The sequence below is a fragment of the Sesamum indicum genome, linkage group LG10 (genome assembly GCF_026168435.1).
Source record: "Sesamum indicum cultivar Baizhima isolate 11 linkage group LG10, ASM2616843v1, whole genome shotgun sequence".
Taxonomy (NCBI): domain Eukaryota; kingdom Viridiplantae; phylum Streptophyta; class Magnoliopsida; order Lamiales; family Pedaliaceae; genus Sesamum; species Sesamum indicum.
Genome location: NC_142666.1, coordinates 3,505,619 through 3,576,507, shown reverse-complemented (window position 1 = coordinate 3,576,507; position 70,889 = coordinate 3,505,619). Strand labels below are relative to the sequence as shown.

Genomic DNA, 70,889 nt, shown 5'->3' with positions numbered 1-70,889 from the left:
ACTTGTGTAACTGAATCCATAGTAAGTATCTTTCTTTTCATTTGCTCTGTCATTTTAGCAGCCTGTTGTCAAACATATTTCTTGATGGATACATTGCTTCTATAGCATATGTCTACTTGCTCAGATGATGTCAAAAGGTTTCTCGAGAATGTGTAAGAAGAATCCATTTTCTCCTTTGATTTTGATTTAAATGAATTGTGAATATTCTTTTGGGAAGGCATCGTTGCCTCACCAGTCACCAGAAAAGCTTCGATAACAGTCCCCAATATCGTATCTCTTTCTGTGAATGCTCTGGTTTTCTTTAGCAGATTGCCTACAAACTTGCATGCTCTCCTAAAAGCCTTATTCAGCCAGAAATAGTTTGTATCTGTTTGGATGTAAAAACAGTTTCAGTTGAATAGTCTGCCATGATTAATTTTGTGAGTGACTGGACTTATAAAAGCTACTAATGTAGTTCATAATCATACCACAGTTAACGGAAAATGGTGGAAAATTTAGGATTTTGCAATTCAATTATAACCTAATCGAACTGATTTCATTTGATAGGCCATCAAACCAAAGTAGCCAAAAATAATTTGGCGTATCGTATATCAAACCAAGTTAGTCTTTTCGGTTCGATTATAGCCAATAATAGTTCAGAACCAAACTAACCGATTTTAAAAATAATAAAAAAGAAATGGTAATACATTTATAAAATTATAATTTTCTTTGGTTTACCAAATTTTGAACACCCCCGTGGAAATCTCAACTTTAGAAGAAAGCAAAGCATTTTCCCCAAGATTGGATTATATTTATGGTGGAATGACCGGTTTGTTCACGCATAAACCCATTAGTTTTTGGACCTGGACTTTCAATATGGATTTCCAAAGGACTGAACCTTGTGCAAATTTTATTCCTTTGCTGCTGCTGTTAGTTTTGGCTTCCATTTCCCCCCCTCTGCAGTCGATTAAAAGAAAAATGTAGCTAAGTTTTATTGATTAACATAGAACAAATAAGTGGCATAACTTTCTTGACTAGCAGTCACAAGCTGCGGTTGTCACGGGTTATTCACACATCATGCAGAATGCATTGTCATCCCAGAGAGGGATGTACTATCATTGTCGAAATTAAGCAGCCGAAGCATATGTATGAACACAGTATAAATGCTGAAATTACAGAATTGAATCTTTAATCTACATAACAGATGATAACTATCAATTAATAAAAGCAGCAACGGTAAGACACTGCTTTGAACGAAGGCTGCAAAATGAAATGCACAATCTCCTTCAACTAGGATCAACATATCAAAGTTGTTGGAGCATCGCTTTTCAAGCCTGTCGGCGGACAGAAAGGAGAAAACAAATAAAAAATTGGAATCAGGTTAAAATGACTCAGCCATTACAACCAACTCTTAAGGGCAATGATGATGATCCTACCTTGTTAGCAATGTTGTTGGAGAGCCAGTCCAGCCCCTCGTAGAGCCCTTCCCCAGACGTGGCACATGTGCTCTGGATATACCTGCAAAGAAATGACAAGAAAGCCATGCCTTCAATAACTGACACCAGATTACAGGAATATAGATGGTACATACTTTTGACTTCTTCCAAAAAATTTCAACCATCTTTGCTGTTAGTACACGCACTACACCAAGTTCAGACGCACTCAGCATCCCCAGAACACACCAGATAAACACACACGAGAGGAGACAGAGATGCCAACGTACAAATAGAATGAATGTATGTTGTCCGTGAGTGAGTGAGTGAGTGAGCGAGAGAGAGAGAATACCAGTGACGTTGACGAAGAGAATGAAGTCCAAGCTTGTCAGTTATCTCAGCAGCGTTCATAGCATTTGGAAGATCTTGTTTGTTTGCAAAAACAAGAAGCACCGCATCCCTCAATTCATCCTACAGGGATATCAATAAAAATGATTACAGGGGAGAAGCAGATACAAATTGATAAACATCACTATCTTGCATCACAAAAGACCACTAAAAGAATTTAAATTTCCCTTTTTCACCACGTCCAACCATGTAAAGTAAGAGGATATTGGCTGAGCTTATTAAAAAACAGCTTATAAACTCCTACACAGTGCTACATTTTATTTCAGATGTTACTGAAGCGTTTGGAAGTAATAGTATCATGGAACTAAAAAATGTTATCAATCACAATTATATGAGCGGTGATCTCAAAAGAAAAGATGGTCTGTGTACCCTTTTTAAAGTGCTTATAAGGTCTTAAAGTCCTTTTACTGACACATAAACTCATCTCAATTTTTGCCTACATGCTATATGGCATCTTGCAAACTCTCAGACACGGTATAGAGTTTCAAAGAGATTATAGGCTCAACCAAACACCATCTAAAAGGTCAAAAGAACAAGTGGCAACAATATAGAGTTTTCAACCTGAGGCCAACCATATACTTTTACCATGCTAATGCAGATAAATATTGCATATACATAAGTTTGAGAACCTCATTTAACATCCTATGCAGCTCATCCCTAGCCTCAACAACACGATCACGATCATTACTATCAACCACGAAAATCAGCCCTTGCGTGTTCTGGAAGTAATGCCTCCACAATGGTCGGATCTAGATAAAACAAAATTTCAGATGCAGCAATGGTGGGAAGTAAGTGCAGCTTATGATTGTCAAAAGCAGAAAGCGGAAACTTCAATAAACAACAAACAGCGCATATACATCAATCTAGAATGTGTATCTTAATTTTAAACAAAGATGGACCCCAGAGAAAATGGTAAATTATTTAGCTTTAATTATCAAATTGCATGCTAAAGACTGTCTGATAAGCATGTCAGAGACAGAACTGTACAAAACAGAGCAATCAGGTGTTGCCTCAATTGAGCAGGACTGGACAACAGAAGGAGTAGCATAAGAAAAATAAACTTTGCTTTGGTCCCCGTCAAAGCATGGGATTCTTATAAAATTGGAAATTATTTATGAATATAAGCTACATGAATATGATCCTGGACCTGGAATATTGTATTAGCACCAACCTAAATCCTAGTAAACTCATATGATAACGCAAAAGTAATTCAATGCCGCAATCACAACACAAATTTTTAAAATAACATACGAACCTCCAGAAACATAAGATGATCGAAATTCAGAGAGTAACAAAATACATCACTCAATTATTTTATCTTCTTCTACTTCACCTATACTTCTTTGTTTCGAATGTATAGGAGCTTTTAGAAAACATAGTCTGTTAAACACCAAACTGAAAGATTCCACATACTATTGTTTCCCTGACAGAGTTTTCCAAAACTTGCGGAAAGGATGACTGCAGCAGTATTTTGCACCAACACTTCTTACAGAAAGGTAACTAGAGATGCATCCTTCGCCACCAGTACAAAATGGTGTGCCTTTAGGAGAATACATATATTACTAAACACAAGAAAAATAGACAAAGAAATTAGGCTAATTAATTTGTTATTCATATCCCTGTTCCAACTATTAAAACATACCACAGACTGTACACCAGTAAAGAAACTAGTTATGAAACTGCAACTACAAGCAACGTAGCATGTCCACATTAATGGGACCTAGACTTGGTGCTTATGTGAAGCACAAAATGCAATTCTAATAAATGACTTCAATGCAGCTTGAACTACATGAGAACAAATGGCATCGGTTGATAAAGCACTTTCTTCCAGTTGCTTGGACAAAGTTTTCTCCAAGATAAGTCAGTTCATTTCAATACATGGTGACCGCAAGAGTTTGGAAGATACTAAAGAAAAAAGTTATAACAGTTTATACCTTGTCTTGACCACCAACATCCCAAACAGTGAAACTAATGTTCTTGTATTCCACAGTCTCCACATTGAATCCTGGAGGAAATGTCAAAAAGTTCCAATATCAGTAAGGTCGTCTATAGAGAAGATTGATCAGGTGTATAGTTCTCTCTCTCTCTCTCTCACACACACTCACACACACACACACACACCAGACTAGCAAGCAAATGAAAAGAAAAACTAATAGACATAGGAATCATACAGGGTCATAAATAGCCAAAGAATTTACCGATTGTAGGAATGGTTGTCACTATTTCTCCCAGCTTGAGTTTGTACAATATAGTAGTCTTACCAGCAGCATCAAGACCTACCATAAGAATCCTCATTTCTTTCTTGGCAAACAGCCGACTGAAAAGCTTGGTGAAGGATAAACCCATTTTCTCTGTCTGTTACACCCCAGAAATAAAATTTAGGTCTGGGATTTCTGAGAGAGTAGTAATACCTAAGACTATAGTGTCTAGCATGTAACACAGAGTTAAGAAAAGCCTCTTTAAGGGCAGGGTGAAAGAGGGGCAAAACACAGTTGGGCAACACAAAGAAACAACAAACGTTAAAAAATAACAGAAATCCCTCAGAATTGCAGAATGGCCACATGAGATTATCCAGTATTGAGATCATATTCAATTCTTGGAAGATAATTCTTTTCTAAACAGTTAACCGAAGACCAAACCACATAAATAAATAAATAAAACGGGTAATTAATTTCATTTCTGCATATTTAAGCCAATCCAATGACATAACTGCAAAAAAGTTTTGACCATCGTGAGGAAAACCCATCTTGGGAGCACCAAGCCATCGGACAATAGGTGTTACATATAGTAACTCATACAGAAAAACTGGATTTACGTGAACAAAGGAATGAGATAAGAGATCCCTCACGATATGGATCCCTATTGCTTTTCCACTTCCCAAAGAAAGTTTTTCAACATTGCAGATATTTAATCTGAAATCATTTTGCCTTCACTTCATTTCTGACTCCAAAATTAAGCGTAAAACAATCACACAAACGGTCCAAAAACAATCACAAGAAGTCGAACACGAATCCAGACTCAACTATTAAACACTGAAAACCAAAACGGAAAGATAAATACTCATATAATCAGAGAAGCAGAAGGTGGATCCAATCTTGCGCGTTTAAAATCCCACAAAACCAGATCAATCATCCCCTAACACACTAGTAACACAAAGCCATCCATATCCATTAACATTACACCCTAAAACAACAAAATTCACGAAATGAGATATCACCTAAGCCCCCCGAGTCCAGATCTGCAATTTTCTTTCACAAATCAATAACTACATACATGAATCACGGGTATATAACAGACGGAAGGACTTACGTGACGAGGATCAAAAGAGAGCGAGAGGAGTGAGATTTGGGAAGAAGAGAGGAGCAGATCTTGGAGAGAGGCTGCCCTTTTGAGAGACCGAGAATGCTCTTATGACTATTCTGGGCATGGAATTTATACATGCACCTCTTCTCCCCAAAATTTCAACTGTGTGAGTGGGGGTGTTTTTGTAATTTCCAGCCCCATTGACACTAATACTTACACGTATATAATAAAATAAAAATGATATAAAATTTTAAAATAGATAATTAAAAACAGAGCAAATGATGAATTTGGGAAAAAAATGTAAAAAAAATATTAATATATTGAGGATTAAAAGCTGACGTGTATTATTTGAAATAAATAAAAAATTATATTAGTTCAAATATTTAAGGGTATAATTGATGGTTTAAAATTGGCATATATGAATTTTTGGTCTCGTAATTTAGACTATTTTACGTTTTCGTTATTTTAAAAAAATGCCCAAGTGAGCTTTTAAAAATTGGGGTTACTGTTCTCTTTGTATCATTTTTACCAGTATTATTGTCCTTCAATTTTTTAAGGTAGCATTTTGATCCTACATCTTTTCAGTCTTCACGATTTCAGTTCTTTTTTTGGTCGGAGTTCACCCTTCTCGTTGGTGGAGATGTAAGGGTTCAAATTGTAAAATCGAAAAGATGTGAGACCAAAATATTATTTTAGAAAGTTAAAATACAAAAACGTCAAATAACTCAAGTTACGAGACAAAAAATACATCTAATCCTTTAAACTTGGTGTTGCATTGTCACACACTGCTAGTTATGAGTGAGAAATAATTTTATCATTTTTAATATTAATATAAATTATTACTATTTTTTTAAAAAAATAATTATAAATTAAATACTACGTCTTATATTCCACTTCACGTATATGTTATATTTATAAATTTAAATAATTTATAAAAAAAACTATACACATAAAATGAATATTAAAATATAATATAAGCCTTTTAAGCAATTTTTCTAAAAAATTAAACTCTAGAATTCCATTTAAGCAATATATTTTGGATTTTAATTGGCCAAGCTGTAGGAAAATTATTTCTCATTTCAAAATAGAAAATGTGCATTATATTTAGTAATTAAGTTTTTATTTTTTTTCTGGAAATTATTTTTAATTATTTAAAAGAACCCAATATAGCATTAGGTTAGAGCATGTTGGTTTACATTTTCATTCTTTTAGAGATATTTTTATTTTGTATTCATTTTTGTGTGAAAATAATCATATCACAATGTGATTATGAGTACTAGTAATGTATCAATAGGGTTTGGTGAGCATTAATGATGAAAGGGATATTTTTTTATTTATTTACACTAATATATATAGAAAAAATCGTCTCACTCGTTTGTGACACCACAGTATCAAATTTAAGTAACCAATTATACCCTTATATATTCTGTATCAATAATATTATTTATTTATTTTAAATGCCATACTTCATCTTTTAATGGTCAGTACTATCATAATTATTCTCCACTTTCATACATGTTAATCAGTTGATCTATTTTAGGTTATATTAAAGATTTTTGTTTTAAAAACTTGTGTTGTATCTATCTGATCATATGCATGTAGGTACTGATTGTTATGGTGACTAGTAATTCAAAAAGACTGCAATAGCAGTGCTATCTATTCAGTCCACTATGCCATGTTAGAGTTCATATTTAGTCGTAAATATGTCAATTATCTAAAGTTCACAAAAGCCAACAGTGATGCCAACAGGCTAAAAGAGTGTATCAAACACCTAAAGTGAATAAAAACTGATAATGGTTTCTCAGGTCAAAGAGTATAAGATTGGCAAAATACCTCAAATACCGTCAAAAGGGGTTGTGGGAGAAGAATACAACCGTCGTGTTGCTAGGTGATCCCTTGACCAAAGAGTATAAAATCGACATACATCAGAATACCTAAAATTCACAGAAGTTTACAGTAGCTCCCTTTAAGCCAAAGAATATTAGATTGGCAAATGTTTGTTGTGCATACGTACATGGAACACAGGACTTATCAAACCACATGAAAGTAAGTTTGGAATCACTCAACCACCAGGGATAATAGTAAGAGAAAAATGTGTTTACTTGTGATATTTACTTTCATAGAATTTTGAATCTATATTATAAAATAGGTAGTGAGAGTCTAATAGATACAAAATATAAATTTATAGTCCAATATCCATACTATATATTCCACTTACGACACTGTAGTCCCCCACTCAAGTGCCCCATTGAAAAAGCTTGCATGTTTCTTGTTAATACAAAGCCAACACAAGTCATCCCCAAGCCCTAGGGGCTTGTTGCGGCTTGGGGGCTCACCTTGCCTCTGCCCACATCCTAGCACCCAAAATGCTATGAAAAAAAGAGAATCGGTGAGCTAAGTGGATTGAATATGTAAAGTCAATTGAAATTATGAAGCTAAGCTATCCAAGTTTCTCCATTTGAAGTACCTACACCTTATTTATAAGAGTGGGATGAGACACTTAACAGGTTGGTCGAGCATGATCTCGATATTCTTGAGTTCATGGGGAAGTGGATAACATTAATTCTCACAGTGAATAGGAACAAAAACTATCACACCAATAAAAAAATCACCAATTTAGGAGGAAGTTTGTTTACTTGTTAGGAGCAAGCCTAACCTTATTTCAGAAGTCCGACTAATGTGTTTGTCTCTGCTAACATGTCTCAGACCTCTGATGCAGGAAGTGATGCTGACGTGACAATTAAGGTGGTTGCCCTCAAAGTGGGTTTGAGTTTGGCTCGGTTTCATTTTTAGCTGGTTTTTTGCTCATTCGGTTTTTTTGTACTTTGATTTGCTAATCTTACCTTAATTGGATTAGGATTATTCAATTAATTGAGCTAGACAACTTCATTCAGCCTCTAGATATGAAATAATAATTACATAAGAAAAAAATTACATTTAAATTGAAGGATTTTTATCAACGAAATGATTTAAAGATGAATTACAGATGACTTTATAGCCAAATAAATTAATATCCATTAAATTTTCACAAAACATGGTTCAAAATGAAATTCAAATGGTGTAAAGTCGTTCTTGTAGTATTACTATTATCTTTTAAATTAATTAGTATTACTATTATCTTTTAAATTAATTAGTATTACTATTATCTTTTAAATTAATTAGTATTACTATTATCTTTTAAATTAATTACTTTGATTAGAATAAAATAAATTAATCATTTCTTTAGGCATTTGGCCCTTCCAATAGTGACCAAATCCAATTTGAAGCCATGCACTTTATCCTATTTTACACTCAACCCTAACGGTGTGCATTTCGACGAACCGAACCGAATCAATCTGAATTTTCAATTTTAGTTTGGTGGTTCTAAAAATAAAAAATCGGACTGAATAGATTCGGTTCGGTTTTTTGGTTAATAAAATCAAAAGTTATTTTTTTAATAATATATATAACTAATTTTGGTATTTTTTCAATTTTCTCCAAAAATATAAGTACCAAAATATTGAAATCTAAAAATACAATGTATCATGAAAAGAATATTTATGAATACAATTCAAGATTTCAAATTAAAAGAAAAGAAAACAATAACAATCCATAATTCCATTCATTTAATTTAAATTCAAATTTAATAGTACAAGTTACAAGTGTACAACTACAATATTCAGTATCCAAATAATACATATAGCGAATTGAATTAAAGTTCTATCATTGAGCATTGAGTCATCGACCATCAACTATTCAACTTGCACCTAAGAAACAAAACCCCAAAAAAGAAAATTATAATAAAACAAACGAAAAATAAAAGTAAAACTATAAAAATGCATGAAAAAAAAACACTACATACAACTTACGCGATATACAACATCATAACCTGATGATGGTTGACTCTGCACCCATATTTGATACAACATATATAAGAATAAGATTACTCATCATTAATAAAATAATAACTGAAAAATATATGTCAATAAACTAATATTTGCAATAAATATTAAATTAAACTATACCTTTTACAATTTTGTCAATGGTGTCATAGTCTTCTTCAATTAGTTTGAATGGAACACACGTAGCCAATCTTGACAACAAATTAGAGTTTGTGCCATCTTCAGGAGTCAATGAAGCTCCAAAATCATTGATTATTCGACCCATCCAGTACTGAAAGCAGACTCCGATGCAACGGTAGATTTAGGCATAGCTAACACATCTCATGCAATCTTGCTAATATGAGAAATCTTGGCGTATGCAATTTCTACCATTCAGTAATGTTAAAGTTCGGAGATTCATCTGTCTCAATTTTCTCGTTCAGATAATTATCCATTTCTGACCTATGCTTACCTCCAATTTCAGACACCATTTGTTTTCATTTCTTTCTCTTGTCTCTAACAACCCTTTGTTCATTATCATCATCTTAATCCTGAGTCTGACCTGATTCACCGGATGAAGCGGTAGAAGAATGGAGTGATGTTGTAAAAGTATACATTTTTTTGTATTATTCAAATATATCATATAGAGCAGATTTGACCAAATTTCTCATTTTCTCTTCTACTTCTGACCTATGTATATTCTTAAAAACATATTGGAGATAGGAGAACTTATGACGAGAATTAATCATAACAATAGCATATAACATCATGTTCATCTTTTCAACATTTTCCCAATACTTATCAAATTTGTACTTCATGTGTCATGTCATGTCTACCAAATATCCATCATCACTCATAAGCCGCTCGTCCAAAAAGTCATTAACATCACTTATTTTATCCAAAAAATATTAGATGTCACATATAAAGACCCAGAAACTCGATTGGTTAGGTCATAAAAGTATCTCAAACCAACCTTTTCTTTCTTGGAGTGGAGTTTGAATTATCTTGCTTTGAGCACATCTCTAATGGCAGTGCTTTAAAAGATGGTGAAGAAGAAGGGGAGAGATCTGAGCCAAAACCGCATTAGGGCTTGTTAAATCGAATTCCTTGGTGGGTTCTAAAATTTACTCACATCAGTTGCGGCAACAACAGAAGAAAACAAAGAGGAGTGGGCATGGTGGTCGAGATTGACAAGACATGTTCACTTATTTTCATTGACTTTTTGTAATTATTTTATGAATGTTTTTCCCTGATTTTCTGTAACTTTTGAGATTTTTAACATGAAAGTACATGAATCGTAATAGGTCTTTTTATATTAAATTAATGAAGGTTACCTGTACAAGTAAAAGTTTCAATGTTGACAAGGAAGAACAAAGGTCCCTCACCCACAGGGAAAGTCCCTGCTTATAGGTTGTGAGTTTTAAAAAAGAAATATTTGAATATTTTTCTATTGTTATATTAAAAAATATATCATAAAGGTGTGATTAATATACTTTTACAATATTGATATACATTGATAAAAATTATTAACTTATAAGGGCAAAAATATAATTTATTGCATAGGAGGCATAACTAAACATATACAACCCACCACACCATATAATTTACAACTCTACTATAAATACCAAAATATTAATTTTTTATGCAAGTGACTATTCATTTATAGAGACACCATATTCTTGAAAACCGCATTTCTTTCGAAAATTGCAATTCACCTAGTGTGCAATTGTGTCGAGGTAAGATTCCCGATTTTATCCCTTAGTAGAAAAACCTCAACCACATCATTGGCGCCATTTGTGGGAACATTTACCTTGACACTGAATATGCAAACCAGGTCTCGAGTCTTGGCGGAACAAGGCCCGCCTCGTGAACAGTCACCATCCCAGGAGGTAACCCCCCTGATGCATGGGCAAGTACCCCTCAATGGGGAGATTCTTCCACCACGTCGACAATCTCCGCCCGCGCCTCCCGAGAGAGCATTCCCCCCGAAAACTCCACCCTAAGAATCGATGATCCAACTGACGCAAGAAGCTTTGCTCGCCCTAATACGCGACGCATCTACTCGAGCGGCAAGCCGTAGCCCAATTTGTAGCGCAACAACCTGCGAACCCACCCCCTCCTTCCCCTCGCAGAAGTCGAGAATTATCCTCGACTCCCGAGGAGGAGGAGCAGAGGTGGGAGGAAGTGAACAGCAAGATCTCTAGGCCTGAAGTTACACAGACTCAAGGTCATAATCTCCGCAGAGAATCTTTCGCTCCCCCACCACCTAAGGGAGTCGAGGATTCCTACTTGTCATTGGTCGTAGCTCCTCCAAGACATAGCCCTTTTGCCCCGAATATTCTAGCCGAAGTGCTCCCAGCAAGCCTCAAGGTCTCGAATCTATCGGAATATGATGGAACGGGAGACCCACAAGAACACTTAGACAAATTTTATGCCAAGATTGATTGGTACGATCTGAGTGACGCCGCTTACTGCAAGGTCTTCCGCACTACGCTGTCGAAATGTGCATTAGCCTGGTTCAACCAATTGCCCGCTGGAACTATTTCTAGTCTCGAGCAGTTGGTTCAACGTTTCTTGCATCACTTCTCCATGAACAAAAAAGTTCTAAAAACGGTTGCATCTCTATTCACCATTCGCCAAAGGATGCGCGAAACTTTGAGAGACTACATCCAAAGATTCATGGACGCAGTGCATGAAGTTCCCCATGTTAATCATGAGTTGTTAGCTAGTATATCCAACAGAACCTGCTACCGGGAATATTCAAGGAGTCCATAGCCAGCAAGCCCCCTAGCACTATGGAAGATTTGCTCGTGCGCTCCCAGAAATACATCCGAATTGAGGAGTCTAATGCTTTGGATTCCCTTAGTGGCAAAAGAAAGGGTCGGGAAGAGGAAAATGAGCCAAAAAAGAAAGAGGAAAGCAAGCATGTACCTTCGGCGGGGTTTGCTCACTATACCCCCTTGAACACTCCTAGGGGGGAGATATTAATGGTGGCGGAACAACAAGGACTAATCAGTCAATGGCCGGCAAAGATGAAGGTAACCTCAAGAGACTCAAATCCGATAAGTATTGTCGTTTTCATCGGGACAGGGGACACAAGACGGAGGAACGCCATCACCTAAAGAATGAGATAGAAAAATTGATCCAGCGGGGACACTTAAAGGAATACGTCAACCACTATCAACAAGGACGCCACTTTGACCGTGGGCTGAATGTGCCAAATCTGCGTGACGATAACTATCCCACCGCAGGAGTCATCCCGTGACGTCAAAAAGATCAACAAGCCACGAAGGAGTAACTCAGAGTTCACGTAGCGAAAAAATTATGTTTTGGCTATTCACTTGTAATAGCAGAAAACTCGAGTAGTAGCTCGACATATCTTTCTCCTCTTTTGATTCTCCAAAAATATTGTACTTCGAATTTTAAGTAATGAAGTTAGTTTTCTTGTCGTAGTTCCAACAAACGAAAAGAATTTAGACGTAGAGATTCTTGAAGTTTCACGAGGACCCTAGAGGCAAAAATCGTCATTGTCATACAGACAAAAGTCGCCATTGCCCAGGGACCCCATAAATGGAACTTTCATTGAGATCCTCGTCGATAATGTCGCCCAGAAAACTTTACATCCCTTTGAAGTTGGTAAAAGACCGACTCCGGGACATGAAGTATCCTTTGAGGCAACATCCCCTTATCAAATTCTTGAAGCAATGCCTCGGCATAAAAATGTTGAACTCGGAAAATTTTGCCCCCCCCCCCTTCCGAAGTTGGTAAAAACCTAACTCTAAGGCTTGAGCAAAAACATCCCTTGAGACAACATCTGACGAATATAAATCATAAGAGAACAAAACAACAGCTTAGTAAATGTAGTGACTATATTTATTAATATGAAATACTATGTGTGGATGGTGAGAAATTCACCCCAAGAGGCAACGTCTTCAAAAAAGAAAAAAATGCGTCGCTTCACTTTCTCCAAAGTCTTGGGGGCTCCATCACCACATGTAAGAATTATTTATAGGGAGCATTTCTTGAAAATGACGTCGAAATCCTCAAGACAAATGAAAAAATTTAGCGCAAGAGATGAATAAACTCTGAGCAACCCCTACTAATAGAGAATGGGAACAAATATTATCAGAAAATATTTGATGGTGTAGTGGTTGGAGTTCCTATTTTCCACCTTTTTGACCTGGGTTCAAAACCCATGGGACTCAAAAAATAAGTACCACCTCCCAACACTTGAGGGACTCGAGCCAAAGGCTCGAGGTGGGTGCGAGGGGACGCCTCGAGTCGGACCCTGGGGGCTGCCTCGAGCTGGAAGGGCCGCGCCCCCCCTGCCCCCAGCTCGAGGCGTTCCTCGAGCTGGGAAGGCGGCCCAACACCCCCTAGCTCGCCCAGCTCGAGGCGGGGCTCATTGATTGCCTCGAGCACGCCCAGCTCGAGGCGGGGCTCATTGGTTGCCTCGAGCAGCCCCAGCTCCGAGGTGCCCTCGAGCTTGGAGTGGGCTCGCCTCGAGCTCGAGGCAGGTGCACCCCTAGCCTCGATCCGGGCTTGCGGCGCACCGCCTGGTACACCTCGCCATCGAGATTCCTCGAGCCGAGCTTGTGTTACACCCCGTTCCACCTCAAGCATCCTTGCACCACTAGGCGCTCAACTCGAGCCCTAGACTTGAAGTGACTTGAGTAGCACCACCAGGCATAATTCGAGCCACCCGACACGCCCCCCCATACATCCACTCCCATGTGTTAACATAATTCAGAAAAGTGTCTACTCTCGGCCAAGCGTATTCGCACCCCCATCCATCCACTCCCATGTGTTAACACAATTCATAAAAGTGTCTACTCTCGGGCAAAATATTACACCGGGTGTGCATTTTCCATCTGAGAGTGGGGGCTGTATGATATACATTGATAAAAATTATTAACTTATCAGGGCAAAAATATAATTTATTGCATAGGAGGCATACACTAAATATATACAACTCACCATACCATATAATTTACAACTCTACTATAAATACCAAAATATTAATTTTTTATGCAAGTGACTATTCATTTATAGAGACACCATATTCTTGAAAACCGCACTTCTTTCGAAAATTGCAATTCACCTGGTGCGCAATTATGCCGAGGTAAGATTCCCGATTTTATCCCTTAGTAGAAAAATCTCAACCACATCAAATATGTAGGTGAGAGGTCAATCCATCTTCAAAGTGAGTAAAATTGCAAATTGAATTGGTTCATGAACGGAACGATTTAATTTTTTAATAATTTCACGGTAAGTCCAAGACAATTCTATTATTTATTTCTTTATGGTAAGTGTGACTTTTGTATGAATGATTATATCATAGAAATTATTTTGCCCCTCATTTATTATTCATGTGTGCTTATTTTCTAACCAATTTCAAAATTATGGATAATCTTGATGTTGGTTAGTATTGAATACTATTAGATGCTATAACATTTCATAATAGTAATATAAGTGGGGTACTGAATAAGCTTATGAACACCATTTATACCATGCTTTTCTGTCACTGGAGTCCTTATAAGAGTATGACTAATCTTCGACATTTTAAAATTTGAATATTTTGAGTGTGATTCAACAACCGTTTGAAAACATCACCGCCTAGAGTCATTATCAATCTAGAAGTGAGTATTCCTAGCCTAAAGACAGCAACCTAAAGCTGAACTAAATTATGAAGCTAAATTCAACCAGGGTGGCCTGTTATGCTTGGACGTTAGATATGTGTTAATATGGGATTGATTTTTCTGTTGTTTCATTTTTTTTAAGGTATACTTGGCTTTTTTTGTGGTTTAGAGTATTGGGTTTGGTGTTGCAGTAATATGGTTGTTGTCTTTCTTTTATGTGGGCTTCGAGGGGATACATACAAATTTGTTTCCTATTTTAGTATTGCTTCTACTACTCATTTTAACTTTTGAATGATTCATCAGTTAGACATGTATATATATATATATATATTTAGTGGACTAAGGTAACTAGTACAACTACAAATTAGATTAATTCATGAATAAAAATTTAATTTATGAAAAAAATTCACTTTATAGTTATGTAAAACTCTATTATTTTTTCATTTTAGATTAACTCTTTTTTATAAGAACTGCTATTTTTATAAAATTGTTATATCAATTTTCTTAAGCAATTATAAATAATTTTGATATTGCATCAAATAAAATTATGCACACAAGAATCAAGCGTCAGGTCACCAGTATCGTTAATTATATCAAATTTCAAGAGGTGACGGTAAAATCGAGATCCGACAGTGAATAAATGTTGGGGCCCATGTGTTAAAAAACACACATGTCAACTTCAGCATGCCTCGAAAAACATTTAAGACAAAGAGGCACCGAGTGATTAACGTTGTTCAGAGAGCAGAAGCAGCAGCTCCTCTTCCCCAAGCTTTTACTTCACTTTTTCGCTTCCCATGTCTGCTTCGCTCTTTTCCTCTGCTCCTCTCAACCCCGGCTATGGCTTCTCCCTCTTCCCCGCGCTTTTCCTCTTCACCGTTTTTCTCTGCGTACCGCATTTAGCTTATTCTGCCTGTGGAAAGCCTCCGATCATCTTCAACTTCGGCGATTCGAATTCCGATACCGGCGGAATCGTCGCTGGCCTAGGTATCCCCGTGAGGCTGCCCAATGGCCGTACTTTTTTCGGCCGATCTACGGGGCGCCTCTGCGATGGACGTCTTGTTATCGATTTTCTCTGTGCGTTCTCTTTTCTTTTCCTATTATTTGTATTCTTTCCGTCTCTGATTGAATATTTCATGGATTGCGGGTTGTGTTGTGGTGAATCTGTTGCTTTTTTGCATAATGCGCGTGCGTAGCGGTTTCTGTTTCGTACGTGTTAATTGTGTGAAGAGTACCAAAATAATGGGCGATGGGGTCTGAGTTCAGAATCTGACATCGGGTTTCAATTGAAAAGGTGTTGTGTTTCTTATCGTTGTAGTGTTGCTTTATGTATTTTATTGTTAGTGTTCTTCTGAAAGTAACAATTTTGAAAAATATAGTCTTATTTAAAAGTGCTTTTCAGGAAAAACTATGAGCAGTAAATTGGGATATATGTAATAATTTTCATTTAACAAAGTTGGTGTGCAGTTTTCCATGGGTCCTACAACGGCCGACAAACAAATTACTGTTAGGTCTTGGCATCTTAGTCAGTGGCAGTGTTCATTTGTTTTGACATACAAAAGAGGTCTAGAAAGGTACAAGGAAATATGGTCCCAAGAGCTGTATATTCTCATCCATTTTGATGTCCTTTTCTGTACTGTGCTGTAATGCACGTATTTGTGGTATTGTTTTCAGGACTACATAAAATGGCTCTGTTATCGTGTTTGTCATAGTGTTTTGTCATCCTTCCTATAGAAGAAGTCATTGATTTCTCATTACGCTGTGCTTTCTGCCAACTGTAATTAATTTTTTTTGTAGGGGAATCTGAAGTAGGGAGCCTCAATAATTTCATTGTTAACTGGATTGGGTTTTTCATTACAAATGCTATTGCATCTTCTGTTCTATTTAACATGCGTAGTGATATATAGACAAAAATTGCATCATCTAACTTATTTAAGGTAAGGTTTTTAACGAAAGGTTTTGTAGACTTTCGTGTGTAAATATTAAATGGAATAGATGATGTAATAGAAAGAAAATCCAATCTGGTCGGTGACTGCATTCCCTATTTTGCTGCATGTTAATGTGATTCGGTTGTGTTAGATGTTGTTTCATGCAGGATCGCTAGACCAACATGTTTAAACTTTTGACGCAGTGTGCTAATTCAGAGAATGTGTTTTGCTTTGGAGAACTGGAATATGGCTGAACTAGTAAACTTTGTATATCTTGTCCTGGTCATTTAAACTTATAATGTCATTGAGCAGAGGACGTCTTATTGTTTCTGCAGGTCAAAGTCTGAACACAAGTCTTCTAAACCCATATCTGGAGTCGCTAGGTTCTAGCTTTTCAAATGGGGCAAACTTTGCTATTGCAGGGTCCGCCACGCTGCCTAAAAGAGTACCATTTGCATTAAATATTCAGGTCATGCAGTTTATGCATTTTAAGGATCGCTCAGCTGAACTGGCTGCTACAGGTTATTTCTTGCACTTTCTCGGTGACATTGATTAAGTTTGAGCTATAAAAGAAAAATAATTCTTGGGGCACAGTGAGCCATGGAGTGGGAGGTAGTGAAGTGCTCCGGACATGACACACTACTGAGAATTTTCACATTGGAACGCAATGGGTATATTTTTATGGTCAAGAACTTTAAAGATAGATAAGCAGAGACTTCGAGTTGAGGACGGACAAGATGAAAGGTGAAAGCATTTGCTTTTCTTGTTCATCCGAAGGATGGATATTGACGTTTCCCGAGTTACTGTTTTTCCTTTGGAAGGAATAGTAGATGCAGGACAGAGTTGGGCTGGTGGGAGGAACCTAATTTTGGAGAAAATTGGATACATTTAGGACCTGTTTGTTGGCAGGGATTGGCGTATTTTACAGGAATTTAATTACAGAATATCACATTACTTTGTTTGGTAAAACTACTTCAAATTACGGGAGTTTCCCTCTACTTACGGATACAATATTCTTTTTTCCTTGCAGAATTCCACTGGCAAGTGATAAGGTAATGATTGATGAGATATAATTTGAATCATTAATCTTGGTAGTTCACCTGTCTCTTTCTATTTCTCCTATAGTTCTCATCTGGTCCCGAGATTTATGTGCCAATTTGTTGTTTAGAATAATAGTTCCAGAAAGCCAAAGTCCGTGAGCAGGAGACTAGTGAAAATAAATGGGAACCAATAATCTCAGACTTGATACTACCGATTTCACCTTTCTTTTCTTAGTAAATTTATTCTTTGTTAAGTAAAATTTATACACAATCTAGTTAATTGATTGTTTGTGCTACATATAGGTGCCAACCACTTGATAGGTTATGATAGGTTTGGTGATGCGCTTTACATGATTGATATTGGACAAAATGACCTTGCCGATTCATTTGCTAAGGGCCTATCCTATGTGCAAGTGGTCAAAAAGATACCTTCGGTACTGGCAGAAATCAAGAATGCTGTTAAGGTAAGTTCCCTAATCTCGTCTCTCATCTTAGCAGAAAAAATGAGATTAAGGAAAAGCCTCTCAAATGTTTCCACCGTATGTGGACCTTTTTTCTTAGGGTTAAATGCAATTTACCCCTTGTGTTAAGGGACACGAGCAGTTTACTCCCTTGTGAAAAAAAATAGCAATTTACCTCCCTGTGTTGTTAGAAATAAAGCAAAATAGACAAAACGCATTGGGGGGGGGGTGGTGGTGTTTTGTTTTATAACACGGGGGGAGTAAATTGCTCATTTCCCATAACACAGGGGGTAAATTGCATTTTTTCCTTTTTTCTTAGTTCAAGTTTTAAAATGATTATTGCCAATTTAGCATTTATAACTTAGTATTCTGTTTCACAAGTATAGTAGAATGAAGATTTATAACTTAATTATATGAGTTTTCCTGGATGGGAAAAATTATATTCATATGTAAAGCTGTAAGTTCAAGATGTGAGACTACTTCTAACTGCTATTCCATGGCATTCAGAACATATATGAACGTGGCGGCAGAAAATTCTGGGTTCACAACACCGGGCCTTTGGGCTGTCTACCCCAAAAACTTGCTTTGGCTAAAAATATCTCTCACGATCTTGATTCATTTGGATGTATTTCAAGTTATAATGATGTAGCAAAATTGTTCAATGAAGGCCTACGCCAAATATCTGTAGAATTAAGATCTGAGATGGAGGACGCAACCATTGTATATGTGGATATGTATACTATAAAGCTTGATCTCATTGCCAACTCCACCAAATATGGTAAGCTCATCTAACACTTGGTTGCCATTTACATTTCTCCGTTTATCTTGCATTGAAGATGTCATTTAATTTAAACCATTTGTCAACTTATGATGTTTACTAAAGTGTTCTAAACTAACAAGAATTGATACTACGATTAGATACTGGAGAATTGACATAACTAGTCCATCATTCTAATTTGATTACAGCACAGTAGTTAATGATCTATCGCTGATCCCAGGTTTCTCAAGTCCACTAATGGCATGTTGCGGGTCAGGTGGACCACCATACAACTACGAGAGAGGGATATCCTGTGGGTTTCCTGGCTATCAGGTCTGCGATCAATCATCTCAGTCCGTAAGCTGGGACGGTGTCCACTATACTCAAGCAGCAAACGCCCTTATAGCCTCCAAGATACTCTCCACAGATTATTCAACACCACCAGTTATGTTTGATTTCTTCTGTCAATGATTGTGATTCCAAGAAACTTCATGTGGTCTCTGGTGGAAGAATATATGGTGCCAAATTAATGGAGCTCGGCCACGCCTGCTCTGGTTTTTGACCAGCGTTGCTGGAGTAATGGTCGACGCATGGGCACAAAAGAGGCAATCTCTACTCAATGGTGCGACGGTATCTTAATATGCCAACAGAGTCTTATAAATTAGTATCACCAAGGTTAGTGTTTTAAGTACTACTATCGTTTCTAGTGTTCACTAGTGAGTCTCATGTGCAATGCATATGTAGAAACTAGATTTGTCAATAGGCGGGTAATACCGTACCTGAACCTATACTAGGTTAGTACCGTAATTGTTAGTTATATACCCTACTAGACCCTACCCGTAGAATACCTATTCAGTTTTACCCTGTTATACTAAACAATCGGTCGGGTTTGCGGTTTGTCTATTAAACTTTGTGTTATTGTTTTCATAGTAAGTTTTTGAAGTTTTTAAATTTACATTGAAGTTTCTTCAAAAGAATGAACCAATTCTAAGTGCTTTTCGTAATGATATTATATGAACATGTTACTAAATCAATTTATTACAAATATTTTATAAGCCTTTGGTCGATAAAATAAAAGCTGTTCAAATTTCAACAGATGCAAATTAATCATCTTTAACTAATTATCTAAAAATACAAAATTATATTTTCCTCAAAAAAAAATTGAAATTACACTTATACCTTTTTTGAAAATTCACTTTTTATATTTGACATCGTTTTATTAGGATTTGGACAAAAAAAATATTGATATTAGCAAAAAAAAAAATGTATAAATTTTTAATTTTTCCCTTATTTAATAATTTTATGTAATAATGTTGTAACTGTGAAGGGATAAATATAATGATGTTAGCCTCATTTTATATATATATATATATATGTGGGAATGTTAAAATTAAACATTATGTAGTTTTTTTGCTAATACCAGTATTTTTCGTCCAAACCCTAACGAAAGAGGGTCAAGTGTAAATGGAGAACTTTGAAGGGGGTGTAACTGTAATTTTAAATTTTTTTTGGAGAAAAGTGTAATTTAATGTTTTATGAGGGATCTGATATAATTAATTCTTTACCATTATATAAATTCTAAAATAAAGGCGATTAATTAGTAAAAATTTTTATAAGCACTTCCGCTCTAATAACATTACTAATTTTTTATTTATAATTTTATGATATATATATATATATATATATTAATATGCTTTGCTATTGTTTGAAATTATAGTTAGATATCATACATACCCAATTGCATTTAGAATTTAGTGTTAAAACGTTATCATATGTGTTCTAATAAAATACATTTCTTTAAAGTATTTAAAATATCTTCTACCAAATTGATTACACTTTACATATTATTTATCACTTTAATTTCTTTAGTTGAAAGCTTCGATGACTCTTAAACTTTTACCGAAAGAGTTTAAAGCAATTAGGATCCAAAATATATCCTTTCTCTAATAGAAACAAGTAATTTTTGGATTCATATTTTTATATATAAAAAATAGATTAGGGAAATTTAGTTTGGTCGAGGTTAATGTAGTTTAAATTAACTAAGTTACTGAACGTGGTTGTTAAATTAAAAAGTATTTTGATGGAATTTTTCAGATAAAAAATTCAATGTTTATTTTTCCTGAATTTTTATATAACTATGCGAAGATGCAGACTGCAGAGAGTTGTTTTCACCGGCTACTTGCCTTCTCTCTATACTCGGTATAATTATATTTTGTATGAGCTGTAAGGTCCAAGTCTCATAAATTTTTTGTTGTAAGTTGGAATCCTGTGGGAAGTTTTAATAGTATTCTTTTTTTTATTTGAATTTGTTGGTTGATTTAAAAATATTGATTCATTATATATTAAATATTGTAATGTTAGTTGATTTAAAAATATTGATATATTATGCAAAAAAAAAATTTAAGTATGTAATAGTCACGTGGTCTAAAATTTTCATACTTTTCAATTGAAATTATTGAAACTTTTTCATTTTCGATTTTATGAAAATGAAAATAGATGGTAATTTCAAAATAATCTAATTTCCTTCGAAACTCCAATTTCTTTATGAAATTTTCTTAGGAAACTTTTATTTGTTCTAATTTTTTAGTGTAACATTTATTTCATACTTTAAGCAACAAATATAAAAATTTCTTGTGTCCCGCATAAATATTTCATTTAATGATAGCTAAATTAATATTACGCGGATTTAGTAATGTTATATGCATATACATATATATATATATTGATATAACAAAGATAATTTACAACACATAATAAAAAATAAATACCATAGTTTTATTTAGTTTTAACAGCAACTACATCAAATAATAACTCCAAGAATATAATAACACTACATGAAAATAAATTATTTAGCTGTCATAAATGCATTCACATACTCTCATATAGGAGATCTACCCAATCATGCCCAGGTTCAGATAATCAATTGCATAAATATACCCTGAGTCGAATTTCATATCGGCTTAATACGGTCTAATTGAAGTTTGGTGTCGGTCTCAAGACAGAATTTTAATATGCAAAATGAAGTATTACAGCTCCCATGCTTTGAACACAAGACTGCCAAAAAGTGATTCACTTATTGCATCCTAAGTTTTTGTTGCAAATAAACAAAATATGGAATAATAGTTGTCTATACTTTGTGTAAATCCAATATTCAGTAGCACATACCGGCAAAAGGTGGGAGCTTTGAGATTGTTAGTCGTCCGTCCACTGGACACCATGTTTTGCCCAAAGATAGACAGCTTTGTCTGGACCTCTACTGTTGAGAATGCTACATCCTTGAAGTCTCCAGTACCTGCTGCTTCCTCTGCTGCTGCTACTGCTGCCTTTGCTGATACAGAACTCAGCAAAGAAGATGATGATGAAGTTGCTGATTCCTTTCTGTTCGATGCCGGGTAGAAGCGTGTCATTCATCACACGCTTCTTCTATTTTGTGTTGTATTTGTTGTGTGGCATACACGTCACTTATTTTGTGGATGATTGGTCCACGTCATAGCTGAGTCAGTTAGGTAGTTGTAGACGGTTATGAGTCAGTTGAAGTCTCTGTATTTAATCGCAAGTTCGAACCACATTTGGTGCAATACAGTCTGATATTTTTCAGCTATGAAACAGAGCCTTCTTCTTGCTTTCTTCCCGTCCACACTCAGCAAACTTTTGATGTTTAGTGAGGTTTCTAACATGGTATCAGAGCCTTCTACGTGAAGGTCTCTGGGTTACCTCATTGCAGTGATTGCATACCTTATTGATTTTGATTCAGAATGGCGGATGAAGCAGCCTCGTCGACTATGGGACACAGAACAGGTGAAGCATCGTCTCAGTACGAGAAGGACATGCTTTTCATTCATCCTTCTGAGCATTCGCAGCTGGCGTTAACATCTTCGCCGCTAGATGGTACGAATTTTTTGGTGTGGCAGCGAGCAGTATATGTATCTCTTGGAACGAAAATGAAGCTAGGCTTCATAGACGGTTCGTTCTCAAAACCAGCTCCTGGTTCACTTATTTTTGAGCAGTGGAGGCGTGTCGATTTGATGGTCACTTCATGGCTTTGGAACTCCATGTCGAAGGACATAGTAGAGTCCTTCATGTACTGCAGCACCTCGCGTGAACTTTGGCTAGCAGTGCAGGCGCGATACGGACGAAGCAATGGACCTTTAATATACCAGTTGCAGAGGGAGCTCTCTTCGGTCGCTCAGCAGGATTTGAGCCTTACCGCCTACTTGACAAAGGTCACGAAACTCTGGAATGAGCTTAATTGCTTGGCTCCTCCACCGAGGTGTAAGTGTGGAAGATGTACTTGTGGGATTAATGAGGAGATTGATCAACTTGCTTCACTGACGCAATTAATGCAGTTTCTCATGGGGCTTCATGAGGTTTTTAGCAACGAACGCAGTCAGATTCTCATGCTCGACCCTTTACCAACTGTAGAGAAAGCTTTTTCAATGGTTTATGCTGTTGAACAACAGAGAATGATACACACTTCCATGGAAATGAACACCAATAATGTAGCCTATCAACTATTCTCTAAAGGCAGTAAGAGAGATGATGGAAAATATGCACAAAGACAGCGGATTACTGCAGCAGAAAGACGAACTGTGGTTTGTTCACATTGTCGCAAACCCGGACATGGGCAGGACACTTGCTTCCAGTTGCACGGAATACCTGATTGGTATAAATCGCTCAATGAAAAGAAGAAAAAGGGGAGAGCTTTTACAGCTAATATTGATGTTAAAGATGAAGGAGTGCCGGACAATGCCACGAGAATGATGACTCAATTGATTCAGCTGTTGACAAAGGCGAATGCTCCCTCGGATCCTATCACTAGCCACGCAAACTTTGTACAATTTGAAGAGGAGTTTGCAGGTAATACTGCTAAGCCAACTGGTATTGATTTAAGCTCTTGGATCATTGACACGGGGGCTACCAATCATGTATGTGCGAACATTGCATCTTTTCATTCATTTGCTAAACCTGCTACTCCTCACTTCATCCATTTACCAGATGGTTCGAAAAATGTTGTTACTTATGTGGGCAGTGTTCAATTAAGCGACAAAATCACACTACATAATGTTTTTTTTGTGCCTCAATTTTCTGTCAACCTAATATCTGTCAGCCAACTCTGTACTCACACTTCTTTTCAGCTTCTCTTCACTAAAGAATCATGCTTTTTGCAGGACCAGGACAGTAAGAAAGGCCTGGCCATAGCTCATTTGTTCAAGAACTTATACATTTTCAGACCTCATCCCAGTTTTGCTTCTGCCATGGATAGTGTTGGTAGTGGTCTTGCCATGTCGTGCACACAATCTGACAACCAAACTTTGTGGCATCAACGTCTAGGGCATGCTTCTTTACAAGCTGTCAAACACATCAAAAATATTGTCTTTAGTGTTGATAATGATAAAACTCCTTGTGATGTTTGTCATAAAGCTATGCAATCTCGTGTACCTTTTCCCGTTAGCTCCTCTTATTCTAATACACCTTTTGAACTAGTGCATATGGATTTATGGGGACCGTATGCTGCTTCTAATCTGTTGGGGGGTACATACGTTTTAACATTACTTGATGATTATTCACGGTGTCTTTGGACCTTCATCCTTAGACAAAAATCCCAAGTCCCTGTTACCTTGAAGCATTTCTGTTCTCTAATCTCTAACCAGTTTAAGCGTTCCATTAAAACCTTAAGGTCTGACAATGGTTCGGAGTTCTTTAATCACGACTGTCAAACTCTTTGTTCTGATTTAGGAATCATTCATCAGTCTTCCTGCACATACACTCCTCAGCAAAATGGTCGAGTCGAACGAAAACACAGGCATTTGTTGAATGTCGCTCGGGCCTTACTCTTCCAGGCATCTCTTCCCATAAGATTCTGGGGAGACGCCATCCTTACTGCCACATTCTTGATTAATAGAACTCCTAGTAAACTTTTACATTGGAAAACACCTTTTGAATTACTCCATGGACACCTTCCTACATATAACCACTTGCGGGTTTTCGGCTCACTATGTTTTGCTACCAATTTAAATCCTCATAAATCAAAATTCCATCCTAGAGCCTTAAAGTGTGTCTTCATAGGTTATTCGATGCACCAAAAGGCATACAAGTTATTTGATTTAGACTCACGTTCTGTTTTGTTTTCCAGGGATGTCCAATTCTACGAAGGAGTGTTCCCTTTCTCGCAGAACGTTTCCTCCTCTAATCCCTCGCCTCCGTTGCCTCTAGTTTCACTAGACGTTGATGCGGTTTCGTCTCCTTCCTCCTTGTTCTCTCCTCAGCCTGTTGTGTCTCAGTCCCCTTATTCACAGCGTGTGTCTCCACTACCATCTATAGACGCCTCCACTCGTGCTATTTCCCCTGTTCCTCGTCGTTCAAATAGAATTTCTCGAAAGCCAATTTGGCTTGAGGATTTTGTTTCTACTGTCACTAACTCTTGCATCATTCATCCATGTAATGCCGCATATACATCCTTTGTAGCATCTATGTCAGTTTTGCAGGAGCCTAAGTCGTATCAAGAGGCGATGCAGCATCAAGAGTGGCTCGATGCAATGAAAGCTGAAATCACTGCTTTGGAGAACAACCATACATGGTCTCTTGTTCCTCTACCAGCTGGAAAGAGACCGATTGGGTGCAAGTGGGTGTATAAAACGAAGTTGCGGGCAGATGGTTCGGTGGAAAGATACAAAGCTCGCCTGGTGGCGAAGGGTTTTTCACAGATAGCCGGGGTGGATTATACGGACAATTTCTCTCCTGTTGCAAAACCGGTCACAGTGCGCGTACTTCTCGCTGTAGCAGCTGCTTATGGGTGGCCCTTGCAGCAGATGGACGTGAATAATGCATTTTTGCACGGCTACTTGGAGGAGGATTTGTATATGCAACCACCGGAAGGATACTCTGTTCAACCTGGCCTTGTTTGCAAGTTGGAGCGTTCCCTCTATGGCTTGAAGCAAGCCTCTCGACAGTGGAACGTCGAGCTCACTCTTAAGCTTACAGACTTTGGTTTTTCTCAGTCGGCCTATGATCATTGCCTCTTCACCAAGATGACGGATAGTGGGCTAGTGGCTCTTCTAGTTTATGTTGACGACATCGTGGTTACAGCCCCATCCTTGGAGCTTATTCAATCTGTCAAGACCTATCTACATTCACTCTTCACCATCAAAGATCTTGGTGACGCACGTTATTTTCTGGGGCTCGAAATTGCTCGCAATTCTGATGGTCTTTATCTTGCTCAGACCAAATACGTTCACGATATCGTTCGTGATACTGGGATGATGTCTGCGAAGTCTGCGAGCACTCCTCTTCCGTTTGGCCTTACACTTAGTGGTGACTGTGGTGCTCTACTTCCACAACCGGATCAGTATCGACGACTCATTGGCCGATTATTGTATTTGGGTTTCACCCGTCCTGACATATCGCACTCGGTACAACAGCTTAGCCAATTTCTGAATCATCCGTGTGTTGCTCATTGGAAGGCCGCGCTACATGTTGTTCGTTACCTTAAGGGAGAGCCATCCAAAGGGCTGTTTTTTCCTGCTACATGTTCTTTTGATTTGACGGCTTATTGCGATGCCGATTGGGCGTCTTGCACTGACTCACGACGCTCGCTCACAGGCTATTGCATTTTCTTGGGAGATGCCTTGGTGTCTTGGAAGACAAAGAAACAGTCCACAGTTTCACGTTCCACCGCCGAAGCAGAATATCGAAGTATGGCGTCGACAGTTTGTGAGCTTAAGTGGCTTTCCTATTTGTTGTCTGATTTTGGTATCAAATTATCTCTTCCTGTGCGCTTGTTCTGTGATAATCAAGCGGCTTTACATATCATGGCCAACCCCGTTTTCCATGAGCGTACGAAGCACATTGAGATTGATTGCCATGTAGTTCGCACTGCGTACAAAGATGGATTCTTAGCTCCTTTGCACATTCGTAGTTCTTTGCAGCTGGCTGACCTTTTTACTAAGTCATTGTCTCTGAAGTCTTTCGCATTCCTACTCGGCAAGTTGGGTCTTGTTGCGTTGCACCCTCGTCCCACTTGTGGGGGGGCTGTTGAGAATGCTACATCCTTGAAGTCTCCAGTACCTGCTGCTTCCTCTGCTGCTGCTACTGCTGCCTTTGCTGATACAGAACTCAGCAAAGAAGATGATGATGAAGTTGCTGATTCCTTTCTGTTCGATGCCGGGTAGAAGCGTGTCATTCATCACACGCTTCTTCTATTTTGTGTTGTATTTGTTGTGTGGCATACACGTCACTTATTTTGTGGATGATTGGTCCACGTCATAGCTGAGTCAGTTAGGTAGTTGTAGACGGTTATGAGTCAGTTGAAGTCTCTGTATTTAATCGCAAGTTCGAACCACATTTGGTGCAATACAGTCTGATATTTTTCAGCTATGAAACAGAGCCTTCTTCTTGCTTTCTTCCCGTCCACACTCAGCAAACTTTTGATGTTTAGTGAGGTTTCTAACATCTACCTCCCTGTTCATATCGTTCGGGTACGAAGTTGTTGTTGTCAATTGCGTTCAGAACTGGAGCTAAGATATTCCATGCAGCTGCGACCTCATCGCTTCTCATGAATAAATGGTTGTCTCCGTCTATGACGTCATGAAGAAGTTGCTCGTAAGAGTCGGGTACCTCTATATCGTACCTGGCAAATACAGATGAACATAAAAAATAAGCAAAACAAGATCTTTTGTATCACAGTTATATAGTATCTTATAAGGAGAAAAGGGTTCAAAGAGATTAAATAGCTTACTTATCCTTATAAAACAAATTCAATTCAGAAGCATCCAAGTAGATGCCTAATCCGGGAATTTTGTTGTTGACTCTGACCAGAATTGCTTCATCAGGCACATCTCGTAATACCAGCTCGTTGTTGGTAAGATCAGAATTATGTCCGATATGTGCAAGGTAAAGATTCCCTGGAACATGGTGAAATTGAATGCGAATTTCGACTCTGCATCCCCATGGCTAACATCATTAGAATGCAGACAATTACAACTTACTATTTTGAATGACATTTCTAGCATTCAAGAAAACAACACACACTGTAGTGTTACAGGAAGGTAGTCTTTACTGAAAACCAAGTGTACTCAAAGTTATCTATCATACTAAGCTGGAGAAGGGATGGGTGAGCAGTGTACTGGACAAGGCCCAGAAAAAGGGACATTTTGTGATCAACTGCAGAAACCTGACAGAAAATATTTGACCCATTATCACTTTGCAAAGTGTATATAAAAAGGCATCCAATATCTAACATACTTCAATTTCACTTACGACGTTCACCACTTTCTTGATTATGATTAATAATGAAGATGCACAACCAAATGATAATCTAGTGCAGCCTACATACAATGGCATCTATGATGAGTGAATGAAACATCACAAAGCAAAATGATGATACTACCTGTGTTTATTAAGTCCCCTGCCTACTTTAATTAGAAATGGAACACCATCCCACCGTGCGTTGTCAATGTATAAAGCAGTTGCGAAGTATGTCGGCATCATTTTGCCAAATTTAGCAGCACCCTTGCTTCCAGATGCAGGTGTGCAATACCCAAGGATAACATCACTAGTTTCCAACTTCCGAATTGATCTTAAAAGTTTGACCTGGGGAGAGACTTCTACTCGTCAACCAAGAAAAAATGGTCCAGGAGTTATATGAAATGCATATATACACAGAGTGATATACCTTTTCATTTCGAACATCTTCGCCATCAAGAGTTACAGGAGGTTCCATAGCAAGCAACGCGATGGTTTGGAATATGTGGCTGTGGACAACATCACCTATAATTCCGGAGCTATTTAAATACCTAAAGTATTATGAATACAACAGCGTCAACTGGATTATTTGTAGGTCAAGGAAATATAGATTGTACATATATGATACAATTTTTTTACCCATCAGGTGTCTTTAGGCCTAAATCCTCCGACAGGATGACCTGAATATATTACAAATGGAACTCAAGGCATAGAATGTAAAAGCAAAGAAGTAAAGGAAAGGTCCATGCAACATCAACAGGAACACAGAATACTATTACCTGTACATTGCGTATGTAATTCCGATTCCATAATGGCATAAACACTAGGTTAGAGAACCTTAGAACAGCAAGATTTTCAATGGTGTTCCTCCCTAAAAGATGATCTATTCTGAAAATAAAGATTGTAGGGGTATTCAATGAAAGTGATACCATTGTCAGTAATCAAATAAGTTTTGGGTTACCCTTATGAATATGGAGTAAAACTTGGTTCACCTATACAACTGATTCTCCTTGAATTTCAGAAGAAGAGAACGAGTCAGCTGTTGAGAGGATTGTAAATCAGAACCAAAGGGCTTCTCTGTTATTATACGATTCCAACCCTTCTGGCTTTGACCGTTATCAGCAAGAGATGATGCAACATCCAGCAATGCCTCCTGGGGCACAGAAAGGTAGAATATTCTGTTTGCTCCAAACTCTCCCTGAGGTAGTAAGCTGTTGAGGTCAAATATCAAGAAAATCCAAGAGTACATTATGTGAAAGTATGGACAACCGGAATCAGAAAGCTAACTCCTATTATCTTTGACAATGGCATTGTACCTCCACTCTTTCCATTCGAGCTCTAAGCTTCAACATTCCTTCTCCGTTGTCATATCCTCCATTGAGATAATACGTTCTTCTCATAAAAGCTTCCATTTTTTCATTGCAGTTTTCCCTGTAGTTGTAGATAAAGTGACATTTCAAGATTCACATATACATTCCATTCCAGTACAAGGCAGACCTCCATTAAAAACTCAAAAGACATTCTTATTACAAATAATTAACAGTCTAATAATGCTGCCACTTTAGAGTATAGGGATTCTTTATGCGAGTAAATAACAATGTTGGACTGTAAGCAACAGAACACCTATATGGTCTTATGTGAAATAATTTCCTGGAGAAACGGTATTACTTTAACAATGTCAGCGGGAAGAACAAGAAGGCACCAAATGGTTTCACATATAGAAGATAAAAGGTATACTTTCCCATTTCAAGCCACTTCTGATTAAGAATTTGGGATGAGGTCACAATGAAGGAACAAGGAAATCACAAGTATTTGGTATGAAAAGGAGAACATACTGCTGATCAATCCGACATGTTAAAGTTGATGCTATCATGGATCGAAAGTCGTCATCAGTTAAATTTTTCCTTGAATATCCAAATATACCAACATTCTGCAGCAAAAGAGCTAAATCAAATGTTTTGCTTACCAACGGAAAGTGCATAAATTGTACGACAAGAACATGATATGCTTCAAGATGCTAAGATTTGAAGTGTTTTAACCTAGAATGACGTTCTGCCCCTAATCCTATTTCCTTAGTCCCTCCACAGTTTTAATCCGCTTACTTTAACCATGTCTTCATTTTAACTTTTATGCATAGCAATTCAGAATAGCCATAAATCTTCAAAAGACACAATGTCGGTATGTGTAACTATAATGGGGTGCAAGTACATTCTTTAACAGGTGGAAGAAGAAAACTGTCAGCACGGAGCTGAACATTTTCTTCTTGGAAGTCTAAAAGAAGAGATAAAATGAAGTTGAATCTCCTTTTTCTCGTGTCTCAGACCATTAAAGACCCCGATGGCACCAAAGTAACGATTAGTTTAATTTTCTAATATAAAAGGTCCTAGAAATGGTAGATTTATGTGCTCTTCTTTCAAACAATCTATAGAAAAAAGAAATGATGCGGGAAGTCAATAATTTATCATTAGATGTTTTAATGTTCTTATTTCCCAGCTACGGAAACATAGGAAAGAATAGAACTGAAAAGATGAACGATTAAGAACTTCCCTTGACTTTCATGTGAAAATACAATTTGAAGGTATAATGAATATTGTCAAAATCATACTAATATAAATAAATAGACATGATATAATGTGAGAAAATTTACAGATGTGGTTTAAACTGGAGCATATAGTGAAAGGCGTTCCTGCCATACGAATGCATGAAAAAATTAACAAAAGTGAAATATAACATAGTTCAACAGAGCTACCTCCGGAAGAAAGCCACTGTAGTACAAAGCAAATAGTGCTGGAAAGATTTTCCTCCTTGCTAGTTCACCAGTAGCCCCAATAATAGCAATGCTAAGAAATGGTGGTCTACCCTGAGGAGTGATACCTAAGGCTTGAGTTTGTAGGGCCGGTGTCTCAATTCTTCTGGACTTGTCAAACTGATTTGGTGAAGAATTATCCTCATGCTGAGTTTTGGAAGATGATGAGGATTCTGCAACAACATACATTTCAGTAGCAACAAAGTTGAGAATTGAATTTGATAGAATTATCTTCTGGCTAAAATTTGGTTGTTTGCCTCTTTCAACAGAATCTGCACTGATTCACCAATTCTTAGGTCACCTATACTGTACAAAATGATTTACTTAATCTGAAAGATTTACAAAGCCATGGAAACCTCAGACAATATGAAATTTGAGTTAGCTAGCAATTGCCTTTCAGTTCCAAGATGCTAAATCACAAAACAGTACAACTTATCTTAAGTTGGCAAATACCAGGTTCCCCCAGTCAATTTAATTACAAGGATCACCTGACAAACGGGCACATGTCTTTAATACTCATAATTCATTCAACTAGAAGCCTAAATTTGACAGTGCTAACCATTTGATACAGTGACTGCTGACAACTGTTGGAGATTTTGTCTTCCATGATGTGCTTCTGAATGGTCAAGTAACTGATCTTTCTCTTCTATTTGCAGCATCTTAAATTCATTTTTCTCATCATGTTTTCTCTTGGGCCCTTGAAAATTCAGATTTTGAAGCATCCGAAGTTTTAAATCTTTAAAGTTCCTGCAAATCCACCAGGTACTTCCACAGGACAAAGGACGATGGTGAACAGCTAAAGTTATGAAACTTTCTGCCACCTACAAACCACATGTCGAAAGGGTTACTTCTTGGTTCTGTCCCAAACTACATGTTAGGTACAACCTTCTAGAAATTAAAAACTCCATAGTCATTCCTTGTTCTCTTTATTCAATTCCAAAACATAGCCTACCAATTATCTCCATGTTTCCAAATAAAATCTAGCAAGTATTCCACAATAACAGCCAAAAGGCAAATATTACCTGCTCCAAAATGAAGTGGTTAATAATAATTTTCCATTCAGTTGCATGCTGCTTATCCTCAACAAATTCCACTCACCCCTTTAATTTCTTCACTTCCACTGTTCCACAATTTTAATTTGAGTGTCCAAGTATCCAGAAGAGGCATACTAGCTCCAGGGTACAAATTATGTATTGTCAAAATCAGACAAAATCCAAGAGTTATCATTTGAGAGTTGTGTAGCTCCTAATAAGAGGTTACGAATTAACTATCATAAAATGAAGAGCAAGAAATTTAACTCCAACTGCTATCACAATAAACTGGCAACTAAAGAACTTGAATCCTTAACTTACTTGGGAAACACAGTGCTCATGACTTAATCAGATTTGAGGCTTTTGTTGCTTCCCAGGACCGATTTTTTAGTTCTCACTCATCACACTTCATTGTCATCATGCGTTGAAACTCACCCTCACATTGGGAATTTGGGATCAAAGTTTAAATCCCAGCATTCTAATACTTCTGTTAAAACATGTTGTTCACTTGTTCTTATATTTCTTTCAAATTCTTCTAGTAAGTTAATTGAATTATTTAACTAAAATCACATCAATTTTAGTTCCAAGTATTTTTTGAACTCAATGCTTATAAAACGCGAAGAAAGACAATGAATTACCTTTGTCACAACCATTAGAAATTTTCTACACATCTACTTCTTTCTGAATTGAGCTAAGGCAGACAAATTGCAGATAAACACATACTGAGAATTGCACATAGTTCCCATACAAAAAGATTATTGTGATTTAGCGCAGTAATTAATCTCAATACTAATCCATATGAACTTTTAGTGGTTTCTATCATTTTAAGCTTGGCACATTCCAGCTCCAGTATCTGCTCTAAGCTAGCTTCCCAGATGTTGACTCTCAACAGGGATTAGGCTACTTTGGAATCACACTTCTTCCGTGGTCTCAACAATAGTTTGAGTATAATTTGGTTTATTCTCTGGATGACAAAATCAGGGTCTGTGATTATATGTTTCTGGGAAAACACAGAACCAAACTCATACCAATGGGCAATGGTATTCCTCTGAGAAGTATAAGTGTGCATCTTGTAACTCAAGGATTAAATACAATATACCCCCTTGTGTTAATGGAAAAGTGCAAAAAAGCCCTCGGAAAATAACAAAGTGCAATTCACCCCTTGTGATTTAAAAAAATGCACTTTGTTTTTTCAGGGGCTTTTTTGCATTTTTCCATTAATACAGCAGGTATTGCATTTAACCCTGTAACTCAATGCTGCATCCCTGACTGCATACATGAACTTTTTTTAAGTTAATACAAAAGGATAGGATACTTATACATGCATTAGCATGGAAATGACCCGAAAGTGCGCACCGGATATTGCAAGGAGGAACAGGATACATGTGAACATTTACTGAGGCCAAAAAGCAATCGTATAGGAAAAATCTTTCATGAAGGGGTGCATCTGAAATAATTGTCTTGCAAACTTAGTCTATTGAACTGCTTTAGCTCAAGAGGTAAAACTTCATCGTTCTGTAAGTGTGCATCAGAGACATTTTGCTTGTTAAATCTACGTAGCATATGTTTCTTTCACTGATACATATACATTGAAAAGAGCCTCTTTACAAATTACATTCCCACTCAGAAATAAATATGTCTAGCCACATAGATAACCAAGCATTACATAGCATCATTTTCAAATAAACCTAAAAACTACAACCTTTTCGCCAAATTCATGTTAGAAATTTCATGTGCTGTCTTTATCAACTTTTTAAATAATTCAAGCTATAACTTCCAATTCACCTCTATATAAGTTGACCATAATGCAAAAGATTCGCTTTCAATAAGCAACATGTAAACTCAAAGTTCAACTCATCCAGTGAAATCAAATTTTCCTTTTCCTAAAAGCAAATGATAAGCATTTTTTTCCGATTTCCGGTGGCGATTTAAATAAATACAACGATGATCAACACTAATCATAATGATAACAAGTTAAAAAATATTTCCGAAAAAGCTGGATACAAACTTACAGGAAGACGAGGAGCTGCAGAGACGGCCATTTCCGAAAGAACGGAAGGGTGCTGAAAAGACAACGAGAGTGACGCCATTTCCTCCGACGAAAACTTCAGTGATTCGTTTGCATATACAGTATCTGTCAAATTCTCCTCTCTCTCTCTCTCTCTCTCCGCAGGGTTTTGATCGGGGTTTTTGAAATGTCGGGACATAACCTGGAGAGTTGGTCCTCACTTAAGCTTAAAGGAATTACGTTTCTACCCCACAATTATAGCTTAATTCAAATTTACCCCCTTAACTACGAAAATATTGTCACAATTAGAATTTGAGGATTTTTGGTTGTTAATGTTACTTTTAAAGATAAATATTGGAAGATGACCAAACAAAGACCCTAAAAAAAGAAAGACCAAAATGGTGAAAAAAAACATTTATATGCAGAGGCTTTTTGGTCTTAGCAAATATATATACATATATATAAAGTCAAATTCATCGAGGTAGGGAGCTTTTTTTTTTTTTTAATATGTAAAAGATAAATTACGATGAATTTTTTTAAAGTTTGATGCAATTATGAATATTTTCTAGTTGTTTGAAAAGTTATCAGTACTTTTTGATTTTAATGGTCGTTCAACAAATAGTTCGATCTGTTAGTCTTTGTAGGTGAACTGACAAAAAATAACATCACAGATTAAGCATTATAATTTTACTTGTTTTTTAAAGTTGTATGAACTTTTTAAGGATTAAGTAGTTTTTTTTTTTATAATTTTTCAAATCTTTCGTCCATTTCCGTCCGATTTGCTGACAAATTTTTGTTTAAAAAAAATACAGTGTGGGCAGATTTGATAATTTCAGGGCTCTATTCAAAAATTACATTATTTTATCAAATATCATGAGGTATTTGTATTTTTTTTTAATAATGATGTGGTATTTATAACTATGCCAGACATCAGGAGCATTTGTTTTAATATATTTTTATGAGTACCGAGGTCCACGACACTACAAAAGTTGAAGTATCTTCACAGAATTCTAAGATAAAGGGGGGTCTAATATGCAAAGAGATGTTAGCACTTTGATTCTTTTGTTTTATAAAGAAAAAAGGTCTATGATTGCCTTTTTACATCATTTACTACTGGCAAATTGAGGGAGAAAGAGAGAGCGAAATTCTCAAATGAATGGATGGATCCCAAGGGCAATTGATTGAACCACTATTGGGCTGACCGTATGAAGGTGGTTACAAACACACAACACTTAACCCCATCGGTGTAACAGTGGAAAAGGGCAACATTCTCAAAGTAGGAGATGTGCTCCTATGGATCTTTGGTTCAGTCGTACTCCAACAGGTTAGGCTCCATCCAATTGTGGGGGTTCATCTGCTAGGATTTCTTCACTAAAGGGGATGCCTTGTTGCTCCTCCGAGGGCGCTTCCACGATTTGGTACCGGACATCTTGGATGCCTTTTTGCAGGCATTCTAGAACTGCGAGCCACGCTTGTGACACGGAAGTTCAGTCAGTGGGTCAGTGGGTTTGAGGGGTTTTGGGACCATCGCCCCACTAGCGGGGGTTGCCCAATTAGCGGGGGCCAGGGGTGTCCCTGGCACAACCTACAGGGCCTGGATGCTACCAACTGTCTCCACGACCTTCTCCTTGTTCAATGTGTTATTAGGTGTTTCTATTGTTACTCACGTCTTTAACTTTGTGTTCCCACAGAGGACTTCAATGATTCGTTTAAAAAATGCACTGGTCCAATGGATCTGGACAATCGTTCAAGACTTGAGTCGATGCGAATGCAAATCCTAAAGGAGGAACCTGCAAAAAGGTGTTAGCACCCCGACGCCAAAGTTAGTGTTGAATTTGAGATTTAATAAAGCCAACAAATAAATAAATGTGATTGAAAATCGAGATATGTTGAATAAAATTGGTAAAAAATGCAAGAATACGTGATAATGTACTTGTAGAGTGCTTAGAGAATGTTTAGAGTGAGAAAGGTCTCAGGAAGGTGTACTTCGTATGGAGGAGTAAACCTGTATTTATAGGGGATGCCCCTTTTTGTTGGGTGTCTATCCCACTTGAGATTCTTGAGGAAGTTGGTTGGGGGTGGTTGGGATAAGGGATAAATCATTATTATCCATAGTTAGATGTGATTTAGTAGGAGTCCTCTTCAGTCGGGGGTACCTCTCATCCGCAGTAAGTCCTAGCTGCCAGGGAGTCTTGATTTACTTACCTTGTCTTGTGGAACCCCTCGTCTGCAAAGAGTCCCAGCTCTAGGGAGGTCCTACTAGGGCTGATGTGGTCCAAGGTGACTGCTGAAACTTGAGTTGATAAGGTACCACGTGGGAGAGTAGGCTACCTGGTGCGTGGGCCTTTTGGACCGAATGTTTTGACAGACTTTGATTATATTCAAGTTGGGGGATGTCCTGCGCCTCCTCCCTTTACCAATTTGTTCTTTAGGGACACCCGCCAGGGCCGCCTGTCAGGTCCTGTTGAGCCTCCTACAATGCTACGGGCATCTTATTTCTTTCTTCTTGCTGAATCATTTGAACTTTCTTGGACCAATTTATTTTTATACACATAAAAATAATGATTTATATCAAGATAATGCACCCAACAGGTCAAGTACTATTTATTTATTTTCTTCTTCATGGGGGTGCAATGAACAACATTGGATGATTACAACATCGTTTCATGTAGTTGTCATGCCATTATTTTTGCAAAAGAAGGTGGTTGGGCCTAATTATTAAATATGATAAATTATTAAAAGTTCTTCTATAATTTATTATAATTATAAATACATCTTATTATTTAAAAAATACAAATATTTCTTGATTATTAATAATTATTTAACACATATTTTCTATAATGGATTGTTATGAGGGAGTATTTGATAGACGATCATTAATTATAATGAATATTAGAAAAGCCTATTATAATTTATTTTTAAAAATAATGATAAGATCAAGTTGACTAATTATATTTGTTACTGTGTAATATTTTTTTTGTCTCTCATTAGAATACATACTTAAGAAAATGTTTATAATAATTTGATATTTTCTCATGTAAATAAATGTTTAATATAATACGCAAGAAAATTGTCTACACATATAAAATATTACCGCGTTTTGTTCTTATGATAAAAATTTAATTATAGTGGAAAAATTAGATATATCGAGATTTATGATTAATTTGATTGCGTTATTGGTAAAAAATATTATAAAATTGTCGAGTGGCAACCTCACGATCCTAATCGACTATTACAAACGATTGGAGTACGAAACTCCTTAATACAAATCGATATTACAACTTATAATATAATGAACAAATCAAACTATAATAAAACAGATTCTTAACGAATGCGGCTCAGGAAAGCCAGATTTCGGTCACACAAGACCAGTTGTCCAAATCTTAGACCATGATTGCACCACTACCAAGAAATTCGACGGGAAACCTCAAGAAATCACTTAGAAACATTCTGTCACAAAGACCCACAAAGGATGACGAGTTCACTCAGAACCGATTGCGGTGAAAATATGAGAGATTCGAGTTTTTTCTCTTTCAAAAGGGGTCACGAGCCTTTTTATAGGTGTAGAAAATCAATGGGAAAAGAGGAGCCATGGAAACTTTCCCCAAAACCATCATCTTGGTTTTGAGAAAACTTGCATTTCCATGGAAGAATGATAGATTTGCAGAATCAGTGGAGATATGAGGGAGAAGAGAGCAGACGGCGATTTGAGGGTGTGAGAAGGAAATAGAATCAAGTTTAGTTTTAAACAATATGTCAAATTTGGGTCGGGTCAATGGATTAATGGGTCAACCCGTCGGATAGCTTAGGTGGGCCTCCAGGTGGGCTTAAGTGGTTTGGGTCTTGTTTGGGCCATATATATTAACAAAAATATTTATATTTTTTTATCATAATTTAACTCTAATACGAAACAAAAATGTTTTACTTGGAATGCACTATTTTTTTTAAGGTAAAAAGGGTGATTTCTTGAAAATGATTACCCACAGTACTTTTATTTATTTGTTTATATTTTAAGGAAACAAATAAATATTAAATTAAATATTTCATTAATTGAAAATCATTAATAATTTTTCTTTTCTAATTATTTACTAAGAAAATGCAAGTATAAAATTAAATCAGTCATATTTTATCGAGTATGTCTGGTCGAATGGTTGATATTCAAATATTGTATTTAGTCGATTTTCACAATATTTTAATATATTTTTGATGTAAATTGAATTAATTATAATTTATCATAAATTATTTATATAATATTTTTTATAACCTAAATCAGAATAATTTACATATTTATAAGATAATAATAACTAGAATTCCGGGAAAGGTCATAAACTAGATTTATTGATTTTCATATAATCAATTTCTTCAAAAAACCACCATATAAAAATTCTTTTTTTTATTATAATAAATTATTTTTGAATTAAACTTTTTAAAGATTGACCTCTTAATATAGTTGTAAACACGTGAAGAATAATTACTCTCAAAATCATAATTTCCTTGCACAATAACTACTCATGTCATTAAATATTAGAAACAATAATTATTATTTTTAATTAATTATAACGACACTCTTTAAAATTAGATCTAATTGCATAAATACTCCATACTCTTTATAAAATTACAAATACATCTTTTAAAATTGTAGTTACAGTTATAAGTACACCTTTTATTACAAAAACATCCCTTCAACATTGATATATATTATACTAACACCCCTCAAGACGTGTGTCTTAATTTTATAAAAGTTAGAAAATATTTGTGCAATTAAGCTTATTTGCAAGGAATATCGAAACAATTTACTCATTTATTATTATTTAGGGATAATTACACCATCCTCCCCTAATATTTAGTGTAATTATACGTAAACTCTTTATGGTTTATGATATTACATCTAATACCCATGATGTTTAAATCTGTTTAATAAATAAATTCATCCATTAGTTAAAATTCAATCAATTTGCTGATATTAGAATTTTTTTTAATAAAAATTCATATTTATTTTTTATTGACTTATTACTGACTTATTATAGGTCAATAAATCATTCTTTTAACTAAATTACCCTTATACATCTTCACAGGTTAATGCATGTTAAAAGAAACATATCTTCGCCGCTACGAGAATAGAGTAGTGATAAAATATTTATTTATTGTGCAATAAGTCAGTAATAAGTAAATATATGATAAATATGAATTTTAATTTTTTTTTGCTAATATTAAAAAAATTGGTGAATTTTTATTAATGGAAGGATCTATTTCTTTAAACAAAAACAAGGCTAAACTTTATTTATACAATATAAGTTAAATAATTTGTTGAATCCAAATTTTTTATTTTTTTAAAATATAATGGTTGAGATTAATTTATTAGATCTGATGATTATTATTTAATAAAAAAAGATCCAACGGTCATTAAAATAAGAAATAATATATAATAAAAATGACATAACGGTCATATGAAAAAAACAAATTTGACGCCGTTAAGTCAATTTAATAGAAAGGGACAAGTAAGCTACATTTAATAAAATAAATGAGATTTTGTTTTTGGCTTATTTTTAAAACACAATGGGATTTTTAGTTGAATTTTGAAAATAGAAACAAATTTTATGCTATTTAATCCAAAAAGAAACTTAAAAATATTATATATATAATTTTTTAAATTATAAAAAATTTACATGTAATTATATTAAATCAGAAAAGAGTAGCATGTAATTATCCCATTTATCTAATACCAATCTTTGTATTTTTTCATGAAAACAACCCACCAAACCCCCACGTTCTTTAGCCATTTTGCTTTTGTTTCCTATTACTTCTTTTTCCCCCTTTTTTCCTCTCTAAAGTCTAATGTCGTAATCATAAAAGGAATCTCAATCTGTTTTTAGTCTACACCAAAAAATTGACCAACACTAATAAAAGAGTAGAGGTTTGAGCCATTTCTCCTGCTTTTTGCTTCTTCATTTGAGCTTTAAGGTGAGATTGGCAATCAATAAAAACTCAATCTTTGCTCAAAATTCCACGCTATTTACTGATTTTCTTTGGGCCCTTTTTGTTTATGATCCATATTTGGTTTCTTGATTGATTTTCTTGATTATGTGTATTGGGTTTCATGTGGGTTTTAGTTTCAGTTGTATTTTGCTCTAAATTTTGGGGTTCTACAGTCAATTATTGATGTAATCAAGATTTTGGGGTTTGGTTGATTTTGATCATGGTTTCAAAGATGTGGGCTTTTCTTCATTTGTTCTTCAACCTGATCACTGTTTGCTACTGTCTACTGCATTAACTTGCGTTTCCTGTTGTTTGAGTCTTCAGTTTGCCTTAGAACTCTCTGTTGATGTAGAATCTTGTGTTTTGTTCAGCATGATTTGGATGCGATTCAAATTTAACTAGCTTGAGAACCAGTTGTTTTGTTCTTTTTACACCTTATTTTTCACGATTATTGTAGTAGTAGCTGAATTTTACAGTGTCTTTTTTGCAAATTATTGTTAATCGATGGTATGGTATTGAAGTTAATGTAAGCTTTTGTTGATTTTGCATCTAGTTTAGCTGCTATGGTATTGAATATTATTGCTTTTATTGACATAATTCGTAGTGGATTCTGAGAACTGTATGGCTGATGTTTTTCTCATTGTCTGCTGCTGTTTTCTTCTGTGAATGAAGGAAAATGGACATTATAGCTTGATATCATTTTATTCATTGTTTTGTTTTTCTTTCACAGATTTCAAGGTAATCGTTTCAAATATTTCATGCTTTGACGTTGTTGGATTGTCGCTAGATGGGATCCGAAGGGCCTACACCTGCGGTTACCGTCCATGTAACAGGATTTAAAAAGTTTCATGGAGTTGCAGAAAATCCAACTGAGAAAATTGTCAGTAATCTCCAAGATTACATGAATAAAAGGGGTCTACCAAAAGGGCTCGTCCTTGGTAGTTGCACAGTTCTTGAAACTGCAGGACAAGGAGCTATTGTTCCCTTATACCAAACGTTACAATCTGCCGTTAGCAGGGATACTACTGCATCAAATTCAGGCACAGTCATTTGGGTCAGTCTCTCAACTGGGAACTGCCCATTTCCTTTATAACAGAGGACTTGCATTAAGAAGTTGCTTTTCGTGCACTGCGGGTGAAATATTTTGACTTCTGAAGTTTGCTAAATTAGAGTATGTTGATCGGTTGTTTATAGTACCGATCTGCTTGCTTGGGATATACGAGGCTATGTCATGTTTGAAAAAAGTGAAGACTCTTTCAACATCTTTGCAGCTTTTCAAGTTTGTTACTAGAATCCCCATAAAAGAGAAATGTTTGTTACTAGAAAGAGAGGTGGCTGGGTTGATTTTTTAGTTGATTATCACATTCTTGTGGTTTATGATCTATCTTTAAATAAGTGGCATAGGCACATACGACAAACTGAAGCACCTTATTGATCATTTCCCTTTTTTCTTAATTCAATTTCTTCCGTGCATTTATTTTTTCTTAACTGTAATTTGTAAAGTTGGCTAAGCTAGATCTGAACTCGTTATGACAAAACACAACTCGACCTTCATGAAATGTATCGTCTTTCTGCGAGTTATTTGTGATTTCTGAGGTCGGTTTCTCAATAGTGGTATATTGTTATCAGGTTCATTTTGGGGTCAATAGCGGAGCAACAAGATTCGCTATAGAGCATCAAGCTGTCAACGAAGCTACATTCCGTTGCCCTGATGAGATGGGGTGGAAGCCTCAGGTTAGAGGGACCGTTAGGAATTCTCCAAGTCTCATTTCAATATCTGAGGTGTATATAGTTTGATATAATACTGCTATTCTTATTGCAGAAAGTTCCAATTGTTCCAGCAGATGGTGGGATTTCACGATTACGAGAGGTATTCGTTTCATGATTCTTATCTCGACTTTCTTTAGTAATTTACACTAGGCCGACTAATGGCATATGGAAAATTGGTTAACATCACTGAGTTATTGGTCATTTTGGAGCACCGACGCGTATGCTTATCAAGATGTTATCTCATGCTTGTGGGCTGGTGCAAATATTTTCCTCTCTCTCTACTTTATTAAGTGGCAGCTCTAGAGTTAAATACGAAATGTTCAAATTCTTTCCAACTGCTTCCTACACGTTTCAGTTGACCTTTTGCAAGTTCTCCGTCATATTAGCATTAGAGAATGATTAAGACTTCCCCCTTGGAAGGGGAATTTGGCATATGCGAGGAAGAGAGATGGGCAATAAGCATCTCTATATGTCTAGAACTTGCACTCTGTTAGCTATTTCTTCCTGTTTTTGAGGATTGCAATTTCCTACAGAAAGTCTCTCGAAATGCATGATTTTAATTCGATAATAGCTAGTGAAAATAGATTCACCATTTAGAGTTAATTCATCGGTAGGGAAGAAATGGATTAGTACTATGAACCTTATGATGGTTCCCCTTACTTGCATGCTTTGCAAGAGAATAAGAGTCATAGAAGAGCTACTTAAAACTTTGACCGAATACGTTCTCTTTGCAAATATGTCTTATCAGCTTTTCGAATTTCTGATATCTTCAGACTTCCCTTCCTGTTGAGGACGTCACCAAGTCATTGGCAAAAATGGGCTATGAAGTGACGACCTCAGATGATGCTGGCCGGTTCGTCTGCAACTATGTATACTATCATTCGTTGCGTTTTGCGGAGCAGAATGGAGTGAAATCGCTATTTGTACATGTTCCTCTCTTCTTGACGATAGACGAGGAGACGCAAATGCGGTTTGCTGCTTCGTTGTTGGAGGTACTTGCCTCTTTACATTAGCTTGCAACAACTCCTCAAGAAATCTGGATTTCTGAGAGCATATTTGTGTCCGGGTTGAGTTAATGTATGCTAAGAATGATATTCAATGTAATGTAGTGCCTCAATAAACAGTCAACTCTGTGTGAATTATAAAATGCGTTTGTGTTCTTTTGGCTGTTGTTTGCCCCCTCCATCTATAAATAATTTGTAAGGAAAAAAATCGAGAAAAAGCTAATGAGGTCTAATTTAATTAGTGAAGTTGAAGCACATGACTAAGAGGTCATAGTCAAAGTGCACAACGGGTCGGACTGATCGACCTAGGACCAGTACACTATTGTTTATGATAGCCTTGACCAGGCCCGACGCAGGACTAGGCAGTCCTGGATCACTAGATTGTGTCGATTTTAGGTATTGATACTTGGGACCTATTCAGGGCCAACTCGGTTGGGTTGACCAGCCCCTTCTTTTAGTGGGTCAATCTGATCCTAGAGTGTGCATAATTTTTAAAAAATATAGGGCTTTTTTTGTCAATTTTTTTAACGCAGAGAGTTTTAAGCTAAATTATTAAAATACAAGTGGGTTTTATGCAATTTATCATAATTATACATATATAATTTTGATAATTTACGTAGAATCATTATTATCAATTGAAAATTTATGATATAATTATCCATTCTTCAAAAAATGAGAAAGGAAATGAATAAAATGTATTTTTACATAATTAAGATTTTGGATTAATATATTAAACAAGTACTAAAAGACATAAGTTTCTTTTTCAACAATTATTAAAAACTTGAGGGGGTTATATGAATACAGTAGAATATCTATAAATTAATACTCGATAAATTAATAATTTTTTTAAAATTAATAATAATTTTTTTACTTGGGCCTAAGGTCTAATTTAATAAAATAATAATTTTCTGGAAGACCCTTATATGAATTTATTGTCCCTTCACTATTATAAATTAATAATTACATGAAATTACAAATATAACTAAGGACAATTTATTAAAATATGATTTTATTGATGTTTGCTTCTTCTTGAAATTTAAAGATAACCGTATTTCATCTCTAACTTTCCATACTGTATCCAAAAGTTCCAATATTGCGTTCTCATACTGCAACAAAAAATTGCGAAGAGTTGTTGCTGCCATGAGTGCTTCCTTCCGCGTAATTGGTTGCAAAGGCATTTTATTTATGAAGAACAATGTAGGTTCATTGAATCGATAAAAATCTCTTTAAATTAATAAATTATTAATTTATTAATTAATTAATATCTCTTTAAATTAATAAAATTTCATGATCCCGATATTATTAATTTATATAAGTTTTATTGTATTATTTTTTCACAAGGGGTCATTTTGCTTAATAAACCTATCTCAGGTGGCTTGCTCGCAATTTTTTATCATATGTACAGTTGACAAAAAGGGGGAAAAAAAGTTTTTCCAACACAACCAAAATTTTGATAAAATAAAACATTAATTCCAATAAAATAAAATCTTTCTTTTACTAGAGTTTTCAAATTTTAATTTAGGATAAATTACAACGAGCTCCTATAAAATGATATAATCACAAATATTTCCTCATTTGAACAATTACAAATTTCCTCTCGATATTTGATAAAATTATGTAATCCTTTGATAAAGGTTTGTAATTGTCAATTTTGCCGTTGCTGTAATTTTGTTCTTTTTTTTTATAAAATTTATAAAAAAAATCAAAAGAGATGAAAAAATTTAAAAATTTGTAAAAAGAAATACCCACTTACTCCATAATTTTTTTAAAAAATATTTAAAAATAAGTAAAAATTATAAATCCATAGTCAATAAGGGCATTTTGGTCAGTTCACAAAAAAAATTGATGAAAACCTCATGGACACAAACGGACCGGAGTAACTGTTAGACATTCGTTAAAATTATAGAATATTGATAATTTTTTCAAATAGTAAGAGATATTTATAAATATATCAAAATATATAAAAAAAGAAACTCATTGTAAATTATTTTTTAATTTAATAGACAAAGAAATATTTATTAAGTCAACATAAACTGTGATGTATAGGAACAAAATGAAGTGGTAAAGAAAGTGAGAGGAGAGTGAGAGGAGCCGTGCGCCGGCCTTGGCCTGCACAGACCCACGCCTCCTTCCAATCATTCATCCCAACAATTCTTACAAGTATATTAGGCTAAGCCTATCTATGCTTTTTCAGCCGCCTTCCACCACACCACACATCCTTGTCTTCTTTCCCACTAACTCATAACCCTCTCACATTTTAATTTAGTGTCTTTTTCAAGTTTAGTGTATTGCGTAAATTATGACGACTTTTCTAAAATTTATTATAATTATAAATTCAAAAAATTATAAATACTCTTTTGAAATTAATGACCGTCTACGAAATATTCATTCATGACAGTCTATTGTAGGAGGTATTTGTTAGATGGCTGTTAATTTTATGGAGTATTTGTAGTTTTTGGAATAACGATACGTGGTATTTATAATTATGGTAAATTTTGAGAGTGGCGTTGTAATTTACCCTAGTTTATTTCATATTCTTTTCTTTGAATTTTTACTTTTATGACATTAATAATTATTATATATTAGGGTAAATGAGAGTTAAAGATGCCAAGATTTTTGTACTTGAATTATTGATTGTGGATTATTAGTCAAAATACTTATAGTGTTTTTCAATAAAGTTTCTATTCTAGAAAATAGTGGATTTGTATTGAGATTTTTCAGAAATGAATCCGGGATATAAATTACAGAGACGATGAGTAACCAGTTACCTCCCCATTTCTTAATCGTCATATGTACTTTCATTTGGCTATAATTTGATGTTGAATTGGCGGAAAAAAATATAATTTTAATACTGTAAGTACATAGGTGACAGATTTAGTCTTATACGAATTTACTTTGTCAATTTTATCTGTAATTTTAAAAATTTCTCACATTAAGCAAAAAAATGACCAAAATTTGCTAAACTACCGTTATACATTTTCACACGTTAATGCATGTGAGAATATACGTATATCTTCACCCTTAAGGATAGTTTGGTAAAAAAAAAGTTATTTAACCTAAAATAAATTAGTAATAATTCAATCGGTATGAATATGAATTTTTATTTATTTTTTTTTACTAATATCAATAAATAGTGCATTTTGACCAACAAAGAATCTATTTATTAGATAGAAATAAACGTAAAAAATATTAAATATAATTTTTCAAATCATAAGTAGTCTATATGTGTAATTACAACCAAACCTCCACGGAAGATAGTGTAATGATCCTTTAATTTTATTTGTTCTTGTAGTGAGTGTATTTACTCGAGCTCTGTGGTCTATAACTTTATAGTTCATAAAAGTCAAAATCTTTCCTTAATAAAATAAATGGTGTAAATTTTGTATATTTGGCATATGTAGATGCAATGATGGAACAAAAATTCCAACCCTTTAATCAATACTAATTGTCATTGCTAAAAAATAAATAGTCGTAGTAAATAGTTAGTAACCACGACTATGAGACGTTTGTTGCCTGTGATTCGAAGTACACAGTGGGTTAGTTGGCCCAGGATTGATAATGACCAGCCTAAAAAAGCCCGGCCCACTACTATTTATAGCAGTCTTGGGGCGGTCCTGAATTTTTAAATGGGCTCCAATTAGATCTATTTTTAAACTCAAGCCCAGTTCAAGACCAAATTTCTGGGCCAGGCTGGTCCTAAGAATTGATTTTTGGGATTGGCCAGGTCCCAAGCGGGTCCAAGACCTATCAGCTATTTTTTTATTGGTTCAATCTAGTCACCGAACCTGGCCTATTGCTCAGTTACAACTACATGTTATCAACCCAACAACAAATTCTCCCTAAGACAAACACAACTTCCATTTTAATAGTGAAGCAACATTGTTCCTTAACCAATATTGCTCAGTTACAACTACATGTTCCATCACTTGGTAGTACTAATTAATACAACTATAGCTACATATTCTGATCAAGTGTGCTCGATTTGGACAGACGATGGATCATCATTGTCCGAACGTTTTCAACATTTATCGACATCGTTGTCGGGCAACGACAGGGGGAAGCCCTCCATCAGGCAGAACACAGGTGGAACAGTGAGTGTCTTGATGTCCCCATAGGCATTCCAGCAGAAGGGGTCCAAGATTTTCTGGCCTTGGGCAGGAAACAGCTCCACATCATAGAGGGTGAGATTAGTGCAAGGCACTGTGTCACTGCAGGCCAAATGCATTGCCGGGCTTCTTACATCATATGTGCCTTTGATGTTTGTGTAGGAGATGTCGGTCACGTATACCGCTGAGGTTTGGTTCGGGCAGGCCTTGTTGCTGCAGTAGTACTGGTCAATGATGATAGGATTCCGTACCGTGTCCACGATGATATTCTTGAAGGTGACTTTTGACACGGACCCGAACCCACCCTGCCATGTCTTGATCCTCACACCGTTGTCTGAATGCTTGATGACGGAGTCCGTCACCGTTATGTTTGAAACGCATGCCCTCGAGTTCTTGATACCTAGGCTCCCAATGCTGCATAGAAATAATAGTAGCTTATGTTAAATAAAACACCTGCATTATTCTTAGATATGGATATTTGAGCCGTTGGATTATAAGCGTGATACGTTAGACTAGTGATCTAAAGGTCACATTTGTTATATTTGATCTTTTTAGAATGAAATATATTTTTGGTCCCGTAACTTAGGTCATTTGACTTTTTCATCCTCTAACTTTTTATGCTAGCATTTTGATCCTACATATTTTTAATTTTCGCGATTTCGATCATTTTCTTGATGGAGTTCATCCTATTGTCGAGAAAGGTGAACTCAGGCAAAAAATAAAATTACAAAATTTAAAAGGATATAGGTCCAAAATATAACTCTAAAAAATTAGTAGAGGAAAACGCAAAATAACCTATTAAAATGAAATATAAAATGCAACACCAATATGTAATTAATGTAAACTATTGAAAAAAGAACCCTTCTAAGCAATGGGCCAACTTCTTTGCTTTCTTTGGTGGGGGGTTGAGTACTAAATACTATATTGGTTTGTTTGGTAGGAGAGGGCAAACTTTTGTACCTCAATGCCTTTACTCTCTAATAATGGTGGTTGTTGTTTCAAATAAGGTCATAAACTGCAACTTTTTGGACATAAACATAAGTTGAGATGATCATAAAGAGGAGGAGATTCATGAAAAGGTTGTCCAAAGAAATATACCTTATTCCATGACTAGGACCACAAGTTATGTTCCTTATATCCACATTATAAGTACCAGCTCCAATGGACACACAGTCATCCCCTACATCAAACCTCAATTACATCAAACATTACTACATAATAAACCATGAAAACAACTTCAAAACATCATTCTTAACTTAGCTATTACCATTAGAAATGACTGAGTTATATATCCTCACGTCGTTGCTGTTTTCTACGTGAATTCCATCCGTGTTCGGACTTCCAGCAGGCGATTTTATGTACAACGAGTCGATGTGGACGTCGTGGCAGCTGTCGAACCGGAAATGGAATTGTGGGCTGTTCTTGATTTTAAGCCCTTGGACTGTCACATTGGAGCTCCAAAAGAACCTTATTGCCTGAAAATGAAGGGAAAAACAGTCAACTTTTGTTTTTTGTCATAAGTTTTTGGAATGTTTTAATGTAAAGTGCTTGTGTCTAGGCTTCTTACAACTGGGCTGTCACAAGGACCAGGTGGGGTTGTTCCATTTATGCCCTGTTTCATTAAGCATACATAGTATAAGTTGTCTGAAGCTACTACAACAAAAAGTTATATAAATTTTGATCAAAACAGGAACTGTAAGAAGTTACCCTGTGAGGTTTGCAAGGAAGATCCCACCACTTTTCTCCTCTTCCATCTATTACTCCACCTCCTTGCATTGACATTCCATTGATCCTATAGAATACCAGCCACTGTCTCTTGCTGTAGTTTTTCGGCCACGAATCCGGTCCATCGGGCGGCACTATACTTCCTTCTATCTTTAGAACAATAAAAAAACATTGTTAATACAATTAGAAAATTCTATCCAAATCAATTTTGGTCGTACCGAACCAATCTTAAACTATGCACTAATCACATGTCAAGTATAATTGACTTAGGTCTGGCCAGAACATAAACACTACCTGAAAAGCTAGTCTGCTAGTACACGGGCCGGTGAAAATAGTAGACTGAATCATGAAAGTATAGTGCCTAGGAACAAGCAACACGGCAGGATCATCGGCCTGGCAGGCAGCATCCCAGGCCGCTTTAAACGCTGGTGTGTCGTCAGCAACGCCGTCTCCCACAGCACCATATGACACCACACTGAAAACGGAAACTTGAGGCGAAGGCGGGTGAGAAGCAGCAGCAGCCTCCGGTGCAGGAGAGGGCGACGCTGAAATTTGAGAAACTACAAGGTATCTCGATAGTTTTGAGTACTCAAAAGGCCTGCATTGAGCTGAAAGAGCAAGAAAGCATAGATGGACAGCGAAAAGCACGACAAAACGACATCGGTAGGAAGAATCCATGATGAACCTAGCTAGTTTTAGTTTACTCTAATTAACCTCCTTGTAGTGATGAGGTTTATATAGGACTTTACTGATGATGAAGAATCAAGAAAACTGATGGAACAAGTTGGCCACTTCTCGCATGCAAACCTAGGCAGTGTCTAAGAATGATCAAGAGGTTGTCGGTATTAGTAGGTGGTGTAGAGTGAAGGGCGCCCACGTTGTGGGAGAAGTGTATGAATGAACAAGTGCAGTGTGACCACTTAGACAAGAATGTGTAATACAAGTTGGTGATCGAGTTCTTAGTTACTTGATTGGAGGTGTTATGGTTGGCTGAGAATGGACATAATTTTATACAAGGAATTCGTGAGTGGGTGGGGGTGGCTGCCTTTTGTTTTTGGGGGGCGGTTTGCACTCTCCAGAGTTACTACATTATTATAGTACCTATCGAGACCGACCAATTCCATTTGGAGAATGGCTTTTCTGGTAAGAGAGTTTGGAGCCTCCAAAGGTGCATTCTGGATCAAGAAACAAAAGGGTGTGGTAATTGGTTGACCACGAATTCTAATTTAGATCGAGTTTGGTCAATTTTAAACTAATTATATAGTAATTATAATTCCTTGCGGTGTTATTTCTACATAATTCAGGCATTGGGGTGCAACAATTACCGGAAAGAACGTATTTCTTCTTTCTCAACACATTTTGTTAAGGTTTTCGTATTTCTAGGTATTCTCGTAAATTTACAGCAATAACATGTTATGCTGACTCCTTTTTCTGTTGTTGTTGTTGATGTGTAATTAATGGGCATAAACGTAATGGTCTATAAAATGAACGTCATTTAGTTTTTTGTAAATTTGACCGTTAACATGAAAGGTCTTTCTGGTACATTTCATAATTTAAAACTCAATTTTGCGATTTGGATGATTGTAAAAAAAAATAATGAATATATTTTATCCAATAATTAATATCAAATTCACATAAAATGAGATAAATGCAATTGGAGTAGGGTTTGACCAATCAAAAGCATTCACAAGTGCTCCAAAAAAGCAGAAGCGGCTGATAGTGCTATTCTTGGCCCTTTTTAGGATTCCAATTGATGACGATAGGCTACTTCTATGATCATAAGCGTTTGCTTCAATTTATTTAAATAATAAAACGTTTTTGGATCTAATTTGACATTAAACTCGCATTTTAAAAGTATTTTTTTTTAGTAAAATAAAAGTATAAAGTTTACACTAGAAAAAATTATTTTTTGTTGCACTATAAATGACCACGAGTCAAAAACTATAGTAAATAAATACTATTAATTACGTTCAAACAAAAACCAATATGAAGATTTAAATTTTTATTATGATTAGTCAATATTAGTTATGCCAAAATATTTATATTCGTTATTTTGATCTCACTTACAGAAACAACCATTAATGGCCGTTGTGGTATTTTTTTTTTCTTGTGACCATAGTAATTAACTTAAACAGAGAAATCATATTTCTTCCGGTGTTATAACATACGGCTAACGGCGATTTTATACTTAATATGAATCCAAAGGAACTTGTTAAAATATTAAAAATAAATTAGAAAATTCTTTTTTTTTAAAAAAAAAAGAGTAAAAACTTAAATTTTATTTTTAAATTTGGGAAGATTCTACTCTAAAAGCTTATCAAACACTTTACAAAATTTCAAATAGTTTGTGTAAAATTATATTAAAAAAGTTATATACTTACTTAAAGACTAAAAGTAGATAGTTCCTTCCATTATTTAATATTGGAAGTGGATGACATTTTTGTTGATGAAATAATGAACCCCATAAACTAAGACACTTTATTGGACAACAGAGAGTGGGGTTGGGTGTGGGGGGAAGTTGATTTTTTTTTTTTTTTCAAATTTTACTGTATTTTCTATTTTTTTAATATATGTATATTATATATATAATGACATTAATTATTATGAGTATATTATATCAGCACTCTCTAAATTAGATCAAAATATACACTCTATTTTTTGTAAAATTATAGCTGCACTTTCTAAAATTATAGTTGTAATTACAATTACACCACTTATTGAAATGAAAAACATACACAAACACTCCCTAAAAAGATATTACACTAACACCCTTCAGGAAGCGTAGCTGTAATTTTATAAAATATAGGGGGTGTTTGAGTAATTTGATCTAATTTCCAGGGGTGCCAATACAATTTATCCTTATATTTAAGGAAAGACTTTATACACCAATAATGTGTTAGCCTTGTTAAGGCTGGCTAAGGTCTCACGAATAAAATTCAAGGTTATGAGTTTGAATGCTACCAAATGTGTGAGTATATGTTTTACTTTATGTGAATTATTGTAGTTTATTACATATTGATGTATCAATTGAATCGATATAATTTGTTATTATTTTTAATTATATTAATGTATTGGTTGAATCGACGTATTAATAAAAAAAATAAAAGAAATAATAATATTTGAAATAGAAAATTCACTCGGACAAAAAAAATAAGAAAAGGGTAATAACGAATACAGGATAAAAACTTTTTTTCAGTTCTAAATGGAGAACTACGCATACAAATTAAAGTGAACAGAAGTATGCTGATATATTTAGCTACTTCTATTCGTAATATGTTTTTTTTTTTTGGCTTATTTTAAATCATACTAAATGTTACAATAATAATAATAATAATAATAATAATAATAATAATAATAATAATAGTAATAATAATATGTTGGTTGATTTAAATTATCAAAATACTTTTAAAAATTAGTATTCCACATTACTTTGAATTATAGAACATAATTAAATTCCAGATATAAAATGATGTATTAGTTGATTAAAAGAAAGGATAATAATTAAATTAAGAATGCCACCCCCCTCCCCCATCATCTATTTATGCTATCGTCCAAAAACCAAATAATTGACACAAAATATAAATTACTATACTAAAAAATATAAATTAGAAAAACAATTCGCTTTAAGAGAAAAAGAGGTAAAATAGAAGGACGAGTTATGAGAGTTTATAAAATACCATAAAGCGTATGATAATATTTTTAAGAAATGGAGTTACAAACTCTAGAAATAAAAATAAGACGTCAGAAGCTTACACTCTTTTGAGAATAATAAGAAATCTTTAATTTTTTTTCTAAATTTTAACAAATTCCCTCAAATAATTACAAATTTACTAGTACCCGTATTTTAGAAATTGTATAAATTTTTTTATTCAGATATTTTAAAAACTTATTTTTAAAATAAGATTTATATATCTTACTAAACTTTAAAATATCTTATAAAATTTATGAACTTTTAAATAAGTTGAGTCAAACTCACTCTAAGCAACATCATATGATGCAAGTACTACATAAAAGTATTTTGATGATTTATTTGTTTCATAAAAGATGTCATGCTAATGTTTTTCTGAAAAATTGAAAAGGGAAAGTTTAGAGTATTTAAGAATTGGAAGAAATGAAAACATTATGCGGTAGAATGATTCATAATAGATGCAGATATGTCCATACGACTCTTTTGAGTCATGGAGAAAGAACTACTGAACTACACCACCATCCGGCCGTCTCAATATCACCAAGATATCAGCAAGCGACGGAGAGACGATCAAGACGAGAGCACGGTCACCGATCACTTGTAGACTCAAAGTAACACAAGGACCATTAGCAAGTACGAAATCCATATCCAAGAAAACAGAAATACACAGCCTTTATAAGACGGAGTATAAATCCCAACAAGAAGTTCGTTCAGATAAACAGTCACCATTATCACCATGAGGTTACACTCTATAGGACAGAAAGAGAACAGTTCAAACCATAGTTCACGTTGAGGTTTAGGCGATTAGTTAATGGTACATCCCTAGAACTGCTTTTACAAGACAATACTAATACAAAGCATACACCATGTAAGATGAACGAGGGTGAACAGACGGGCATGATGAATCATAGCAGATCGTTTGTTTAGTACTTGGAGGAATCATAACCCGAGTACTGGGCACTGCTTCCTAGCATGCTCAGGGATCAACTTCACCAAGGTCTCTGCTGGGACACCTTTTAACTCTGAGAACAAGAACGCGATGATATGAAACAATTTCCAATGCTAATGACAAAAACCAGGGCGAAAAAGCTCTGTTATAGAAACTTGTACCGTGTGGCTTGAAGTTGAATAGTGGAGGAAGGAAGCGACCATTTGGCAGACGAGTATTTGGATCACGCAGCTCATCGAAGAAGGGATGCACCAAAGCGTCCAACTACAGTGCAAGTAAATGCATGTGTCAATTTTTCACACAAAAACAGTGAATAACTTGTTAAGGGCTAACAGGAAAGAACAACATTACAATTAAAATCAGCATCACAGGAGAATGACAACTGGAAAACCTAATCGTGGCAAACAATCACTTTCAAGACACATCCACAGAGGACAGAATTAACAGTCTCCTCAGTATTGATGTAATATGGCTAGAAACGTAGTCAAGGGACTGGAGTATCCAATAAAATCAAACCCAAGCAACCAAAAGAAGACGAATGCAGAACAAAGTAGGAATAGCAAATATTAAAAGAGGAAAAAGGGCCTTTTCTCTCCCCACAACTCATAGAAAAATACTCAAAAAGACAGTTACATATACAAGTATTTGATACTCACAGCTGAGCAACGTAGATTAGGAGAGTACTGCAGCAGTCTTGAAACAAGATCAACAGCTTCAGGAGGCATGCGCTTATGGAATATCTGGTGCGGATTCAAGAAATAAACAATTTAGTGAACAGGAGCAAATAATGAACAGAAAACATCATAAATATATTAATACCTTATGCCATGGATGGGCCTTAATTTGTGGGAACTTGAACTCCGTATAATTAGGATTCATGCATTTTATTTCCTCCCTTGTTGGGGTACCCAAAACCTGAAAATAGTATCAGGAGTCAGCCGAGAAAAGAAACACCATGCATAAAACCCCAACAACTAAAATTGATTCAACTGTCCACATGTTCCCCCAGAAAACTCTGAATATCTTATTCGCCCCTTTGTTCATTACTTAATATCCCAACATTTAAAGAAAAAGATTAAAAGGCAGTTTGAACTGCAAATCACCACAAACCCCTCTGCTCCAAGAAAGGAGAAGATCAGATAACCCTAAGTAGAAAAAATAAACCAAAAGAGTGCATATGATGTGTTGACGTGTATGAGAGAGAACCTTGATGATCTCAACAAGCTGGTCAACTCCACTCTCACCAGGAAATAGAGGCTGAAAAAGCAAAACACCAACAATGATGCACATTAAGGAGGGTAAGCAAAGAAAGTACTCCAGTTAGTGAAAGGATCTGTTTGGTCATAAACGGGAAGACAGCACAAAAGATATACAGGGGGTGAAGATGCACAAAAACAGAAAGACTACCTGTCCAAGAAGTAGCTCGGCAAGCACACACCCAGCAGACCAAATGTCGATAGCAGTAGTATATTCTGTTGCTCCAAAAATAAGTTCAGGTGCTCTATAATACCTAGAGCAGATATAAGAGATATTGGGCTCCCCTTTGACCTGCCAAAAGTGATTGTCAACATCCCCAGACTTACATAAAACTCCTCTTTCTGAATAAGATTTTTACATACCAAGACTTTGGCACTTCCAAAATCACACAATTTAACCTGGTGAGTGTGTGGATTCACCTGCATAATGTGATAACTTTATTACTTGAGAGAGAAGAGAGAAATAAGGCCAATTACTGGCAAATTCAAATTCCCATCAACATAAACTGAAGCGTCTATTTTTTTAATCAAAGCAAATTGTAACTGATTCCAAGCAATACTTCCAAGTCAAGGCAAGCCAGTATGTTATATTGGTATCAGCAGGCACAATTGTATCTTGCTGATAGCCTCAGCTGTTAATTAACATTGCCTTCTATTCTGGTGGCCTAAAAGGTTTACATGAAGTTTTCTGAACCTTCCAGAGGGAATGAATCATGATATGGAAGTAAACATCTGAGATATGCATCTAAATGATTAAGTTTTCCAATATTCTTTTTCATATTGCGAAAGATTCAAATTGAGTACGATAATTCGTCTCCCAGCTTCCCGACAACACATGCTAATCCACCAAACTTCTACTAAAGGAAAGATATCATAACAATCCCAAGCAAAGTACCGGAGATGGCAACACTCAATCACAAAACAGAATACCACCACACAGAGTTTGAACACCATTAAAATAAAAGATGGTACACAAGTGGTATTTGCTTTCTAACTGGCGTAAAGCATCTGAATTGGTCCTATACCACTAGAAAATGTACATCTCTTATCAAACTCCAAGGGTACACAAGATCTGGAAAGAAAGATAATATAACAAAAAAGAAAAAATAGAAATTCAGTAAGCAATGAACTAACAAGCACATACCAACAAATTCTGAGGCTTTATGTCCCTGTGACATACACGAATACCACCATGGATATAAGCCAACGCTCTGAAAATCTGCGAAACAGCAACATAATTATATCATTCGCAAAATACCAGCCTCCTAGACAGAGTTCAGATATTTTAATTTAAACACTCTAGGGGGTTCAGGCAGCAGAGGGAATTCAGATTCCACCAATATTAACATCAGCAAACTCTAGTTTGATGAATATTGAACATATCTGATATACTCCAGGTAATATTTCATTTATCCACTTATCAACATTTTCTTGTAAGGAATGAGAGTTTTAACATCACAAGAATTCAATTATCTCAATGAAGAATAAGTATAAGATCCTATCAGATGGAAATTTGAACAACTTCATAATAAATGAGTGATAAGCAACAATGAACAGAATTGCAAAAGGCAGTTTCAACAGAAGAGACAGAATACATTTAACATCAATGTGAAGGTATCAAGATGACCTAGTCCACGGAGCACAGAGAGTGATCAGTGCATAAAAAACTGACAAAATACCTGGTAAGTATACAGCTTCACATAAATCAGCGGCATTCTCTGGTTCAACTTATTATAGTGTTTGATCACACGATGAACAGTTTCAGGGACATACTCGAGTACCAAATTTAGATACAGTTCGTCCTTCTCAGTTGTTGAGAAGAAGCAATGCTTCAAAGAAACAACATTTGGGTGGTCAAGAAGGCGCATGGTTTGTAACTCTCGGTTTTTGTACCTCTTGTCCTGAAGAACTTTCTTTATCGCAACTGTTTCACCAGTCTCTAAACATTTTGCCTAGACAACCAAAAAAGGTTGAGAAATAACAACATTGACAAGTGAACTCAGTACAATATGCAGCATACAGTACCATCCAGCTCTTAACAAGGAAAAAGCAATACAAGATATTACCTGGAACACTACTCCAAATGATCCTTGGCCAACAATGCGTTCAGCCATGTAGCTAATCGTCTGAAAATTATCCGCCAAATAAAGGGGAATGGAGTAAGACTTGGTATGTGAAAATCCCAAACATCAGTGAAAAGCAAATAAAAGCAGCCCCATGGCATGCATGCAAATGGCACTAAATACTGAACATAAGCATACATAAACTACTTGTATATTTTGTGCCATTACAGTTATAAAATTGGGCACTTTCATGCAAAACACTTATTCTATTTTTCCTTTGTCCATTTTCCTGAATCGAGAAACAGTCAAGACAAAAATAAAGTTTTAATCCGGTCTCGTGAGAATCATCATTTGCGTGAGCCCTCTTGCAGAAACCCCAATAAGAGATTCTCTTGTTTCATAAAATAAGAACAGCGAGCACCTCATATACTTATAAATATAAGACAGATCCTCACTAAACAAAAAAATCATTGGGATTTCATAAATGAGAAAATTATAACCACTTGCCATCACATACTTCTTCTCTGTGTTTACTTATTCTTTTTTTTTCTTCTAAGTCCTTTTTCTCCTTTTCTTTCTAGGTGGGGGCTTGTTTGTAATAGAGGGAGGCTGTTTGTGCCACCAGGACGTGTCAGTACGGTAAGGATGGCAAGAAATGCAGAAAGTAGGAGGAAAATGAAATACAGGAAATGGACAAACCTGCTTTGGCTGGCCATTTCGACCGCCAATAGTTGTCACAATTATGTGGCCTGTCTCAGTCCCATTACCATCCACAACTGTTGCTTCCATTTCCTATGAGGGAAAAAAAAAAAAAAAAAGAAATGGATCCCTTTAAGACTTGGCCCAACCACACTCAAGACAAGAAGAATACTTTCAAGGGAAACACTTTACGGAAAGACATTTGTACAAGCTTTCTACCATGGGCATACCTTGTCATCCCGGATTTTCATGTCATTCATTTCTTCAGGCAACCTATCAACCCCAACAGCATGGCTGCCCGCCTCCCTTAAGCCAGAATTAGGTGCTATACCCACTGAAGCCATTTGCGAAAATAACTAGCTGATGTTATAACCTCAAAAAGTCATTCACCTGCACAAAATAACAACAATTTCCTCAGTGAACAGAGCGACATTTATAATGGAACTGCTCGGCATCTGTTTCAAATTGGAATACTACCAGTAATTCATATAAAGTAAGTGTATAATTTCTAGCAAGTGTAAAATGTCAGTGGTGGATGGAGTTGACCACTATAAAAATTTCACACAGGATGACTGAATCCATAAAGAAATACAGAATAGCTGGCAAGCCATCTGTTAGGGCATCAGTAATTAGGAAAACACAGACTGTCAATACACAACCAAGCGTAGATACAGAGAATTTTGACAAATGGAGACACAATCATACATATAGTATGCAAGGGCACTTTTCTGACCAAGAAAAAAAGGAAATCTTCTCTGTGTTCTCATCAAAACAAAGTAAGTGCATATAACACCAACAGTATTACAATTTACATAATCCATAATTGATTAGAGGCATCTATTACATATGTGAAACTAAAACACCTGTACTGCAATTGACAAAAGCATACTTCAAGAATATAGCACCTCTTTCACACTGCATCAAATTGATGCATGAAAGCTATTGAAATTTGATTGCAATAGAATTCATTCGAAGAAGTCAATGATTTGACTGCCTTATTTGATGTGACATAATTTAAACTTATCAAGACAGATTGCTCAACGTAAGCAATATGACTTGAGATCACAAAAATCTACCCAAAAGTTGAAAAAGTAAAGAGAATAAAATACGATTGCTTACTCCAGTAAATGAATGAAAAGGCAAAAATGGTCAAGGTTCAAGATTGCAGAAATCCAATACGTAGAGTAAAAAGCGAATACAACCTCTTTAATACAGTCACTGGACTTCATAAAACCATATTGGTGCCATGCCATTTATTCCATCTAGCAACTGAATGGATAGACATCATTTTACGTATATGCCAAATTAATTAATTGTTCAAATGAACTGCAGGTTTAAACATATTTTAATTTTTTCAAAACATCAAGTGCAAAAGATAGATCATGTAAACACTAAACAGAATTCAGAGGAAATTAAGCAAACGACATGAAACAGAAGCAGTAGAAAAAGTTTCAAAATTATGATGAACAAATAAACTAAAATCGAGAAAAAATAGGCCTGTTTATAGCTCAAAATTTAATAAAAAGAAAACTCTAAAATCTCTGCCTGAAAAATGAAACATTTTGAAGGACTGCACTAAGTTGGCTGCTTTTCCATATTCCTCTGGTAGAATGGCATCACTAGTTTGACTAGTTTTTGCATACATATTTCGATGTGTGTTGAAGAAAAACATGTTCAACCAGCACTATATCACGAGATCTATCCAAATCCACAAAGTGGAGCAACTATAGAAATAAAGAAATACACATGAAAGTCCGTAATCATGTGTAATTAATTTTTCGGAAGGTTCGATAAGTTTAAAATGGAAGCTTAATGATAAGTATTAACTAAGTTATTGCCCAGCACAAGGGCTAAGACACTCTTACTCCAATTTATTCCTTTTTGATAGATTAAAAAAGAATACATATTCAAACACAATGAACGCAAAGAAAAACACTTTTGATTCATCTTTCTGACACAATTCCCAATCATATTGACTCACTATATCTCACAACAGCACTTCTTGAGTTCTGCAATATTTCTTCAATTCTAACTTTACAGTACCTGGTGGAAGCTGGAGCATCATGTTAAATATGCTGAACTTTCAATTGTTCAAATTATATGGCATATTGGGTGCATCGAAGTGAATGACTGACAATACAGCAACTTTTCTTGCAATATATGTAATGACTATGAAACCTTGCAATAGAATTTCTGTTCTAAATTTAAAAAATCATTGTGTACGTTAACAATTCACGAATTTTGACGTTCCAAATACATTGTTTATCATATAGCTTAGAATCCTATCATCCTATGGTTTTCCATAAAAGCATCATCCCAGAAACTTATAAATTCATAACTCATTATCATTGCAGGTTGGATCAATTAATTACATTCGAGAACAACACAGCTGGCTTACACATTTCTTAATAGTGTTATGAATACAGGATTAGGTTTTTATAACAGTTATAAGATACAGTCATGAAATTGAAGGGAATTACTTACACATGAGATGAGCCAGGAAAAGCTTCTGATTTGTTTTATGTAAATCAAGTAGTTAAAATAGTAGATCTATGTAGGTCTCAGTGTAGGCCACCTCATTTCTTCTCTACATTTATTCCATCCTTTGATCTTAAAAATCCTTGAAATGCTAAAGAGAACCACAAACAACTAGAATCAGCGAAATACTGAATGCACTCGCAAAAACCTTCCCGAAAAGCCTGACTAGCAAATGCGTGGGCCCAAAGGGGTCAAACAGTACTATTCACAGGAAGCATCTAAATAGAGCTTCATAACAATTTTCCATTCATTTGCTTAAATACATCAAACTTTGACCATATCTAATTCCTTTTTAGCTCCACTATTTAACTATGTCACCAAGATCCCTGCTTTTAATGACATTAAGCAAAACCCTCCATTCACAAGATACAGGTAGAAACTTCGATGAATTTGCTTAACATGAGAAACTATCATTTCCAAAAAAGAGAGACATTATGATCAATCTTGCGAACATTTTAAACTCAGAGCAAAGAAATAAAATACAATTGAAGTAGCAAATAATAACGCAACCTACAAAAATTTCAATATAATATCATATTTCTTAAAAATGTAAACGTAAAAACAACAAAATACACCAGAAATCCACGAAATTGAACCCAAAACGAAAAAGAAGGGGAAAATGTTCATTTCTAGATACAGAAAACCATTACAATACAACACACAATTTGGTGAGACAAATTCAACAAAATGATCCACGGATCCACGTCGGCAACCCCCACCCATCCCCCCTCCTCCCCATAACACCATCTTGATAAATCCACACAAAGCATCGAACTCCAACAAAAATAAATAATTAAACAACCAAACAAATAAAAACAAAACAACCTAAAATCCAGACAATCAACAGAATAAAAAAAACCTAAAAGAAAAAAAAAAAACCTACCGATGAAATCAGAATACGCATCGAAGATCATCGGTGGCCGAGTCTGACGATGAAGTTGTCGCCCAAATTATATGACACCGTCAGCCATAGAGAGAGAAGGAGAGAGAGAAAGTGCCACAAATATAGAGAGAGAGAGGAAAGGCAAATAGATAGATACACAGAGAAGAGATGAGAGAGAAAAAGAGAAAATAATATAATATGAATATTTCTTTATCATTTTTATTATTTAAATATATATTTTTAATTAAATTGTTAATATTATAATTTCCAATCTGCATGTGGTGTGGGGTTCGTGACAGTCAAACCTGAAACCTGTTAAATTATTTTCTACTTATTTTTTAATTATTTCTTTCATTTTTGTACTCTTTTGTTCTCCTTATTTTATTTTCTTGGAGTCTATCAATACATATGAGTTTTGCTCGATAATTTCCAACAAAGATCCTTTTATATTTAAATCAGTAATAGTAAGATCAAAAGAAAAGTCGAGAATATTTTTGCTCCAAGTAATAATAATATACCATGATCTTGAATAAATGTGCGGTATTTATAGAGTCAAATGTCTGTATTTGTAGGAGTCTGCATGGTGTAATCTTAAACTTCCAAGTACGGTACGATCAACAACTGTAGTTATAGATCGGAAGTGCAACCCGACCCGATTAATAACACGGAGATCCTAGTCAATTAAGGGTATGTTGCATTTTATGGTGGGTGTATTTTCCGATGATATATGTGCATTAGTTGTAAGTTGAATCGAGTCGAATATATTATTTTTCGAACTTGTTTTGAACTATTGTTTAGCTCAAAAAAGAACTTAATTTAGTTAATAATCAAATCAAACTTGAAAGAACTTAGTTAAACCGGACGCAAGTGGAGTTCGAATAATTTGAAGTTTTCGAGTGTGTTTTATTCATTTATTGCTCCTGTGGGAATTGAATTTGAGCTCAAGTTGAGCTTGAAGATTTATTAAATAAAAAATTAAGTTCAAGTTTGATTTCGTAAATTAACGAATCGAGCCCACACGAGCTTTTACCAATCAATATCAATAGAATATAGAGTAGTTTGATTAGTATTGTAGCCTTAAATGGCAACGAGGAAGGTTCGAGGCGAAATTTATTTGACTCAAGATCTTTCTATTTTATTTTGGTAAATCTGAAATCCATCCCGCCCCACCCCGTTTCTAGTTGGGTCTGAAAGCCGCTTTGTGCTCTCAAACTCATTCCTATCCCAATTCCGAACTCAACGGCTCTAAATTCGATGAGATTTTCATTTTCTTATTAATCAATATTTGTAAAAATATATATATAATTTGTACTTATAAATACCTAATAAGTTATTATTATGTCAAAAATATAATTTATCCTATAAACGATAGTTTAGACTCGAACCGACATGATTAAAAAAAAAATTATGTGTTCTTCCACTTAAAGTTGACGTAATTTTTGTGTTTCATATACTCACTCATTATTAAGTTGGTCGATTATTTTTCACTTTAATATATACATATATATCTATATATGTATGTATGCTTAAAAGAATGTACTTTGAATTAGAATAAATTAATAATAAAATAAAATAAAAAAATTACTTCAATTTTTTTTGGACTTTTGTAACATACTTGAGTTTTGATAAGTAATTAAATTTTAAAAAGTATAAATTTTACCATATTTATATATCTTTTTAAAAAACATAAAATTGTCGTTCTTCTTCTTCTTATTTACATTGCATTTGTAACAGCTTTTGAAATAAGTATAACTATCATATAATCACGAAGCCGTTACAAAAATGGTATAAAAGATAGTTATCAATTTGAAAAAGACCGTCCAAAAAGCCGTTACCAAAGCAATGTAAAAAGCAGTAACAAAGGCAGTTGCAACACTTATTACAACATAATGCATGGCCGCTACAAAAAGTATTCTAAATTATCGCTCCTATATTCAAGTACAACCATACATATATGTGTTATAAAGGCTATTTTAATAATAATTCTATCAAATTTAATTTGGTCGTTCCGAAAGCAAATTCCAATGCATTCTTTTGCAATTGAACTACTATTGGAACGGTCTCTCATAATCGTTAATAAAACCGTCACAAAGATTTTGTAACACCCAAAAAATCCACGATAGGGGGTGTTGTTACAACGACAGTTATAATTTTAAAAACTGTTCCAAATTATTAACTTCACCATTAGATAAGCCATTACTATAAAATAATTTTAAAAATTGTTCCAAGATTTTCTCTAGCACAATTCAAGAAGATTCGACGGCTTTTAATTAACATTATTAAAGACTCAAATCGACATTGAAGGAGATAAAAGCATTAAGTTCCAGATCACGTTTTAAAGTGAAGAATCAAAAGATTCAAGTAGAAATTTTATACCTACAAAAACTTACAACTAAATTCTATAAATTCTTTATTGCTTTCTTTCTTGTTCTTTTACTCTTGTCCAGGTCGGCTTGCAGGTTTTGCATCGGACCTGCCCCTGTCTATTTTTTCAGTATTTTTATTATTTATTTATTCATATGCAATACATTATTAACATAAAATTATGATGTTATAGGATATTTTTTTAATAATTTTGCATATATCAAACTCTATATATGACGTACAAAAAAAAGTAGTTGACTGTATTATTTGTATTATATAATTCATTGTATATCAAAAACTATGTTAAAGTACCTACATTTAAAATGATATTATTTATTAAAATAATAAAAATTACTTGATTGTATTTTTTGTATTATATAATTTATTTTAGATCAAAATGTTAAATTACTAAATTTAAAATAATATTATCTAATAAAATAAAAATTAGTTGAGTGTATACTTTGTCTTATACAATTAATTTTAGATTGAAAACTATGTTAAAGTATTTAAATTTAAACTATTATTACTTATTAAAAAAATAAAATATTAGTTAAATATATTCTTTATATTATATAATTCATTTTAGATTAAAAAAAAGTATGTTTAAAAAAAAATTGAATCCAACCGAGCAATCCAGAGCTAGGTGGGATCGGGTGGGGGGGGTTGAGGCCGAGTTTTTAAGGGGGCCTTGGGACCGGACAAAACAGCCTCGTCGCCATTATTAATTGCATGTTAAATAAATCTTTTTATGATCAAATTATCCATATTAAACGTACCTCCTTATATACCTTAATGTGTAAAAAAGTATAAAAATAATTTGGTCAGAGGGAATCAATATGTTTGGGGAAAAAAAACCTTTAAAAATATTAATTGTAATTTCTTCATACTAAAAAGAATACATGTATTTGAATTTGCAAAGAGAACATATATCTTTGACATTAAATTATTATATTTTCTTTAATAAAAAAATCCAGATACAATGAATAAGTGTAGCAAATGAGTTATGATGAAGAATATATAATTGGAAAGAAATGATGGGTCACCAGGTGAAAATAACACACACATCTCCCAAATTAATCAATATTTATTATTGATTTGATCACAGAAATACACAACCAAACTTAGCTGTCATGTTTCCAGAAAAAGCAATTACAACTATATTTATTGAGGTTTGGTATAATTACAAATACCTTCTTATTATTTGAAAAATTACAAATACTTTTTTAATTTTAACGTCCTTCTAACAACGAGCCCATTTCATTAGGTTTACATCCAACTTTTGTTATAAACCGACCAAAATGTCCTTTTGAATTATAAATTATAATTTTGTATATTTTATAATTTTTTAAAATATTTTTATGAACTAATATTCCTTCTAAATTGTTTATGTTACCCACCCTCAAAATTTTTTATAGCTTTATAAATACTTTTTTTATTTTACAATAAAATTTCAACAAGGGTAAAATAGTAATGTCCATTTCACCGTCTAAGGGCTGCATAATTATTTTCATTTTAGAGGAGTATTTGTAATTTTTTAGACAATGAGAGAGTATTTATAATTATGTCAAATCACATGAAAAGTGGTTGTGATTTAACCCGAATCTAATTATATTATAAATTTCAATCATTAATGTCAATATCGATGTTTATCGGCAGTACTATTAAATAGACCAACAAACCTATATTTGTGGGATTCAAAGCCGTAATCTAATGATTATGGGGTCTCAATTTTGTCAACTAAATTAAATGTCGTTGGTCAATCACATATTAATGCGACACCAAAGTACGAAAGATGATACCAATTAATAAAACACAAGTTTGTATCCTAGGCTTTTCAACATGTGAAGACACGAATGCACTGAAGGACTAGAACTAACATTAAAGGAAGAAGAATTTTCGAAAACAATCAAGATGCGCTATCAGTGTTTTGAACGGAGATGTGTGTGTGTAAAAAAGATATGAAATAAAAATTATGGCGAATAATTTTTATTGACCACGATTAAATATAATCGGTGAGAAAATATAGATTTTTCATCAAGAAAAAGTTATTAATTATGATTAAGAGCCATGATAAAACTTTTAACCACCCTCGCAAATACCACAGCCAACAGTCATTGCATGGCCGAAGTCAATGACTATATGCTACAACTATTTTATTCGAAGCACACTGGATAGATATACAAAAACAACATGGTACACGAAAGTTATGTAAGTCATTTGATTATAAAGGACCCTGTTGGGCAAAATATGGACTAGGATAACATGAATGTGGGCCTGTTTGGTTTTAGCATAGGTTGTGCAGCCCAATATAAGCTTGATCCTAAAAGATTTCAATCATACACAAACATATGTATACGTTTCAATTATAATATATACTTCTAAAAATATATTTATACATTTCAATTATCATTTAATTAAGAGATAATTGCATTACCTCTCTTAAAATTTGATATAATTATATATATATTGAAGTTTGAAATATTATATTCAAATCCTTGAATTTTATTTATATTTAATAAAATAGTCCAAACTTACTAAATTTATTAATTTTAACAAGATAAAATTAAATATTACTTAATAAATTCATTACTGACTTATTGTAAATCGGACAAATTTTTTTCAACGAGACTATCTTTATAATGTTGAAAATATAAAAAGGTGAATAATTAAATTACAATAAATCAATAATAAATTACTTAAAATAAATATAAATTATTATTTAATTTTTTTATTAATATCAATAAATTTTATACTAACAAAAAAGACTTTTTGTTAGACAATAAATCAAATTTCAAGAATGTTCAATATTTTTTAAATTATAAAAAATATAATAAAATCAAGAGAAGGAAGAAGTGTAATTGAACCAGTGTACTAGCTCGGTCATACTAATGGCCGCCTAGCCGTCAGAGAAGGCATTGAAACTAGCATTGGTGGGGTGCGCCAGGCCCGCGCAGTAGTGCAACGCATGGGCGACGCTCGAAGACCCAGGCAGCAAGCTACCTTGGAGGGCCATTCCCCCTAGAAAAATAAATTTAATATCATGTGGACCGATGGCCCACGTATCAGATATTAAACTGATAAGAACAGATACTACACTTGATCTTAGCCAAAAGGCCGAGAAAGGTATGAGTTTCTCATTCTTGGCCAATGTCTTTTGTATTCTCTTCACTGCCCATCTGTTTCGCTACAAAACCGATGTGGGATGAGGGTAAACTAAACCAACTGACCACAACTACCAAAATCTGCAGCTTTCATAATATTCGGGTAAAATTATAATTTTAGTCCTATTACGTGGTGACTTGCAGGATTAGTATTGCCTAATTAGCAACGAAACAATTTCAGGTGGCAACTTTAATATTGTTTCTTACGATATATATTTACTGACCAATGCTTTTATATTACCACAATAATGAGTTTCGTGATTTCGGTAATGGATATTGTTTTGTCAAAACTGTTGGTGACAAGAAGTTACGTATGAAGTTATCACTCAAGACAATTAGAGATGTATATACAGTTACGACCTAGTGAATATACCGTATTGTCACTAGTTTTTCTATAATGACAATTTTATACATAATTATTGTCGTTAAATATGCATTTTAGTGATTATTTTAAAATTAACGTTTCATGCATATTTTTATGTTATTTATATTTTTCAATATTCCCCCAATATCTTTTTTTTTTTATGTTATTTCTATTTTTCAAATTTTCATGCATATTTTTTGTCACAATTTTTATAAATTTAATATTAATTTATTATTTTTTATATACTTTATAAAAAAAATATTTTCTATTTTTTTTTAAATAGTATTATAGAATTTGTGCCTACACAAATTGCTAGTTATTTAATTAAAGCTACACCAAAGTAGTCAACATATAGTGGAAAATATGAAACCTCTTCATTACATGAATCTAAGAGTAATTAGGACTTAATTGATAATATTGTTGGAATGTGTTAGCACAATTTACTATCTTAGAAAATAATAATAATAATAACTTATTACATTAATATCAAGAAATTGATAAATATATCGTTTTGATCAATAAACTCATATTATAAATTCATGCTAAATGAGATATATACTCGTATTTTTGTAGAATTCAAACACATAATCTCGAACTTATTTCTCAAAAAGTATTATTCGTTAAAAGAATGTAATCTAGGTGCCACTAGGTACACTCGATTATTAATGCATTTATGGTATGTGCATTTCTCTTCGATTAAATTCATGCTACATCGATATTATGTGCACTAGGTATACAGATGATTGTCACGTAACTTTCCATTTTTAAAAATGGGGTAGTGAATAAATACAATTTTAGTCCTGTAACTTGAGGAGAGTGACATTTTTAGTCTTGCACGAATTGATTTTTCGCTTTAGTCCTGTAATTTTAAAACTTTTGACAAGTTTCATCCTTTTTTAGCCAATTTGGCCGGAAAATTATATATGACATGAATATGACTCAGTTAAATTATAATTTTAAATTTGTAACTTAGTGGGCTTTGACATTTAAGTCCTATAACTCAGGGAGTTAGTATTTTTGGTCCTGTATGAATTTGTTTGCAGGACTAACAAGTAAATTGCTATTTCCTGCCAAATTAATCGAAAAAGAAGTAAAATTACCAAAATTATAAAATTACAGAATTTTAAATTACAAAAATCAATTTATACAAAAATAAAAATACCTCACCCCCTAAATTACAAGACTAAAATTATAATTTTCGCTACGGATCAAGAAGCCAATTACTACACTGACATAAATAAACAAAAGTAGCATACTAAAATCATGTTATGTGGTAATAAAAGTAGGTTGTTATTGCAATTTAATTTTCTCTCTCGAATTCTGCATGCTGTATCTTTTATTTCATTTAATATATACACATTATATGCACAAAGATTACACTATCCGCTTTATTTAAAAAAAATTTTTATACACGTAACGTATATAAAATTTGGAATAGAAAATTCAGCCCACCTATTATACAAATATCCATTAAACGAACGTATAAAACGTTGAAGGAGAACTTTGTACGAACCATGTGATAATACTAGCTAGAGAGTTAATGTTCGTAAGCATAATATACAAACATTAAACTTGCACGTATATATGTATTTTGCGAACGTGCAAGTTGCGTCCATTTCTTGACGTGCTTAGTATACATGTTGATGAATTTTAATTTTGAGGTGTAATTAGTGTATATTTAGAAAGATGAAAGTTCTATTTACTAACAATCGAAATGAAAATTATGTGGAACAAAAAATATATAATGGGTAAAAATTTCGTAAGTTTGACTAGAGTAATTTATATGATTTATGCATTTAGTGTGTGTATAGTTCATAACTTAATTAAATTTTATTTTAACATAATTTTATTTCAGACAAATTACTAAAAATATATTAGTAGTGTTTTTTTTAAATATAAATAAAATTACGATTTTGGGTAAATGTTCAATTTGAATCGTACTTTATATTTTTCATACGCTTTATTCATATACCATACTCTTTTGATATGCACACTCACTACGAATTTTTGGGTGCATTCAGGTCTGGTCTAGTACTCAATTAATGGCTAATGTATGAGCCTGGACATGGGTAGTTTTAGCTCATTGACAACCTAATTGGTAATGTTGCACGTTATCAGACGTCTGATAGGTCAGACAGTTAATTCCAGGCAAGCCCAGCTCAAGGTACAATGTATTTATGGAACTGTTATAGAGATCAAAGTTCCTATACAGACTTAAAAACAAATAGAAATGTGAAGTATCTACTCGTACTTTTTTATTTACTGTAATAAATATATATTTTTCCCGGTCCCACCTCTTTATAATATTATGGATAAATTATAATGGGCCCCATTGAGATTTGCCATAATTACAAATACCTCTCGTTGTTTGAAAAATTACAAATACCCCTCCACGCACAATGGATTATCACAAATGGTGTTCATTAGAATATTTGTAATTTTCGGAGCGTATTTGTAATCTTTTAAACTACAAAAAAAAGTATTTGTAATTACGAAATTTTTTTGAAAAGTTGATTATAATTTATTCTAATATTATTATTATTATTCTTTTTCAAGTATCATAGCCAATTAGGGATAACAGCTAACATACAGACAATTTAACTGATCCACCTACCTATCCCCATCAATGAAGAGCCATTATGCAAGAAAAATTCTTTGTTGTGGAGTAAAAGCTGGAAATAAATTAATGTTTGAGAATGTGGAATAAAAGAAATGAGTATGGATATTGTTCCAACTCTCAATGGTATCCACCAACAATACCTAACAGTATGGTGGGGAAAATTACAACGGGCTTTTATGAAATTTATTATAATTATAAATATTTTTTATTATTTAAAAATTATAAATATTTTTTTAAAATTAATGGTCGTCTAATAAATACCTCATCGTGATAATCCATATTGTAGGGGGTATTTGTTAGGTGACTTTTAATTTCAGGGGGCGTATTCGTAATTTTCCAAACAACGATATATATGTAATTATAACAAATCTCAGAAAAATTCTTTGTAATTTATCTTAATTATAAACTTTTCACAATGTTTTAGGGGACGGTATTTTTTTTTCTGCACGGATTGATTTTGGCGATTACTCCTGTAACTTTAAAATTTTGACAGTTTTAGTGTTTTTAAGACTAAATTGGTCGGAAAATCGCATGTGACTTGCACATAACCCAATTAAATTAAAGATTCCGGCCGAAAATAACTAAAAATATTTTTAAAATTATATAACTAAATTACGAAATCAATCCGTACAAAACCAAAAATTTCTTTCCCTAAACTATAGAGCTAAAGTTATATTTGGCCCTAAAGCTTATCAACCCCAAAAGCACAATATACCAAATAGATTAAATTGGAGAAGATAGTATATATGTCTAACTAATGCACCAACTTAATTAAATGTTGAAGAAAAGATAGCATATGGTAGGTCTAAAATTGTGACATGTAGAGTGGAATTCCTAGTGGGCACAACATTTTCTTGGTAATAAATTTGTGTTAGGTGACTCCAAAGCAATAATTTCATTATTACATTAATATTTTAATAAAATAAATGGAAATTATGATATTAATATTTTAATAAATTAAATAATATATTAGGTTAATCAGTATATCAAAATAATAAAAAAAAGATAGTAAAATAAATTGTAATAAATTTATATTGAGCGAGACGAATATCCACATTTACTTGGACTTGAATCTTATCTTTTCTTATAACTGCAATTTTGCATAATATATATGAATAAATTATAGGAAAAATTGCATAATACCCTTATGTGTTATTGAACAATTCCTAAAAATTTACCTGTGTTAATTAAATAGTAAAAAAGACCCTATATAATTGTAAACCTTGTCAAAAAAAAAAAATTAATTATATTTTGTCATCCAAACTATGACCATTTTTACACTTTGGCATTTAAACTTTTTTTTGATATCAACTTACCATCTCATCTTAATAGACAAATAACTATTCAAGTAGACAAATACAATAGTAGTAAGGTGTGACACATCCTATTTACATGATAAATTTTTAAAATAATTTAAAGTACAATATTTTATAAAAAATCATGTTATTCAATTTTTGCACATAAAAAATACCTAAAATATATATATATATATAAATAAAAAGTTAATATAAATATTTGACTTATAAAAATTTATTTGGTTAAAGAAGATAACATCATAACATCAATGAGATAAAAAATACCTGAAAAAAAAATAAAAAGAAAATAATCAAAAGGTAGTTATGCAAGATTATGACACCAAAACGCCCCTCTTAAGTATAGATAAATATAGGATCATTAAAATAAAAGATTTGAGTAAAAGAGCTTAGTCTTACTAAATGCCTTGACAATAATTCAAATTCACATTGTGGGTATGACAATGGTTGGCCATGAAATTCTAGGGGGTCAAATGCAATATACCTGTATGTGATATGTGAAATGAGCAAATAAATCCAC

At 34.4% G+C, this 70,889-nt stretch overlaps 7 protein-coding genes and 1 non-coding gene across 14 annotated transcripts in view; 3 read left to right on the top strand and 5 right to left on the bottom strand.

Annotated features, from left to right (window-relative positions):
* LOC105172450 (ABC transporter I family member 20) overlaps positions 1-220 on the top strand; it is a 3,817-nt gene extending 3,597 nt beyond the window's left edge. The window contains exon 7 of the mRNA XM_011093880.3: positions 1-220. This exon is cut by the window's left edge and continues 345 nt beyond it. The gene's annotated coding sequence lies outside the window, so the exon portion shown is untranslated.
* Positions 221-946: 726 nt separating this feature from the next.
* On the bottom strand, positions 947-5,281 carry LOC105172449 (ADP-ribosylation factor). Of its 2 annotated transcripts, none has more exons than XM_011093878.3 (7): positions 5,130-5,281; positions 4,019-4,175; positions 3,755-3,825; positions 2,450-2,569; positions 1,765-1,883; positions 1,416-1,497; positions 947-1,313 (listed from the first exon to the last, which is right to left on the bottom strand). In XM_011093878.3, the coding sequence occupies exons 2-7, from the start codon at positions 4,164-4,166 to the stop codon at positions 1,308-1,310; spliced, it is 546 nt and encodes a 181-aa protein (XP_011092180.1). In that variant the 5' UTR covers positions 4,167-4,175; positions 5,130-5,281; the 3' UTR covers positions 947-1,307. The 2 variants fall into 2 exon arrangements, with proteins under 2 accessions (XP_011092180.1, XP_088741890.1); XM_088885764.1 differs by having other exon boundaries at positions 5,038-5,167.
* Positions 5,282-15,319: 10,038 nt separating this feature from the next.
* Positions 15,320-19,760, top strand: LOC105172452 (GDSL-like Lipase/Acylhydrolase superfamily protein). The gene is made up of 5 exons (XM_011093882.3): positions 15,320-15,696; positions 16,883-17,068; positions 17,891-18,051; positions 18,556-18,826; positions 19,047-19,760. Exons 1-5 carry the CDS (start codon positions 15,417-15,419, stop codon positions 19,274-19,276), a joined length of 1,128 nt encoding a protein of 375 aa, XP_011092184.1. The 5' UTR covers positions 15,320-15,416; the 3' UTR covers positions 19,277-19,760.
* Positions 19,761-21,917: 2,157 nt separating this feature from the next.
* On the bottom strand, positions 21,918-34,091 carry G6PD4 (glucose-6-phosphate dehydrogenase 4). Of its 5 annotated transcripts, none has more exons than XM_020697094.2 (13): positions 33,895-34,091; positions 31,411-31,672; positions 30,795-31,024; positions 29,881-29,975; positions 29,362-29,476; positions 29,038-29,243; positions 28,825-28,933; positions 28,685-28,725; positions 28,476-28,596; positions 28,191-28,393; positions 27,540-27,740; positions 27,253-27,431; positions 21,918-22,056 (listed from the first exon to the last, which is right to left on the bottom strand). In XM_020697094.2, exons 1-13 carry the CDS (start codon positions 34,087-34,089, stop codon positions 21,998-22,000), a joined length of 2,016 nt encoding a protein of 671 aa, XP_020552753.2. In that variant the 5' UTR covers positions 34,090-34,091; the 3' UTR covers positions 21,918-21,997. The 5 variants fall into 5 exon arrangements, with proteins under 5 accessions (XP_020552753.2, XP_088741843.1, XP_088741844.1 ...); XM_088885717.1 differs by lacking the exon at positions 21,918-22,056 and adding an exon at positions 31,874-32,019 and having other exon boundaries at positions 27,098-27,431; XM_088885718.1 differs by lacking the exon at positions 21,918-22,056 and adding an exon at positions 31,874-31,971 and having other exon boundaries at positions 27,098-27,431.
* Positions 34,092-39,694: 5,603 nt separating this feature from the next.
* Positions 39,695-42,796, top strand: LOC105172454 (uncharacterized). 2 transcript variants are annotated; one of them, XM_011093884.3, is made up of 5 exons: positions 39,695-39,851; positions 40,597-40,920; positions 41,496-41,600; positions 41,689-41,736; positions 42,410-42,796. In XM_011093884.3, exons 2-5 carry the CDS (start codon positions 40,654-40,656, stop codon positions 42,647-42,649), a joined length of 660 nt encoding a protein of 219 aa, XP_011092186.1. In that variant the 5' UTR covers positions 39,695-39,851; positions 40,597-40,653; the 3' UTR covers positions 42,650-42,796. The 2 variants fall into 2 exon arrangements, with proteins under 2 accessions (XP_011092186.1, XP_020553125.1); XM_020697466.2 differs by lacking the exon at positions 39,695-39,851 and having other exon boundaries at positions 39,879-40,920.
* Positions 42,797-46,110: 3,314 nt separating this feature from the next.
* On the bottom strand, positions 46,111-49,459 carry LOC105172803 (polygalacturonase At1g48100). Its single transcript, XM_020697201.2, has 6 exons — positions 48,766-49,459; positions 48,454-48,621; positions 48,314-48,358; positions 48,014-48,221; positions 47,845-47,926; positions 46,111-47,160 (listed from the first exon to the last, which is right to left on the bottom strand). Exons 1-6 carry the CDS (start codon positions 49,147-49,149, stop codon positions 46,659-46,661), a joined length of 1,389 nt encoding a protein of 462 aa, XP_020552860.1. The 5' UTR covers positions 49,150-49,459; the 3' UTR covers positions 46,111-46,658.
* Positions 49,460-52,806: 3,347 nt separating this feature from the next.
* On the bottom strand, positions 52,807-60,715 carry LOC105172456 (shaggy-related protein kinase alpha). Its single transcript, XM_011093890.3, has 13 exons — positions 60,548-60,715; positions 57,357-57,516; positions 57,127-57,219; positions 56,431-56,490; positions 56,044-56,316; positions 55,509-55,583; positions 54,728-54,784; positions 54,516-54,656; positions 54,315-54,365; positions 53,928-54,023; positions 53,765-53,848; positions 53,270-53,372; positions 52,807-53,181 (listed from the first exon to the last, which is right to left on the bottom strand). Exons 2-13 carry the CDS (start codon positions 57,468-57,470, stop codon positions 53,099-53,101), a joined length of 1,230 nt encoding a protein of 409 aa, XP_011092192.1. The 5' UTR covers positions 57,471-57,516; positions 60,548-60,715; the 3' UTR covers positions 52,807-53,098.
* Positions 60,716-65,841: 5,126 nt separating this feature from the next.
* Positions 65,842-66,038, bottom strand: LOC148785191 (U2 spliceosomal RNA). The gene has a single exon (XR_016062274.1). It is a non-coding gene; the product is annotated as a U2 spliceosomal RNA (small nuclear RNA).
* Between the last annotated feature and the right edge of the window lie 4,851 nt (positions 66,039-70,889).

Excerpts from the sequence above, each read along its gene's own strand:
- LOC105172452 (XM_011093882.3), top strand. The coding sequence starts at position 15,417 with ATGTCTGCTTCGCTCTTTTCCTCTGCTCCTCTCAACCCCGGCTATGGC. Across the intron at positions 17,069-17,890 it reads AGCTGAACTGGCTGCTACAG|GTGCCAACCACTTGATAGGT; the intron begins GTTATTTCTTGC and ends TGCTACATATAG. Across the intron at positions 18,052-18,555 it reads AAATCAAGAATGCTGTTAAG|AACATATATGAACGTGGCGG; the intron begins GTAAGTTCCCTA and ends CATGGCATTCAG.
- G6PD4 (XM_020697094.2), bottom strand. The coding sequence starts at position 34,089 with ATGTCCCGACATTTCAAAAACCCCGATCAAAACCCTGCGGAGAGAGAG. Across the intron at positions 29,244-29,361 it reads CTCGAATGGAAAGAGTGGAG|GGAGAGTTTGGAGCAAACAG; the intron begins GTACAATGCCAT and ends TTACTACCTCAG. Across the intron at positions 27,741-28,190 it reads AGGGGACTTAATAAACACAG|AGTCGAAATTCGCATTCAAT; the intron begins GTAGTATCATCA and ends ATGGGGATGCAG.
- LOC105172454 (XM_011093884.3), top strand. The coding sequence starts at position 40,654 with ATGGGATCCGAAGGGCCTACACCTGCGGTTACCGTCCATGTAACAGGA. Across the intron at positions 41,601-41,688 it reads AGATGGGGTGGAAGCCTCAG|AAAGTTCCAATTGTTCCAGC; the intron begins GTTAGAGGGACC and ends TTCTTATTGCAG. Across the intron at positions 41,737-42,409 it reads GGATTTCACGATTACGAGAG|ACTTCCCTTCCTGTTGAGGA; the intron begins GTATTCGTTTCA and ends TGATATCTTCAG.
- LOC105172456 (XM_011093890.3), bottom strand. The coding sequence starts at position 57,470 with ATGGCTTCAGTGGGTATAGCACCTAATTCTGGCTTAAGGGAGGCGGGC. Across the intron at positions 56,491-57,126 it reads GAAATGGCCAGCCAAAGCAG|ACGATTAGCTACATGGCTGA; the intron begins GTTTGTCCATTT and ends GATAATTTTCAG. Across the intron at positions 54,657-54,727 it reads TTGGAAGTGCCAAAGTCTTG|GTCAAAGGGGAGCCCAATAT; the intron begins GTATGTAAAAAT and ends CACTTTTGGCAG.
- LOC105172449 (XM_011093878.3), bottom strand. The coding sequence starts at position 4,166 with ATGGGTTTATCCTTCACCAAGCTTTTCAGTCGGCTGTTTGCCAAGAAA. Across the intron at positions 3,826-4,018 it reads GACAACCATTCCTACAATCG|GATTCAATGTGGAGACTGTG; the intron begins GTAAATTCTTTG and ends CATTTCCTCCAG. Across the intron at positions 1,884-2,449 it reads TGCATAGGATGTTAAATGAG|GATGAATTGAGGGATGCGGT; the intron begins GTTCTCAAACTT and ends ATATCCCTGTAG.
- LOC105172803 (XM_020697201.2), bottom strand. The coding sequence starts at position 49,149 with ATGGATTCTTCCTACCGATGTCGTTTTGTCGTGCTTTTCGCTGTCCAT. Across the intron at positions 48,222-48,313 it reads GTCCTTGTGACAGCCCAGTT|GCAATAAGGTTCTTTTGGAG; the intron begins GTAAGAAGCCTA and ends CTTCATTTTCAG. Across the intron at positions 47,161-47,844 it reads GGTCCTAGTCATGGAATAAG|CATTGGGAGCCTAGGTATCA; the intron begins GTATATTTCTTT and ends ATTTCTATGCAG.